This window comes from Chenopodium quinoa, unplaced genomic scaffold (genome assembly GCF_001683475.1).
Source record: "Chenopodium quinoa cultivar QQ74 unplaced genomic scaffold, ASM168347v1, whole genome shotgun sequence".
Classification (NCBI taxonomy): domain Eukaryota; kingdom Viridiplantae; phylum Streptophyta; class Magnoliopsida; order Caryophyllales; family Amaranthaceae; genus Chenopodium; species Chenopodium quinoa.
Window position 1 is genome coordinate 1,179,319 of NW_018745080.1, and position 58,440 is coordinate 1,237,758.

Genomic DNA, 58,440 nt, shown 5'->3' on the forward strand with positions numbered 1-58,440 from the left:
CTCAGCTTGATTGCCATTGAGAGAGTAAGTATTTTAGATATACATTTTCTCTGTGAGAACATCTTCTATTATTTACAAAGATTAGTCCTCAGTTGAAGGCTTGAAGCTGACATCCCCCCCTTCCTCTCTCTATATATATCTTCTTTTCATTCGTAAGGATGACTTAGGTTGGGTCGTCAGTGTAACCCGACCCAACTCATCCTTACATGTGAAAAAAGAAATATGAGTGCTCGTTACTAAAATCAAACAAATAGCTGAAATAAGGGGATAGGCAACAAGCCCCCCACCCCCTCTTTATTAAAGACTTGATTATGGACTTTGAATCATATTTATGTCATCATCCACGCCCCAAATATAACACTTGATAATATTGCTTTTACACCATATGAAAAAGCATAGCAAACTTAGACAAAGTTTTAAATTTCTCTGTAAACAGGGCATCAAGAAGTATTTGAATCATACATCAGTAAACACAAAAAATAAAAAATAAAAAAAATCAACGAGCACCATTCTTCCAAGTCTCATTTAAATAATCCACAGCCAAGAGAAAGTTTAATAATTCGAATTGCCGTCAGTTTTTAACAGCATTATATTACATCAATTAATTTAATTTAAATGTTAAAATGATCCAAGAACAAGATTTTGCCTCGTGTGGTGTAAGTACAGAATTAAGAGAAATTTTAAGAACGCTATATCTTATAGTAAAGAATTTCCACATAAATCCATCTGTTAGTTCTTTTTTTCATTTCAACATCCTCTTCTGTGGCTTCACTACCAAAAGTTTACAAAGATTGCATATTTTGGAAAAAGGATGGTGAAGTGAAAATGGTGCAACCGCACTAAACTAGGGGTTTTGTGTGGCAATAATATGTGTTGTCTAGCTAATTCCTAAGTATGATACTTGTTAAAAAATTGGCACATAAATCCAATAAGATTGCAAGCTGCAGTGCATCACCTGTCGCCCTGTCGAGCATATGATTATATATTAAGAACCTGCTTGGAAAGTGACAACGATCATCCACAGCATGAAAAAACATTCAGCAACCTCCATGGTATTGCAAACCCACTCAGGTACACCAAGAGCATAGAGATATCAATTTTTCCATATTCCAATGTCATTTGAATTTTACTCTAAACAAAAAGAAAGAAATATATTTCAGTTCACTTGCCATTTTCTATAAATAATTGCACACAAACCTGCAGAAAATCCTAATAAAGATGAGATATCTTAAAACAGCAGTATGATGCGTTCATCAAGAACAACTAAGTGACAAACTCGTTGGGGGAGTAAACAGGCTAGCAAAAAAAATAAATTGTGTTACATACTCTGGGATGCGCTGTTCAACCATAGATGTATGAACACCTATACTCAGCTGGAAAAATTCCACAACAAAAACTTTATGAGTAGAAATTGTACATTAATCTAGAAAAACTACCAAGACATGTTCCTTCATCATGTAAGTTGTGAGCCTACTGTGTCTTTTGTAACATGACAATGAATATAAGCTCTTGTGTATGTCTGGACGGCCTACAGTATAAGGACATCCCCCAGGTTTAGTAGCTACAAATATTTTTTTTTTTTTTTCTTTTAATAAAATTACTCTCTTGGTCATTTGATGAATTTAAACTTTCCCATGTTACTCTTGTACTCTTATTGATACCCTAGACAAAGAGCTAAACTGGTATGGTAAATATGTCAAATTTAAAAATGAAGGATTGTTAAGGTGCTTTAGCTCATCAAATATTCAAATCCCTAGCCCCTAGAAATGACGTCTGATCAAATGTGACCTATAATTCAAGGGCAGAGTAGCTAGGAAGTTGGTTATTTAGTGGCATTACCATGCAAGCACAGGAAGGATCAATAGGACGAGTATCATCAGCCTTGGCCTTAGTGATTTAGTTTTTGTATGCCCTGCAAGGGAATTTTCAGTTGGAAACAGTTGAGAGAAGAATAAGGCATATTCTTTAACGTATCAAGGAATAGAAATTTTGTGTCAGCACGCAGCCACAAGCACATACCTGCCCAATAGAATTTTACAAAATAAGTTTGCCGAGGCCGTACCAAAACGAGCAGTGCAGGTGGAGTAAACACAATCATACATATCAACACCCAAAGCACTACAAATAATGATGTCCAATGGATAACCACAACCCTGAAATGAGCAAAAAAAGACTCTGTGATAAAAACTACTTCGTATTAGGATGAGAGGCTTCTTAATACCATCACATATCGTGATTAATCTTCTGGCAATGCAGCAGTGCACCAAAATGAATCCTTGCTCAATATCACTCTGCTTATGATTAATTAGCTTCACTACATGCTAACAATGACTTTCAAGTGTCTTTTTGTTGCTTATACCCATCTCTCTCACCTGTACGTATGCTGCCAGAAGAGACACAAAAGCCCCTGCAACCTCTGCAGGGTGCCTCATAACACTTCCACGACTGCGTTTCTCCTGTTCCAATTTCCCTACGCCAAAACTGCAGCAGCATCCCTATCATCTTTATTTAGCTTAAATAGCCACCAATCAACCCAATCAATCAAGCTTATGACGTTCGGACAATCCCCCAAGCCCTGAGCAATCCAACATGCATTCTGCATAGCAGCACTTCCATATCAAATGAAGCTCCATCTCCTCATATCTATAGCAGTGTTGAGCTATTGACACAGTGGCGAGATGCTCTTAATATGTTTTTGCAGCCCCTTATTTGTAGGTAAGGCACCAGTACAGTATCTCCATATAAAAACACAAACCTTGGGAGGAACATCAAGCTTCCATATATTCTTTCAAATTCTCCGATCCAACAATGACCCAAGTCAGCCAACCATACCATCAACTGAATTCCTGTACAAAGATATAAGTGTTACCCTGACTTTACTGTAAAATTTCCAGATTTGTCGTATCGCCATACATTCATATCAACTAGTTATTGCGATGCTAACAGAATACCCAAATATTCATCAGACTCAAATGACTGAAAACTTCCTCGTACCTCCCTTTCATACCACCTTGGCTCCTTGAAATTAAACAGTTAAAATATGGAAAGACAGGAAAGTATAGCATACTATTCTTGCTTATTCTGAAAATAAATCATGTAGCATGAAGCGTGAAGCATCCTTTGGGACTTCAAAGGACTTCTTAAATGAAATGTATCGCCTAATGCATTTCACATTGCACATTACAAATTCCACGTCCTATCTAGCCATCATCGTCTTTTGGGCAAAACAAAAGTGAATGTGTTACATACTTACATATGTCGCCATCTTGAACATATATTATGGCTTGAAGATTCAAAATCTATATACAACATTGCCGCAAATCCATGCTACCAAGTGTGTTTTTTATGAGTTCGAAGATGTAGGTTTAAAAAGTGTTATTAAAATCCCGTCATTCGATCTAAAATATATAACAGAATCCCCCGAACAATAATAGTCAGAGTTAGAACATCTGAACATGTTTGGTAAGGGTATTTTTTTTTTGGTTGAAAACAAATTCAATCAAACCATATCGTTACCAAGTGTTTGGTTACAAAATCTGGGTAATGATTACCATTACATAGGGGTAATGGTTTCCACCTATTTGTTACCTCTATCCTATCAGATCATCACACCATCACTACATAAAACCCTTTACAATCACACCGTCACTATCTCCTCCTCCCCTATATTCACTTTCATTTTGATTTGTTTGACTTTTATTACCCTACTAATACATTACTCTCAATCAAAGCATGCCATAAAATTCTAAAACCTAAGGTAACAGTTCTTTTACCCTTCTAAAACAAAAGGAAAGGGAGCTAACTTTAAGTGATTTCTTTCTATGGTTAAACCAAACAAATGAAAATGTAAGAGTTTAATGATTTCTTTTCCCCCTTTTTATTTGCTTCCTTTCCATTCCGTTTCCAATGTTACCAATTGCCGCTTAATATATTCGATATCTATTTTGCTCTTTCATAGTTTCTTCCTGCAACCTACATCTTTATTGCGTCATTGAGTGATGATAATGATAATTCATTAACAGGTGACAATGCTTTATTAATAAAGGCAGAAACTTTTGTTATGCAATCTAATGGTGCTAATGATGTCATTAGTGCTTGTACTTATTTGACACTCTAAATATTGCTGCAAAATTAATTGAAATAAAATGAATACAAACATGTAAAACAAATAAACTCACCAATAACCCATATTTATCTGGGTAAATAACAATCTTTTCTCCTTTCCTTTGAAAATTGAATTTATCTATCTGGTTTCTCCATTTCCTTTCTTCAATTACTGCAAAATATGTATGAAAATAAGATAAAAACAAAATTTCCAGTAGAAGATTCAAGTTTATATAAAAAATGACAAAAATTGCGATAGATGAAATTCGAGTATTACTTACCTTATTAACAATGGACTCCTTTTCGGAGGATTAGCTTTGTACTCAATGAGTCAATGTTTAAGAGAAGAGAGGAGGATAATAAACGAATATTGTGGGAAATTTTTTATTTGAGAGTGACTCTGCAATTTAATTCTTGACGTTGAAATGCATATGGAGAAGAATAGAAGATGATTTTTTTAAAAAAAAAATTGGAGCATTGAAGAGTTTTTTCTTTTTTAAAAAAAAAAAATTAAATTTTTTTACGAATTAGATGGGAATTTATTTGCGATTGATAAAGGAAACATGTATTTGGCACTTCGTAAAACTAAATTAAATAATGAAATTGATTGACATTGATATAAAGGTTCCGTATGTATGGATGTCAACTAGCTTAATTGGTTAAAGTTTGTGAAGTCAAATGAAATTTTGATGATTGTCTCAGACTATAATTGCAATAGACAAGTAAGCGTGGGTAGTTAGATAAACTAGGCTGTTAGTAAGATCAAAATCGTAAATTGAACTATTTAGCTTGTTTTAGAAGATTTAGGATGAGGACGCACGTAATTGATGTTTGATTCCTTTTTCGAGCTCATTCTCAATTCACTTTGCATTCCTCTTCCGGATGGTGCTTAAGTTTTCCTCCATTTGCCAATTGCTTAGCTTACTTGAGACTTAATCGTTTCCTTCATCTCGCAACTAAGTCTAAAACGTTCTCGAAATTTCGTGTATGTTCACAATAACCAATATTTTTTTTTCTCTTTTTAGAATATATTATTTTTAGCTTATATATGTTGAACATAACCTTTTTCTTTTTTAATCTTTTTGAAATTTAATTGATTTTTGTTGGAAAAAAAACAAAAACTTATCTTAGATCTATTTGTCAAACTTTTCCTTAACTTATTTTTGCTAAATTTTACCGTATTTAATACATTGAGGAGAACATACCTTTAGTAATTAACAATTCACTATATGTTTTATGATATGAGTTCCAAGATGATCAATCAAGAACAAGAACCCCAATTCACCACAATTGATCAAGCAAATGATTCATCAAGCGAATCAACCTATATGGACAACAGGAACAAGCAACGATATGGAATAGAATATATGGACTTGTTCTCTTCACATGAAACAAGGAGATCTGATCTGATTTTATTAAGGTCTAATCTGAATTTTTATTATCTAGTCTGATCTAATTCAATAATTTGGTTAAACTTTGACCACATTTTATTACTAATCTATAAAGAAAAACATTATCAAAATGGATCTTGTTAGATTCATCCCATTATGAACTTTTCAAATATGTAATTTTCATAATTTTTTATAATATACAATTAACGATATCTAACAATAAGTAAATGATAATTAAAAGATTTGATCTTAACTGATCTGAATGTTTTTGATCTGGTCTGAATTTATTAAGAAATAAGTAATGAGTATGTGAAACAAGTTGAAGATAACAAATCCTATAAAATCACAAAGACATGATATATACATGGAAAACATTCGGTGTGTAAAGTAAAAGTAAATAGATCTATATAGAGTTCACCCTTCCTACTTCTCTTATTATGATAAAATAAGGTTTCCCAACTCACTAACAAGTGCATAAAAAATAGATTAATATTTAATAACTAGAAGAGCAAAGTGAAGAAAATCTGTTTAGGGTTTCGGTCCAAGAACAATTCCGGTCTTCCAAACAAACCAGTGCATCAAACGATGGTTCAATCATTCAAAAATAGGCCTTATGTATCCCTAATAAGCCAACTAAATTTCAGAACGATCTAGCGATGTAAATTCTAGCATCAGACTCATTATGACAATCGACTATTTTACAAATCCTTAAAAATAGACAAATCAACGAAATCAAAACCTTCTAAAACAATACTCCATCCAAAACATAACCATATCCTTTTTGATTTTCCATGATTATTACCATAACAAATTAACAATCACGATCTTCATAAAGGCAACACTGTCGGCTGTTGATTAATATCGCGGGACCTAAAAACACTTTCTGGCACGGACCATTTTCAAAACAACGTGGAACCTCATGGTCATACCAAGCTTCCTCTATTCAACGTCCCTGAAATCACCTTCTTCTTCTTCTTCTCCCTCTCTCCTCAATTCCTACTCCGCATCTCGCTGAATTCAAACCCTAGAACACCGATTTCGTCGCTTAGATCCATCAACTATTCGATCGTAACCGGTAATGTAAACTCATTTTCATTTTTATTTTTCATTATGATGTTTGATCTGAGTTTTTATGATTTCATTGATTGTAAATTTTGTTGAAGAATTGTGGGTTTTGATGGTTTTCAGGTGATTTGGCTGATTTTTTAGGTTGATTGTTTGGGAAATTGAGAGGAATTTGAAATGTTGCGCGCTCCGGCAACAGTTGAGGAGCAATTGATTTTGAAAGCTATTAGGGAGGAGTGTCCATGGGAGAATTTGCCTAAGAGGTTGCAATCTACTCTTTCTTCTAAAGAGGAATGGCATAGAAGGTTTGTTTCGTTTTTCATTTTCTTTTGATTTCATGATATTTAGTAGTTTTGTTTAGTGGAGTGTAATTTTCAGTGCAAGTTTTAAATTATGTTGTATAAGTTGTAATCTGTGCTGATGCTACATTTGAATGATATAATTGAAAAGTTCATTGTAAAAGTCGAAATTGTTCTGTAATCTGTGCAATGCTGAAGGTATAGCTGTTATTGAGTGGTTACATCTTCTGCATTTACTTGTTGAGATTATGTAATCTAGGTAATGTTACCGTGATTTATCATATACGTGGTACTAGTTCTTTCAGCCGTGGTGTGTACTGATAATGTTGGTTCATAATTTGTATAGCAAGGGTTTTTTGTTATTGGAAAAGGAAGGGGGTGGGTTGCTAAGTTGTGGCATCAGGAATATAACTTTGATTATCTAGGAACGGGAAGTTACATCGGTTTAAGAGTTTAGCTGCTATGTGGTTTCTACTATTTTCAATATTCATGAGTTAATTATTATTAATAGTGGAAAATTAATGGCGGAATTCTGTAAGCGATGCAAATGCAAGTAAGCGTTCGTACTCTTCTATTTGATCTTAATTCTTTCATAGGCTGGAGCACTCATTCATTTGAGTGATTTTAACCCTTACTGTTATATAAGATTATAAGCTGGAGCACTCATTCATCTGAGTGATTTTAACCCTTATCGTTTTACAAAAACTTAGATTTTATAACAAATAACTACAAAACAAAAGTGTAATTTGGTTATTCCTAGTAGGACTAAAACCTAGATATTAATATCCATAAATGCCTTCTCAGTATTTGCATAGCTTTATCAAAGCCTATTGTCTTCTTTTGGTCATCATCTGTGGTGCTACTTGCCGGGACCGCGCTTGGATCGCTTAAAATCAGATCATAACATTTTCATTCATACTCGTGTTGAATCCTGAACTTTTTCAAGCTTGTTTTTAAAGTTCAGCTTGCAATAATACAACTTGAGTTTCAGCCATTCACGATCTTTTGGATTTGGATTTTGTTGTGCTCAACTCATGCAAATTTCGAGTTGAGCTCAAACAGTTCATGAACTAGCTAGGCTCATTAGAAACCTTGGTCATCATGCTGTTTCACGTAACTACTTTTGGGTTATAACTTGTGATTTGAGAAATGCATTGTATCATGATCTTTGGAGTGGTGTAATGACAAGTTGATGGAGGTGTGAGTGTTTTTAGGTTCACGAGGAAGTTATATTTCATCCAAGAGAGTTTAAAGATTTAATTTATGAAGTCTAAAGGATAAAGAAAGGAGATATCCCATAGGGAATTGTGATGGTCATGTACAAAAACCAAATGGAATGTATACTTTTGGGTATGAGTTTGAGAATTTGATGTTCAAAGAGAGAAAAATATGCGTAAAATTTAGTGTAATATTTGCATGCTTTGGGTCCAAGATGAAGTTTTGAAAATCCACACCCATGTTGATGTTGTATTGGGTACTTAAGGTAAAATGACGAGTTTGAGATTTAAAGTTACACGGGATACTTCCTTTTCTCTAGCGCCAAGGTAGAAGAGATGATATCAATGGGACAGTTGCAACAAAATTAATGAAAAGCAGGTCTGTAACTCTGCATAGGTTATGTTTATGTAGCCAGGTGTATAAGAACAATTCTTTGATGGTAAAATGTTTGGCTAATCTCGCAAGATTTGTATTACGTTGGCACTCATTAAAAACTGGTATGCTCTTCGATGGATTCGTAAGTCATCTTTCTAATATTTTCTATTCAAGTTTATCAATAGCATAACTCGTGTTTTTTCCCCTTTAGTATAACATATGATTTGGGATTTGTTCCTTTTTGGGAATAATCTTTTGTTAGGTTGCATCTATATTGTTTAATATAGTTATGCCTATTTCCTCAACGGGTTCATAGAGTAAGAGGATGGTTGGTTGATTCATCATGATCTATTCTTCTTACAGCCATTCACCAACATACCTGATCCAGAACCTTTGTCTATTTCTGACTTTGTTTAAGAGACCAATGTTCCAAAGCGATTCATAGCTTTTTGTAAGGTCAGTTTTGTTGATGGAGGTAAAAACTGAAGAAAGTCTGGTTTCAGAGGTCCAATAAGGCACTATTCTGGATCATGTGTCTTCTAGTGAAGGGATGGATGGTCACTTGTAATTGCATTGTAAGTTGAAATATCTTTATGGTGAAAATGTATGGTTTTTTCTAGCCATGAATTTGGAGGTTTTACAGGGCTTTGGCCTGAGTTTTAGTAGGTGCTTGTCTTATAACGCTGTGGCAGTTTTCCTTTTGTTTTCTGTGGAATTGATTGCAAAGAAACAATGAGATCTTTTGAGATCAGATTTATAATTAGATTACTTTGTCTTAAAGTTTCTTGGCAGTTTCCTCACAATGTGATTGACATTCTTTTTTTTTTTTTTCCCTTAATTTTGTTAGTTCCATGCTTGTCTTTTTCTGTAAATTTATGAAATTTTTTATCTAAAAAAGATTGACAATATAATATATTGTTCATTGAGTTTTAGGGTGTGAAACTGATTCTAGTGCTGACTGAATTTATTCTCAATTCTGCGAGTAGGGTGATTGAACATTGCATAAAAAAGAGGCTGCAATGGAGTACTTGTTTTGCTCGCAAAGTAATCAAAGAAAGCGAATACTACGAGGAGATGATGCGGTATCTTCGGAGAAATCTTGCGGTCAGTTCTGTACCCATGTCTTTCTGTGGTTTTGTTCTGTCTTTTGAGGTGTAGGATTGTTCTTGTGCTTTGCCTTTTGGCAACAATATAATGAGTTATTGAGTTCTGGCTTCTGGAATTACTTTGAAGCTCCATGGTTTAACATCGACATTTGGCATCCCAATGAGTAACCAACTGATACTATACCATCAACCATAAATTTCTTTGCTGCTCCCATGTACAGATATATATGGGCAATGTTACTCCAGTAATTGTTGAGAGGTTGTATTGTTAAACATCCTTCATAAAAGTTTAGACAGCCTGTTATTTTCACCACAATAAAAGTAGATGTTACATTTATGAAGCACTTAAATTAGGCTGGTTTTGGTTTCCTTTTTTGAAGTGGACGAAAGTTGAAACATATGTGTGCTATGAATAAGTGTTTAAAGTAGTGTGTGTGTGTGTGTTTGTTTGTTTTTTTTAATTTTTTATTTATTTATGTGTCTTATATATACTGAATTTTATTCTTTTTTTCTATAAAGTTTGCCAGAAGCTAATTAACTCAAAACTGAGTGTTCTGGAAATACTGAAATTGTAGCCATATAAGTATTTCCCCCCCCCCCTCCCCAACCTTGTTAGGTCAATAGTTTTAGTGCTCCTTTTTTTCTTTAATTAACAGCCAATAGACCAGTGCTATTTAATCATGCAAAAAAGAAAAGATAAATATTTAATACCTAATATGCATTGTGCAAGGAAATTACATTAACTGCAAAACAGCCAAAATATAAGCTGACAGCTTTTTAAACAAGAGATGAAAAGTAAATTGGTAGTTATACCCAAAGCAAAAGAATTGCCTAATACTTATTTCACTCTCACTCTTTTTCATTCTTTTTTCTTAGTATAAGCAAAAAAAATCTGATTAAAGTAACAAAGGTCAGTATTGTAATAAAAAGGAACATGAACAATTTATCTAAACTGTAATATTTCCAAATCTCATGCCTATGTTATAAACGGCATACTGGCATAGTATGCTATACATTTGGGCACCTTAGAAATTTGACTTAAAACATTGAAGTTAAATAGTAAATGCTTCATTAGCTAATAGAGTGGGTGACTTCATATGGTGTAAAGTGTTTGGTGAGTCTATGGAGGAACTTCATGGAGTTCACATTTCCTGGTGAATAGCTTACCTATTTTTTAAAGTTGTGTTTCAAAATTGGGGCCTAACACCCCTCTCTCTCTCTCTCTCTCTCTCTCGCATGTTTGAGTTTGTGAGGAGAGGGAAAGGATCTCTCTCTCTTTGTTCTTTGGTATGGTTGAGTTTGTGAGGAGAGGGAAAGGATCTCTCTCGCATGTTTGAGTTTGTGAGGAGAGGGAAAGGATCTCTCTCTCTTTGTTCTTTGGTATGGTTGAGTTTGTGAGGAGAGGGAAAGGATGGGGTAATATTGTTGCTAGTATGCCCTTTGGAATATCCAGTTTTTACCTGAATCCTATAATAACCTAACTTTAATTATTTTCTCTGCAGCTTTTCCCTTATCACCTCTCAGAATATGTATGCCGAGTGATGAGGGTCTCACCTTTCCGATATTACTGTGACATAATATTTGAGGTTATGAAAAGTGGTAATTGATCTATCATTTTTCTACATAACTTGTGCTGGCTTCTATTATTGGATATCATTGTATGCTGCAGTTTTGTAAATACTTGAATGAGAAATATTTCCCAATGTGTCATTGGATGCTGTTCAGATTTAATGAACATACTCTAGCATGTGGCCATGTCGTATCATGCATTGGTTTTGTGTCAAAAAATATAATGCCCTCAAGATACTGTTTTATTTACATCCACAAAACCAAGAAAAGTCAAACACCACTCAGAAATCAACACTTGTTTCCTGCTATACAAATAAGCTTAATTTGGATAGTTAAACAGGGTCCTCCTCTTGCTTAACAATATTGTTGGCAAAGGCTTATAAGAGCAACTCCAATGGCAAGCTAATTGTCAAATTAGTTTGCCATGCCACATAAGCTTTTAAGCTAATTGTCATTTTAGCTATTTTGAGCTCCAATGGCTAGCTATTAGCTTACTATATAAATGAACCTCACTTCCTTAATTAACTTTTTTATATTTCATTTTATTTAATCTATTTTGGCAAGTTTTCCAAGCAAATTAGCTTTGACAAGCTAATTTGATTGGCCAAGCTAATTGCATTTCGAAGCTCCAATGGTCAAGCTAATAGCTTGGGAATATTTAAAATTGCAAGCAAGCCCCTAGCTACAACCATTGGAGTTGCTCTAAGTGAGATGTTATTGCCTCTCTTTATTCTAGGTGTGTAAAATGATGGGATTTGTGTTTTTTCCTTATTCCTTTTCCTTTTTCTCAAATTTATTTTATTACAACTTGGCTTTATCCCCAATCAATCGCATCATCCAACACTTAATTTCAATACCTTTTTGCAAAACTTACATTCTGAATAGTGTTTGATGTATCCATAGTCCCATAGCTTTTCTACAATTGACTTGATCACTGATAATATACTCTTGCAGAGCAACCTTATGATAGCATTCCGAATTTCAGCGCAGCGGATGCATTGCGGATCACAGGTATCGGGAGGAATGAGTTCATTGATATCATGAATAAATGCAGATCTAAGGTATTTCTTAAATGCTTTGTGTTACTTCTGAGAGTATCCATCATGATACAGATTGTATGCTGCAGATGAGATTTATGTACAGTTAGTGATGCCTTAACCCTGTTGTAAATATTTCTCTTTATGTCTGGCGCAAATCCACAATTACTTTAGTTTGGGGAGTATAAAAATTAATTTCTTGAGGGTCTAATATGGGAAGTGAATCCAGTTTTTTATGGAGAATTTCTCAATAGACTAATCCACTCATTTAAAATTTTGCTGGGGGATCAAACTTTCAAACTATTGCTGCTATGACTGAGAAAAAAGTAAAGTCAATGTCATTCTAGACTCTATTTGCTGCAATGACTTAATAATAAAAAAGATAATCCACAGAACAATAATCTTAAGGGCCGGTAGCAGGACGTTCTGAGCTCTTCAATCCTGTTAGAATGAGAATTAGTTGATATTTAAGTTTTAAACTCAAAATTTATCATCAAAAGGTGCATGTAAAATACTTAATAAAATTCAAACAATTAGTGACATCATGGTTCGTGAAAGTCACAAAGATTTGATTGACATCACTTATCTTAACTTTTTGATTCCTGATACCGTTTTCTGATTTCTTCCTTCATTGATGTGGAGCTATTCAGAAATTCATGTGGAAAATTAACAAATCAATTGCAAAAGAACTTCTACCAACACAACCGGCGGATTTTCCTATCGAACCTTGGTGGGGAGTTTGTCTTGTCAACTTTACACTTGAAGAATTTAAGGTAACTATCTAATTTGTTGTTTTCTTTCCCTCTTCCCTTGAGCAATCTGATGGTCCTTGCACATGAAAATTTTACTGTTTTCCTATATTTAGTGGGTAATGTCCTATTATCTTTTCTTTTTAATGAGAAATTGATGCCATGATTTTGAGTTGATGCTGTTGTTGTGGAGATATCTGTAAGTTTAATTTTATTTTTAATTTTTTCAGAAACTTTCAGATGAAGAGATGGCAATGATAGATAAAGTTTGCAAGGAGGAAGCCAATTCATATGTTCTTTTCAATCCTGACATAATAAAGGGCTTATACCGGCGGGGTTTAATATATTTTGATGTCCCTGTATATTCAGATGACCGTTTCAAAGGTAAATCTTCGTAAGGATAGCCTTTGATGTCAAATGTAGTTTCATATATTATTTATTAGCCAGGTAATGTAATTAGTAATTATTTGTATATATTCTGGTTATCATTTATTTACCTTTTGTACATTAAATGTTTGTGCACACCCTAAGTGTAGGGACTGCCAGTCCTAACCCCTGCTGTAATTCAGGAGAAAGGGTTGTACATGGAGGTGGCATGTGCGCCATGCCATCATATAAATACATGCTCGATCCATCTCCTGCTAGGAGGTTGTTCCCCACATTTATTGTCAATAATATCATTTTGTGGTCCACATCTAGTTAGAAGTCCCGTGTTTCTGAGGGTTGTCTTTTGTGTTTTTGGGGGTTGGGTGTTCCAGGTAGCACAACTATTATGCTGTCTATTCAATTCATATTTTTGTCCAACCTATCGGTGTATTTAAGCCTTTACTATTACTGTTGCTGTTAGGGATTAATTCTCACCCCCCTCCCCCCCCCCCCCCCTCCCCCCTCTTTTGCCCGCATATTTTGATCTGAGATTAGAAAGGTCTCAGTGCTTACCAATATGATACAGACTTTGTTGTTCATCAAACATTTGATATAGACTGTTTCAGTTTCTAGGCTGGAGGGCTTTGTTTCAAATAGGGAGCAGTCCTATGAAGATCCTATTGAGGAGTAAGCAAGTTAACTCTTTACATAGATACTTTGTTCTTGACTCTAGTATGAAAATTGGATTTATTGAGTTCCTTATTATCTATGTCCAACCTGCAGGTTACTTTATGCAGTTTTCGTTGTTTCTAGTGAGAATGCAACTGTTGCAGAACTTGCCTCCACATTACAGGCTGACCTCTTGCAGTTGCAATCTGCTGCATCCTTCGCATGTCGATTGGGATGGGCAGAGAAAATAATTGATCCAGCATCTATTCTACAGGATGCTAATGTCCAGGGATCTCTTATTCTAAGTGATGATGAAGATGGTTCTCGGGCTAGTGTAGGCTCCGCAAATTTGTCGGTGGATGGAGTCAGTGTTCAACAGGACTATTCAGGGTCAGAAAGCAGAGCAGCTTCAAATCAGGCTCGTGTTGCATTTATTGTTGATGCTAATATTACTTCATACCTCATGATGGGGTCTGTTTCACCAGGTTTTGCTTTTCCCCATACTTTGCCATTCTACATTGAGTCTAAATGTCTCTGTTCATTTTGTCATTCTGCCTCCCTTTCCAGTTTTCGAACAGTTTCAATTCTATCCTATAGAGCTCTGTATTTGGTACTTTAGAGCTGTTTGGTAGGACAGTCTTGAGTTTACACATTCTTTCCATTGGAATAGGACTTCTAGAAAACAATTTTTGTGATTTTAAACTGTAACATTTACTTATTTTTCTTTTCGTATGTCTATTTTTCTTTTGGCACAAAAACGCTTGGAAAATTACTGATAGGATAACTTATCACAGGGTATTTAGGCCAATAGGGGAAGGCAGAAAAGAAAATGAAGGGAGCACTGTGCACATTATTTCTGACTCATTCATGTTTTCCATTTGTGTATCTTGTTTCAGGTTTGAAGTCGCATGCTGTAACGCTCTATGAAGCAGGTAAGCTGGGTCACGCAAGTATTGCAGATCTTTGCAAGGATTTGAGCACATTAGAAGGAACCAAATTTGAAGGTGAATTGCAGGAATTTGCAAATCATGCATCTAGCCTCCGTTGTGTTCTAGAATGTCTTCTTTCTGGAGGAGTTTCTGATAGTGTTGGAGACACAGAAATTGGTCATAAGGTGGACACCGTATCCTCACAAAGCAGTGACACCTCTACTGCAGTTGAAACAAGCTTGACTCACAATGCCAGTGGTCTTAATGGTGATAAATTCATCAATATAGAATCTCAGGATAAGATTATAGATTCAGAATGTTTGGAAAGAGATTCCCCTTCATATTCAATATCTGGAGCCAGCTCTGCCGACACCAAGCTTGTCAGTGAAGACCATATAGATGATTCCTATGAGCAGCGTATGTTGGATCCTATCTCGGAGGATAATGAGATTTCAGCCTTGGAAAGTGATGCTCCTAGAAGAAAAAGGAGTTATCGTTTGGATCTTCTTCGTTGTGAAAGTTTGGCCACTCTTGCACCTGCAACTTTAGATAGATTGTTCCACCGAGACTATGATATTGTCTTATCCATGGTACCTCTGCCTCCAGCCTCTATTTTGCCTGGGCAAACAGGCCCTGTGCACTTTGGGCCTCCCTCACATTCATCCATGACACCTTGGATGAAATTAGTGCTATATTCAGCGGTAGGCAGTGGACCGCTGTCTGTTGTTCTAATGAAGGGCCAATATTTACGTTTACTTCCTGCACCCCTGGCGGGCTGTGAGAAAGCCCTTATATGGTCATGGGATGGATCTACAATTGGAGGGGTGGGGGGAAAATTTGAAGGGAGCTTAGTGAAAGGGACTGTTCTTCTGCATTGTCTTAATTCACTTCTTAGACATTCTGCTGTACTTGTGCAGCCTCTCAGCAAGTATGACCTTGATAAATCTGGGAAAATTGTTACAATAGATGTCCCACTGCCATTGAAAAATTCTGATGGTTCACTTGTGCATGTAGGGGAGGAGTTGGGTTTAGGCATTGATGAAAGCACAAGGTTGGAGTCACTAATAAGTGAGATAGTGGATAGAATTGATTTGTGGACCATTGGTTACATCCGCCTATTAAGACTTTTCATAGAGACAGATGCAGATCAGTTATCACCTGATGATGAGAGATATGAATGGGTCCCACTAAGTGTAGAGTTTGGTGTACCTCTATTTAGTCCAAAACTGTGCAAGAAAATGTGCAAAAGAGTAATCTCTTCACAGTTGCTTCAGACAGAGTCCTTTGATGAGCACCATGAAGCAATGCATGGGTTAAGAAGAAGGTTACGTGATGTATGTGCAGAGTACAGTCCCACAGGTCCCGCTGCAAAGCTTTTATATCAGAAAGAGAAACCCAAGGATAAGTCTCGTCAACTTATGACCTATGCGAGTGGAAGATGGAATCCTCTTGCGGAACCATCATCTCCCATTGCTGGAGCCACTGAATACCAGAGGAAAAAACTTTCGTCAAGGCAGCGTTCAAGAAGAGAAGTTCTTAGCTTTGATGGGAGCATTCTCAGGTAACCAATGTTCTGGTTTTATCTCTTCTGTTGGTTTGCAGGTTGTCCCTGGGTAGCATTGTAACTTTAACTAAGAGCTTTATGTTTTGCTTTGTGATTTTGGTTCATCATGTATGTGCTCATTGCAACATATGATCAGATTGGGCTCTCAAAGTTCCCTGATGTCCTGTTTGACTTTTATGTGTAGATCATATGCTTTGTCTCCCGTTTATGAGGCAGCCACTAGGCCAATTGAAGAATCAAATTCAACAAACGTCCCTAAAGTTGAATCTGATGATGCTGATAGCAAAGATGTGATCCTGCCTGGAGTAAGTCTCCTCTTTGATGGAGCAGAACTGGAACCTTTTGAGATAGGTGCTTGTCTCCAGGCTCGCCAACCAATTGCTCTAATTGCAGAGGCCTCATCTGCAACCTCTGCTCTAGCAGCTAAATAGGATTCATGGCTCTTGACTTCTGTCATTGTTTAGAAGATCATAGCTTCAGTAAACCACATTGCTGACTGGTGTTGCTTCCTCATCATAAATCAGCCTTGATTATTTCTTCTTCTTCTCCTGAAACCTGGAGGGCAATAGATTATTTGTCTGCGTGATCTTAAGGTATCTACTAGACGCTGAAGTTATTATTCCCTCCGTTTGGATTCAATAGCTGTTTTTGTCCCATAAATCTCTCATAATCACCATAAGTTCTTTTGAAATACCCTTTGTCATTGTTGTCTACAATTTATCCTATCTCCATCACTTCATTGAAATTGGGTTGAAGGGAAAATTTAAGCATAATTTATTTCTGCCATATGAAATGTCGTGAAATTTTCGTACATTAATATTATATGCTACTATTGTCACCAGATGGAGCAATTCTCACAACATCATATCCTACTTGCAAAACTCAGTTTTTAGTACTTAAATATTGTACTTGAATCTTGTACTTATAAGTTATAACCAGATGGATCTGCTATCAGATGACTCTCATTGCAAAACCTTTGATGTTGATTGGGTACAAAAAGTGGACTAAGTGTTATTTTAAATTTGTAGAGTGGTCCTTCAATAGTCACAGATTGTGGAAGAATTATTTGCATGTGTAATGATAAGAGTTTCTACATCTAAGCCAAGACTTTTTATGAGACTTTCTATATTGTTTTGCTTGCTCTTCCTCTTCCTCTTCACCTTCTCCCCTTTCTAGCTATTTGTCCTCTATGTTCTGTATATTATTTTCTCTAAAGTTATATGCTTAATCGTTGTGATGGTTTCATTTTGCAGGTGAAGCCTGGTGGCTTGTTCTCCCTGCATGTGGTTGATGTAAGCTGTAAAAGGTGCGATTGCATTACAAAACTGATTCTTTTTACCCAAAAAAAAAAAAAGACTGGGTTGCTAATGATGTTAGTATTCAGGATTAAAATAGAGATTTTTTAAATCATTATTTTTCCTAAATTAAAATTTGAGTTTCTTTTTTGCTGGTAGACTTGTAGTATAGGAAGGCAACAGGGCTTTGTTGTTGAAGCCTGCTGTGCTCTAGGTACATATCATGGTTGTAGGTAGCCAGGGATGTACTAGGTTTTATGTAAGTGCCGTCCCTGTCTTGGAGCAAGTTCCATAAGGTAAAAGAAAAGAAATCTCGAGGAGGATACTATGTAATAAGCATATAGAGTGATTCAATTGAAATTGAATTTTTGATTTGAGACTTTATCTTTTGAATCTAAAATTAAAGGTTGTAGAATTTATAGCTCAGAATCGCTCTAAAAGTCTAAAATTAGTAACCTAATCAGCTGCTTTGTTGCCTTTGTAATAGATGTGATTATGTGATCAATTCATGAATATTATACTTTGCAATTTGCCATTTGCCTTTGTCACCATTGCAATTTGCCATGGAATTGTTCTAGATTACTGATCCTGTTAGATTAGTGCATAGTTCAATTTCAAAATTAAGTACTCTATTGTTGTCATGTCAGTTTAGATTAAAGAAAACATGAACTGTGGACTAAGAATTCACAACCTTTTTTATTGTAATCTTTATTTCAATTTAGCCATCAATATTTTACTATTGACATGATGATTTATTTAGGCTGAAGCTGATAATCCCTAGTATACTTAAAAATGAGTACAGTCAATGGTTTCAGAGTTTGTTTAGATCACCTCTGTGAAGCTTGAATCTCTAACGCTTGATGCAGACCAACCTTTTTAATATGCACAACAAGCATAAAATACAAGGAAAGCAACACGCAATGACATTAATCTTTACTAATACATACGAAGTATAGCAATACATCATTATATATTTATATGCACGCATAAATAGCGACTGGTCTGTGCCATAACATATTAACATCAAAGAAACTATCAAAATATGAGCATGTACATGAGATTTGAACCCTACACCTCATTGAATGGAAACTATTGTATTACCATCTTGACTAGAATTAATTCATGCTCTATTAATCCAAATTTATATATAAATACATAAATGTATTAGAATGTAGAATAAATTATTGTTGTCATTGTATTCTAATTTACCCACGTAAAAAAAAAAAATTAATAAGTCTTTTTAAGTGTTTAATATAAAAATGAAATTATTCAAAGTATCACTCGAGGCAAAACTCGAGTTACACACTAATTTTCTATTATATGTAGTTTAGATATTTTACGCCCATCGACATATATAGTTTGCACACTCGGATATATCTTAAAAATTATTACTCCGCACATGCGTACATTGTAACAAATCTAACAATATTTCACCTTTTTGAATCTTCGATGATGACACACGAGAAAGAACAAAAAACAAAAAGGTGGGAGGTGTAAACCGTTCACGTGGCAAGCAGGGAAAGACGGGACATTTTGCCATATTCTATTTCAGTCTGGAAGTCCGTAAAACGTTAATTACCCGCCATGCAATTAATCAATCAAATAACAAAATAAAGTAATGAACCCCACATTCTCCTATAACAAAGAACTAAATATCTATCGTATTTTAGCAGTAATATCATAACTAGTTACTTTCTCCAAAATTCATGGATGCTTAGATGCTACCATTAATCTTCAATTTCATCATCTTCCCAGCTTCAATTACAAAATGTTGCACTCGATTCATCTTCCTCCATTCTCCTTTGTTTCACAATTTAATCGTAATTCTCTCTCATCCGCTTCATCGTTTCCTCCATCTGCTGCTTTTATCGGGTAAATTTTAGTTATTGTAATGTTTTATGTAATTTCATTTTATGATTTTTGTAATTTGATTTGATTTTATTTGTATTTTTTTGATGTTAGATTTATTTTGGGTTAATTTTATATTCAGTGGAATTTCTATGTCGCTTCATTTGCTTATTCGGGTGTTGATTATTTGCAATGTGATAGTCGGAAATATTGGAGGTGGATGAAGAGTGATGATTAGGGTTTATGATGATTTTGACATGGGGTGTATTTCATTTGGAAATTTAATTGCTTAAGTAGTATTCTTATGACCTGTTGTAGGTGGTAATAATGATGGTGATGAGGACTAATGACATTGAATTTTAAGTGTAATATTGTAAAAAATGTATGTTGGTAATGCGAAATTCTATCACATTAATGTCCATGGTAATGCAACTACGTCCTCAAATGGGTTTTTATTCCAAGATTTTCATTATTACTGAATACCACTCCTAAAGTGGTAATTGATGGTAATGGAAATGTAAGGAGGGGGGAGGGGGGTGAAAGCTTTGGGGTTAACTAATAAAAATTTATTGTCGTTATTATCGATTATTACCACCTATGGACGAATGGACCTACCAAACAAGCCTTTGAGGTGTTGATCATCTAGAATCTCTATGAATATTGTAGTCGCCTTAGTCATTCAAATGCTAACAATATTGGAGAAGTCAATAGCTTTGTGGTAAAAGCATAGAATTGGAGGTTAATGTTCTCTTCAAGGTGTGCTAGGAAGCAATAAAGGGTGGTGATGGCTGGGTTTTTAAAAAAGGAATTCATCTCCGATTTTTTTTTGTTGAAGTTAAAGTTCTTACGCATTTATACATCAATTAGGCTGTCAGTGAACAAATTTACAGTGATCTGAAGGTATACAAATTAGTTGTTAGACTTGTTACATTTCCAACCTTTCAAATTGTCAAGGATAATGATTGGATGAACATGATTAAACTAAAGTTTAATGGGGTTGGTATTTTGGAGAATTCAGGGATGCTTCTTTATGTGTACTACTATTCTTCTACATCTTCACCAGTGTTTGATTTTTACCTTTTTTCTTGTGAGTAAAGAGTTTGATTATACAAAAGCAAGGATGCTGGCTTTTGTCGGGTTAAAACTTGTATGATATGTCAATCTCATCTGCTGAATGTCACTTAATACTGGAGTATCTTTTGTTAAGTTTATGTATTTTACAATGATTTGAATAAAAGATGAACTATGTAAAAACTATTGTGTATTACGAACAGATCTCAATCGAGTTCAGGATCAGGTAACCTACAGCAGCAAATGACAAGGGTAGGTTTTTTTTTTGTCACATGTAAGGAACGTGCAAGTTCATATCCTTCTTCAGCATACCTTATAAGTCCGGTTTTACTTTTTTGGCATAGGTTAGACAAGGAGGTGCACAACTCAGGTTTCTATGAGCGCCACTAATCATGGTACCAAAGAGTGTGTGCTTGAGGTATATCTTATTTCATCAAACATATGCTTCATTTAAGGTTATAGATTTTTAAGGAAGGGGTACTCTCTTTTTTCCCTTCATGAAAGTTTTTTTTTTGGGTATCTCAACTCTGTCAATAAACTGAAGAGTGTTTTTGTCCCATTTACCAAGTTATAGTTTTAAATTTTAGCAGGCAACCATTTTCAGTAGTTTTACCTAAGTTAAAGAATTTGGCAACTTTTTTGGTTGTCTCCTTTGGTCCTTGCAATTGGTCTCCCTCACAATAGGTCTTTCTGTAAGTCATGCTAAGTTTCTAGTGCTGGATAACTTAGAGGAATCATCTTGCTTACTACCAAGAACTCTATATCTGTATAATTAGATTGGTTCATATCATAACAAATATATTTATTTAAGGAGTGTGCAAAAGGGTAGTCGTCTTTTATTGTGACTTTGTGAGTAAGGCTCATGTCATAGTAAACACGTCACACATATATTTATGGAGTGATAAGAATATCAGCAGTCTATATCATGGAATTCTCTGTCTTTCAATGAGTTCTCCGTTTTTTTCTATGTTGAAGAAATCTTTTTGTTGCTTTATTCATGAAATTCATCTAAAGTAGCTCATCTATACTGATGTCTTAATGTGTTGTCATGCCTATTATTTTTCTGTAAAAGGAAGAAGCTTTGACCATGATGGATACAAGCAAATCGTTCAAAATCCTGCCAGGCCAAGCATTTCCTTTGGGAGCTTCAGAAGTGGAGAATGGAATAAATTTTGCAATTTTCTCACAACATGCAAGCTCAGTAACTCTTTGCTTATTGCTTCCTCCCACCGGCTGGTGATTATGCATCTCTTTTATCGTTATTGTTATTTTGATTATGTGTGCCTTACATAACTTGTATAGCTTGGTTTTTGACTGTCCTCCTTGATTGTGTTAAAATCTGCAAACCAAAGGGTTGAGGTACTGTGATATACTGTAATTGGGAGCTTTTCTTTCCTTTTTTGTCCTTCTTATGAGGATGTGAAGGAAAAAGAACCTTTCTCAGCTTGCCACTTTTATATTCGTACTACATAGCATTGTGTTATTGTACATTTTTGGTTGTTTCTTTTTTTTTTTGGTAGGAAGACCCCTGTGTCAATTTGATCTCTCTTTAATTTATGTCTAGTGAATATGAGATGGTTACTGAACATGATAATCTTTTCTTAGGGAGGATTTTGATACAGGAAATGAAGAGATGGTGGAATTAAGGCTGAATCGGAGTTTGAACAAGACTGGAGATATATGGCATATTTTTATTGAGGTAATCTCTAATTGTCTCCAATTTTCTGTTGGGACTCTCTGTCTTTGCCTATGGTTGAAAACTCTTTTCCTACTTATGGATCTATTCCAACTGTATAGAGATGGGGAGAGGGTCTATGCTACATTTTGATATGGTTAACACATGGTGATGACAATAGGGTGGGAGGGGGGGGGGTGGAATTGATTTATCGTGTATTTTGTTATGTCTATTTATACTCGGGAAGACCCTCAGCATATTGCTTTACAAGCCATGTGACTAGGCTTTCATCCTTCTTTGACTACTGCATTTGCTACAGATGGAAATATTGTGATAGGGATGATCCTGAGTGGATAAGCGGATACAGTTTGACTTGTTGGGACCTCTGGACCTTTATAAAGAAAATTTACAGGGTTTGGTTAAGCTTTTTTTAGTCTAACAGGTGGTTTCATTTGCTGAGTTAGAAGGACTAAGATCCTCTTGTAACATGTTTAATCATGTAATATATAGGCTTTTTACTCTTTTTAACAAGGATTCACTTAGTTGATCTATTACTTATCAAGAAGCATATTTAGTTTGTCAGCATCTCAAGCTTCTCTCTATTATTGATACAGACGTAAAAGCTCGTCATGAAAATCTCAAAATTCTCAATCATGTAAGTTAATGAAAGAAATTGCAGATGAACGTCATTGGTTTTGACCTGTGGTTTAAGAGGGAAAAATTAGACTTGCGGTATGAGAAAGCAAACCTATGATGAGTGAAATTCCTTTTTCTCTAGTTTGAACTTCATCTTGCACTTGCATAATGATCATTGTGTCCACATCAGGATTTGACTTTTTATAACCTTAATTGAATTATAAATTTAATACTTGCATTTGTGTCTCTTTAATTTTTGTTTTGAATATAATTTTTAGTTCCTTCTGAATTCCTTTTATGTCATAGGATCTTCCGCGGAGTGGTGTTCTCTATGGTTACTGCATCGACGGTCCTCAAGATAGGCGACAAGGGCATCGTTTTGACAGTAGCATTGTTCTGATTGATCCCTATGCAAAATATGTCGAAGGTCGCCGGCTTTTTGGAGATCAAAACTATAAGCTTTCTAAATTCTTGGGGACATACGATTTTGAGGGGCCATCCTTTGACTGGGAAGATGATGTGCATCCAAACATACCAGAGGTATAGGCATAATTTTCATCTTTGTATTTATTTGTTTATTTATTTTATTTGGAGGGTTGAGGGTAGGAATGTAGGATCTTCCCTTTAGGAATTATGGTAAGAGTGATTTTCTTACTATGGTTGGTTCAAGGAAACTATTGAACGGAGACATGTTACAAGGCTTAGTTCCCTAATTTTTAGAACATGAGAAACTTAGGCTATGTATTTTATTCTCGATTTGGTTACATAACTAGTTTGTGGCTTGGGTGATGCATTGGGTTGCTACTTTGTATACGTGTTTAGTTAGATGAGCAATTTTGACTTTTTAGAATTGTTTTGATGATTATCTTCGAGATGTCCCTAAAAAAAAAGGCTGACTTATTTATTGGTGGATCTTTTTGAGTAATTATGTTCTATATTGTTTTTGGTTGTTTTTATTAAGAAAACCATGCCTGATGTTTTTTAAGTTACTCCATATGATCCAAAGATGTCAACCGCTGTTGACTATTTTGCACGGAAAAAAAAGTTATCATATCATTCATATGTCATCATATGGAAAAGGACATGATTTTTCAAATCCATAAAATTTAAGTATTTTCCAGGAAACTATTTTGCAGGAAAAAAAAAGTTATCTTCTTCTTCTCCTCTTCTTCTGCTTGAACGCCTTAATCCCATTAGTGGGGTCGGTTACATGAACCAACATGAGGACTACCCAGGAGGTCACCCATCCTAGTACTACTCTCAATCATTGTGGCTCATGTCAAGCGATGTGACAAAGTTTTACACTGGCTGTCACTGACCTACCGTAACCCTCCTCCTTCTTCTCCTTTTAGTGTTTAAGTTATTGTATTACAAAATTTACATTAGAAAGCATAATAAATGAATAGCGAAGATAGGAAGACTTATGAATTAATACTTGTTGGTCTTAAGTTCAAACCTTTGTATAAGCACTTTTTTTTGTTGTTGTCCTAGGTAATACATGTTACTTGCTAAATAGGTGATGTGGCATGTTTTTAGTGCTTAAATGGGCGGCATGTGACACAAATACAGTTTTAAGATTACTTTGTAGATTACTTTGTAATACTCTGTGCATTATTATAGATGATTGACATATCTCTTCAATGATCTAAACTTAGTTATACTAGCTCCGACATTTTTTGTTCATTTAAAAGCTATTTTTTTTTTTTTTTTTTTACAAAGACCTGAAATTTATTGATTGTTCTTACATGTATGATTTAATTTTTGCATTTTTGTTGCAGAATGATCTTGTCATATATGAAATGAATGTTCGTGCATATACTGCTGATGAGTCTAGTGGGGTTGATGCAGATATACGGGGAAGCTATCTTGGTGTTATTGAGAAGGTAATGATCTCAGATATCATAAAGAAATCTTGTATAACATACTTCATACTTGATTATCCTGTCATTCAGATTTTAGAAAAGCTTGATGTTACCTTTTTTTTTAAATGAAGATTCCTCATCTCTTGGAGCTTACCTTTTTTTTTTTTTAAATGAAGATTCCTCATCTCTTGGAGCTTGGAATCAATGCCGTGGAATTGCTTCCAGTCTTTGAGTTCGATGAGATGGAGTTCCAAAGGCGCTCCAACCCCAGAGATCACATGGTGTGTTGGCAACTCTCTTTTATGTAGGCCTTACAAAAGTTTTATGCATTCATTTTGATGTTATGTCCCTTCTTTAAAGAATACTGGATAAATTCACAATCATTTTTGGTGTTGACCTGATTGTAGAAGCATTCATTGCTGTTTTTTGTGTTTGTTGCAAAATCTTTTTCTTCTGATTTATATGTTCTTGCTTGCTTGGCAGCTGAGATTGTAGGAAAAACGCTTTTCATGTGTACTATCTGCATGTTTAATTTATTAGTTGTTGCTAATGATATTTTTAATGACACTAATGGTTGGAAATTTTTTGGTGCTGGAAAATGGAAGATTAATACCTGGGGCTATTCAACTATCAATTTTTTTGCCCCTATGAGTCGCTATGCAAGTTGTGGTGGAGGACCTATTAATGCTTCTCTGGAGTTCAAGGAAATGGTTAAAGCCTTGCATAATGCTGGAATAGAGGTCTGATGTCAATACTGATATACTTCATTTTAAATTGATAATGTTTACTTCTCTGATAGATTACATCAATGTGATAGGTTTGGATTTAATAATGCACTCCCTGTCTCCACCTTGCTTTGTTTGTGGCCTTTGACTATGTTTACTCATATGCTCAAATTAATACTACTTAATATCTCCTCATCTCTAATATATATTATAACATAAATATATTAGAAAAAGACACAATCTGGTGTAATTTGGAAGTAAAATAAAAACAAAGGGAAAAAAAAAAAGATTGTAGGCTTATTGGGAAATTTGAAGTAGTAGATCATTGACCTTTTCGGGTTTCGAAACAACAAACATTTTTGGAGCATTTCATGTAGATTGGATGCATTGAAGAAGTAAATGCACAATTTTTCTTTATTTTTGATAAAAAAATATGAAGTGGTGGGATGATGTTTTTTATAAGATGTTATTACTAGTTGTCTAAATTAACATGGATGATTTATATTTTTTTTCCCAGGTCATCTTGGATGTTGTGTATAATCATACAAATGAGGGTGATGATAAACTCCCTTACACTACTTCTTTTCGTGGCATAGATAATAAGGTGAGTGATATAGACTCCTATCATCCTATGCTTGTCTTTGGTGTTTTACCTAGGGCACAGAGATTTTTATTTGTTTATGTATGTATGTTAAGATTTTTTTTTTTAATTGACCTTTTGCTGTTCATTTTTAACTAAATAGTACAAATTTAAAACTTTTACCAAACTATCCTACATGACCTAACTTTAACTCTAAGATGTGCTGTGAGGAGGCGTATTTTAAAATGCATGCCCCAATTGCACATAAGTAAAAGCAATGAGGTATCATTCCAAGGTGCAGCCTTTTCTCCATCCTTCTCTCTCCTCCCTATGTCTCTTATTGCTACTCCTTGAAAGTTATATTTTTTTTTTTAAAAAAAAAAAAATTTTGCTAAGTTTGGGATGGAACTTCTTGTAACATTTATATAACTTTGCCTTGAGATAACATGAAAATCCAGATTTATAAAGGTGTAGAAGCTAAAATAGATAAATCAGGCATTCCTCTAATTATTATTTTTTTTTTTTCGTGTCATGCCAAAATAACATCACAGTTGGTAGGAGTTGAAATTTAGGTAATTAGTAGTAATGATAAGAGTCTTTGAAAATAAAAATAGAAATTTGTTTGATAAGAGAATTTTAGTGATCAAGGACATTGTGGTAGTCTTTTTAAACAAAATATTGAAGTTCATGTGAAAGACTATGCCGAATTAGTAAGTTGTGGGAGTATATGTAATACGTTGGATCAAAACCTTCTTTGTTATTTTTGGTTTAAACATACTTTTTCGAATCGTTTTTGGAACCTTTATATTTTCTTGTTGGTCTATTCTGGGTCTTCAGGTATATTACATGCTGGATGAGGATGGCAAATTTATGAATTATTCAGGATGTGGTAAGTATTTCAGCACTTTTTCTTTCAGTTTTTATGTAACATGCTTTTGAGAATAATGTGAAAATTCTCCGTTTACCATGACCAGATCATAAAGCTACACTATGAATGGTGTATTACAATATAACTTGTAAATTCACATTTCAAAAGCTAGATTAATGTTGTCTTATTGCTGTATTTGTTCTTCAGTAATTTGATCTCACGGCTGCTCTAAGGGCATTGCTTTGACATCATTACAGCAAACTAGAGTGTTTAGAGCTGTTTTAAATTAATCCTCACCTTGGTGGTTTTGTTTTCCAAATTTAGATTCAGGTTTCTCATTGTTCTGCTCTCTTAGTTTCATGTGTTACACATCCTTCTCTAAGCAATCTTTTGATTGAATTTAGTTGCTTTAAGAAAATACCCTCCCGCTGAAAAGGTTGATGGGAAAAATACTATGGGGTGAATGGTGCATGTTTAATATACTGACAATTATTAATATCTAATGAATGCAGTGTTGATGCTAATGTATAATTATGTGGGCCAGCTGCTATTTGTCTACTGCTGTCTTCATTGGGTTGAGAGTCATCTCTTTTTTTTAAAACTTAGTTTATTACTACTTGTGGTTTAAGATAGTGGCTACTTGGCATCTGACAATGCTTGTTATAAGAAAGGAGATGTGTCAGATTCATATTTTTAAACATGTCCAATGGATGTTTTTTGTCTAGTGCTCTTAAAGCAATGCTTTTGTTCTTTCTTGGCTGCAGGAAACACGATAAACTGTAATCATCCTGTGGTCATGGAACTCATTCTTGACAGCTTGAGGCACTGGTATGTCATACGTGTTTAGTCGATTCATTTTTATATATGTGACTTATGGGCTTCTAATCTTTTTATTTTTTTGTATGATACTTCATTCGCATGTAGTCAGCCATTCTCATGTATGGAAATACACCTGCCTGGATCTATGAGGTTTGAGATGTGGCCTATTTATGATACTGTGGGAGGAGTAGATGCCTTTAGTTTAAATTGGATTAATTAGACTATAAATAAACATGCGCATCTCTTGAGTGCAAAGGTGAATGATTCGAGCTAGCTTTTACTCCCTCTGCCCACAAATGGTAAAGAAACACCAAAATATATTTGGTTGGGTAGAATAAACACAAAGCTTGTTATGGGACTGGTAAAAGTTGAGAGAATTTGTCAGTGTAACAGGACTTTTATATATGGACAGATGGCTTAGTATTGATATGCTCCATTTCATAATACTGGTCCTCCTTTCCTCTTTGGGAAGTTTCAATTGACTGCTAATATAACAAATTGGCTTTTGAACTTTCTCTCTCTAGGAATGCTTTTGTAATATAACTCCACTAAAAACTTCTTTTGCTCCATATTAACGGAGCCTATGTGATGAAGAGACAAGGGGAGGGGGAGAGAGAGAGAGAGAGAGAGAAGGGGACCTATGGTACGAGGAGAGAAATGGAGGGACACATTAGCTTAATAAACTAATGTTTTAAACTTAAAATTGATGTGAAACTTCCTAAAGTAAGGAAGTTTTTTTCTTTCTTTTCTTTTTTTTTTTTTTTTTTTTTTTTTTTTGGCAATTGAAACTTCCTAAAGTTATAATTACTATGGAACAATTGTAGTATATCTTTGTTTGCCTTTATTCATTATTTCTAGTTTTTTAAATAAGCACCCAAGAATAACATCATGATTGGGAGGAAGTATTATCTATAAATCTTTTTTGTATTGTTTATTATTTTAAATGAGTGCCCATTCTAGAAAAAGCTCAATTGTTAAGATTCTAGCTATGTTTCTCAATCAATATTGAGACGAAACTTTTTTGGCATTTGTTGGTTAATACAGAGTTCTTGAATGCAATGTGGATTGATATTTTCTTGGAAGCAAGTTAGTTGGATATAGTTACAGTTTATATATAAAATTTCATCACATTTCAAATGGAGTGAAACTGTTAAAGACTCAAAGATTCACTAATGTCTAGCTGTTGGACTGTACTGGGCTTAATTAAATGGCTTGTTATTTGTCTTTGCTTTGTATTTTTCATAAATTAGCAATGAACATTGCGTTAATTAAGGGTCAATTGCAATGTTAAAAGTAATCTCTTTGTGTTACAGTGGTAAGGCAATGTACATCTATGGTCCACCCCTCCTACCTTCCCCTATATAGAACTTTAGAGGCATTGGAGTTATATTGATGTGTATCTACTATCTTCTCCATTGGTTGGTTTTTATTTTTATTTTTATTTATTTCCTCTCTTTTTCCTTAGATGAGATGATGATTTTTCTGGTGTCATATGTTTCCCTATGTTTATTATCTTAGATTTTTGTCTTAGATGAGTTCTGGCTAGTTTTAGATGATTACTGAACTCTTGCTTGTTTGTGAATATAGATCCCTTTAATTATACGTCTTTAATAACAACTCTTATGCCTTTTTCTCTAAACCAATTGAAGGGTCAAGGAATACCATGTGGATGGCTTCCGGTTTGACCTTGCTAGTGTGCTTTGTCGAGGAACTGATGGTTTGCCTCTTGGTGCACCTCCTCTTGTGAAGGTAAGTTGTTTGATGCTTAAATTATCACAAGTTTGAACTCTTTTGTATGCTTAGTTATGGTAGTAAATCTAAAAAGGTTTTGTTCTTAGAAGGTTATAGGCATCTAGTTGACCTTCCATGGGACATTCAATTCCTCTTGGTTTAAACTATTGCGTGGAATCTATGGAAACTATAACAATCTGATTTCTCTTGCTAACCAGATGTTGGTGTGGTGACAAAAGCACCTCCTATCTCTAAACCCCCCTCCCCCCTCTACCCGTCAACCCCCACCTTCCCACCCAACCATCACACTCACAATTCTTTATAGAATTAATCATTCCTATTCCAAAAATAGGTTTTTGTCAATTCCTTTAATCCAAAACAAGTTACGTAGTACGCCCTCCGTTTTTATCCGTTTTTTTTTTTTAAATTCTACATTTTTACTTTATTCCTTTTATGACAACCTTTTATTCATTTTTTTTATCGACTACAACCCCACTATGCGGGGCTCAATTATATTAAATAAATCTCTTACTTTGTGTCTCTCTCCCCTTAAAAGCAAAAGAAGTCATATGTGTGGTATTCTTTTAATCTTTTACTTGATATTTGTAGCTACAGTAATTGAGTAGAACTTAGAAAAACGGAGGTAGTATTTTACAATAACAATACAACTTCTATTATCAATATAATGATATAGGTTATATTGTAATATCAATACAAGTATTACTACCACATTTTTATGGCTAACGCAATAACCAAAATCTTGATGTGTGCAATGGCTAAGACTTTGTTCTCATCACCTTAATCGAATAATATTCAATGAAAATAATTAAAACTTCAGTAAATATAAGTTAATTTCAAAAAAAAAAAAAAAAAAGTTTAGTTCAATAAAAATTAGTTAAGTTCAACAAATCTAAATTCAAGCTAGTAAATAATAAGTTTTAATTAGTGAAAATCAATAACTAAAGAAATATTATTATAGCAAATCAGTATCAGTAAATAAAAAAGTTTTAATTAGTAATAATATTCTAAGTTAGCAATAATTTCATTTCATCAAAGATTATTTAATTTCAGTAAAATTAATTCAAGTTTAGCAAAAATTATTTCAGTTCCGCAAAAGTCAAATGAAGAGAACATATGACATATTTTGAATCTCAGGGAGTGAATTATGTATAAATCTTATGGCGAATTAGCTTTTATAGCACCTTGTTGCATACTAATATTTTGTCTATCTGATCCATTAATCTGATGTTTTGAAATTCCATGAGGGGCAAGATTAAAGAAAGATAATTTAATGCTGTCTCTCTGTTAAAACGTTTAAATGTCATAGGGAATGTTATAACTGATTTGCTGCTTTGCTGTTACATAACAGAGAGTTTTGTACTGTACTTCTGCCAATTTCCTTTTGTAATTGACACATGGTGCAGTCCTGAACTAATGGTATATCTTCAGTCTATGGCTAGTGTTAGACCAATACGCTTCGATTTGCCTGCCTAAAACTTGCAATAGCCAGTTTTTGTCACTGCTTATGGTTCATGCTGAATGGGGATACTGGGTAGTCGTTAAGAGCTTGCAGATATTTAAGGCGTCTTTAATTTATGCTTTATGTAATTTGGATTAAACTTGACTTGATTATTGTATTGGTGAAAATCTTATGCTTTTTTTAGCTCTTTTGGTTTTATATTTAAGGCATAGCCTATTAGATATGAGTTTGCTCATCTTATGTGCCTTTTTCAATTTATGATACTCCATTCTTTGTGTCAGGCCATTGCAAAAGACACTGTCCTTTCGAAGTGTAAGATAATTGCAGAGCCATGGGACTGTGGAGGTCTTTATCTAGTTGGACAGTTTCCTAATTGGGACAGGTAATCTTTTCCCTTTTCTTTTTTTTTTTTTTGGGGGGGTGAGGGGAAAGGTTTTTTTCAGCATGTCCTAACATATTATACTAGATCCATGTGACTGCAGGCATCAAATTTTATGTGAATGTTAGGTATAAAATTGTTTTATAAATTTAATGTTCACTGCTTGCTCCTAATTGATAATCTGGGAATTTCTCATATATAGGTGGGCAGAATGGAATGGCAAGTATCGTGATGATATGAGAAGATTTATGAAGGTAGAGCTTTCCTATAACAAGAGTGTCTTATAAAAGTTCATGTTCTTTCCAAGGGATGCTGCTAAAAACTACTCTTATATGTTTTTTTAATAGTATTGCATCTGTTCACTGTTTGAATGTATAATGCAGGGTGACTGTGGCATGAAAGGAAGTTTTGCAACTCGTGTATCAGGATCTGCAGACCTATACAGAGTAAGAGTTATTTAGCACATCCTGCTCATAACTAAAGTAGTGGTTTTTTAACTTTAAAGCATATAAATTTTCATCAATATGTGAAGCATTGAACAATCAATACATGAATCACTGTATCCATATCATTAAGTTTTGTCCTTAAATTCATTTTAAACCTGTATTGTGTATACCTTTGCAGCTAAGTTCATCCGATTTATATGTCTGAGAATAAATTTATAATTATATTACTCCCTACGTTTTTCTTTTATTGCACCATGAGGACTTTTACACTATTCACTTGATCTTCTTTGACCATCATTTGTGATTCATCCATTAGGAAAAACATAGTCATGTGGGATCTAGTTAGATTTGTCTCGAAACCTACTTTTCAAGTATCAATTTTTTATAATTTTTACAAAAGTATAATTGAAGATATTAATAGCTAAAGTAATGCATTGGCAAGCGTGAAATCCCTCATGGTGCAATAAAAAAATAACGGAGGAAGTATTAGAATGTGTTCCCAAGTCAGTCCTTACTGCCATATAGTGCCTTCCCTTATCTATGAGTATAATTTTATGTCATCCACATATATTTAAAGATTTACAAACATACGATCACTTCAAGGCTCAAACATGTGATCTCTTTTTTGAATATTAGGACTTAACTAATGCGCTATGTAGTCTTACATATTCTCCTATAAAAAATAAAATATAATAAGGGCAATATATGAAAGAAAACTACTAAAAATATCATTCATCATTTTCACACATAAGGTCACAACTGTTGTTTATGTACCTACCTGGAGCATTGTCCAGAGCCAAAAACTAGTTGTCAACCATTTGGTATGAAATATCTTATGATGTTAATTGCTGCCTTCTTATTTAGGTTAACAAGCGGAAGCCATACCACAGCATCAACTTTATTATTGCTCATGATGGATTTACTTTGTATGATCTCGTCTCATACAATTTTAAGGTAATTTCTGATTACTTATCACGAACATTTGTTGGGTAATGGTTTCACACGCTTTGACATATGATTAAATTGTATTGTAGCACAATGAGTCTAATGGAGAAGAAGGCAATGATGGATGCAACGATAACTATAGTTGGAACTGTGGTTTTGAAGGTGGGATTTCATTTTGTCTATGTTCAGTTATTTTCATATCTCTATGGTTCCATCTGTCTTGCAACAAGGTCTTTCTTTTTCTGTTGTAAGAGCCAACTACCCAGTATAAGAAGTGATTTGTAGCCTGAATAATTTAGTCCTTTCTAACAAGGTCATATGTGTAGATTTGGTCTCTCACGCTGCTGGCTGTTACGTATGGAAATGGATTAATTCAATATTTATGCTGTATTTTGTTATGTTTGCGCTATTTAAAAAAAACAACAAATTTTTTTTACGCTAAGTTGTCCTGCTCTTTGAGTTTATGTACTAACAGAACTTGAGCTGGTTTTGGTGTGGCAGAAGTTCACCTCGCCCAAAAACTAAAATGCTAGCCATGTGTGTGATCTGGGTTAATGCCATAGAAAGGTTAACTTTCAAGAGGCAGGACTTGACTCCCACTGTTTCTAATGGTACCAGTGAGAAATAAAGGCAAAAATTTAGGAATGTAACTCCAGCTGTTTGGACCCAAAACAAAATCTTAACAATCCAATGTCAGGGCATCATGGGGCTTGGATGGTCAGAATTGGGTTGAATAATTGCAACAAGTTTAGAATGAATGTGGCGGATTTATTTAAACCCCAAAAATCTCCTACCATATGGATACTAGTGAAAAATCTCATAATTACTTTTTAAGGATAAGGAGTGGACCACACTGTACCAGCATAAGCTTGAGGAATTTTCTTGGTTGTTTTAAACATTTGATCTAATTCCAACTTTTGGGTGCTGGTTATTTTCCTGGTGCACCATCTAATGCTCTAAAACACGGTTGGTTACACATCCTTATTCAGGAAGCTGGCCTAGATATGAAAGTTGAAGGCTATATCTCTTAGTTGTGATATGTCAACTAAGTGGCTCCATGGCATAGATAAGGGGCTTTCAAACTCATTATCACTGATCTGGACCTAACACTGTTTCATGGTCTGGACTCTGGAAAGCAACTCGTTCACTGTTGTGAAGTGCTCCATTGCTAAGGTCTATAAATCTCGGCAAGGGTGCATGACAGTATACTTAGTATTAAGGTCTTCAGGATCCACCATTGTTATGTATAGTGGGATTTAGAAAGCCTAAACTTAAGGGTGATATACCCATTAGACCACAATATTTGTTATCGGAAAGGATTTCCCTTGTTTGATTGACATTTCATACCCAAGAGAGGTATTTTTATGCTAGAGAAAGTGTCAGTTATATGAGGTTGTGAAGCATCCCAGTCCAAAATTGATCCTTCGTGCCCTAGAATTGAGGATAGATGCTGTCAGAAAAGTTTTGAGCTGGATCTCAGATGTAACATGAATGTTATTTAACTTTTGTAAATATCTATTTCATTGTTAAATACTAACTTTACATCATAGTAGAGGCCCACAATTGACTTTGCATGATCATGGAAATATTCTTCCTAGAAAATGAGCGAGGATTAAAACTCTGGTCTTGTCTTAGTGGGTTTAAATATTTATGACAAGTTTAGGTCAAGATCTCTTATCTTTAGTTTCAATCCTTAAGGGGGTGGAATGTGGAAGTCTTGTGTTCTCTAGCTTTTAGCCCTTCCGATTCCTTTTTGATCCTGCGTAAAGGGAAGTCAAGGATGTTATAAATGATTCTCGTGAATGTTTGCATGGACAAGCATGAGCGTAAAGTATGACATTGATAGCCAATGATTTTATTCCTCTTACATTTTCTCCTCCTTGAAAAACAAGAATATGAAGAAGGAATTGGTTGTACTAATCATATGAAACAATAGATGTAGAAAATTCATCTTTGAAGGATATTAGTTGACAGCGATTCTAGGAAATCAGCTATATTATCTGAAAGCATTAATGAAGAAGAATGCTCTAAGATTGTCTTAGTAGGATGAAAATGGTGGAAAAAGGCTATAATTTGCTTTATTTTTCTGGCGTAGGAGAAACAACGGATGCTGATATAATTGCTCTACGTTCACGGCAGATGAAAAACTTTCATTTGGCCTTGATGATATCTCAGGTATATTGGTCTTTGTTTCAGCTTGATTGAGTTTACCGTCTCTGCATTAGTACTTTTTTTTTTTTTTTTTTTTTTTGCTTTTGTTGTTGCTACGCCATATTTCTTTCTGAAATTGCTCAACTGCAAGAATGACAGCAGTGTCTGTTATTGGGTTCCTGACTGTCAACTCCTCTTTGTTCGGAGTAATTTCTTGGTTTTTCTGGAATCACTTGCAAGCCATTTTTCGTTCAATGTTTTTTAAGTATGTCTTGGAAAGAATATGTATGGTTCAAATTTGGTTTGTGCTAAAATGCTCGTCTTCTGTAAACATTTTTATTGTAATAAAATGGTGGTTCAATACACCAGTTTTACTTCAGTCATTTAGTTGGGGAAAAAAACTGGAAAAGGTTTAATCAAATTATTAGCTTTTCTAATTTTTAACATAAATCTCATCTTGTGGCTGTTGAGATGCATACTTGCTGGATGACTAGTTAATGACTGATTCTGTTTTTTTTCCAAGTTGAATTGTATCTGGTAGTTGAAGTCCAATTGCCTGATTAAAATGGGTGTAACTTGATTACTGATAATACTAAATAATTTAGAGTTTGGGTAAAGCTCTTCATGGGATAACATTGGTCAGTGCACTTGCATATTTAGAACATGTTTGTGATGAAAAGTTGCTATAAGGAATTTGGTTCTTATGGAATAACATATCAAGATTAGAAGTATGGAAGTGAAACTAAGTTTATGGTATTCTTTGATATTTACTGTGTACTAAAAAAGTAAAGTTATGAGTTAATTAGCAGTTATTTGTCTTGCCGGTCATTATATGAAATTTATGCTTTCCATTTATGATGGTAACTGGTAAGTATCTCTCAATTCCCTTGATTGTTTTTGTCCCCCTCCCCCCTTCTGCCCGCCAGGGCTGCTACTCCTCTTAAAGCTCCAAATTGATATGAAGAATCCAACTGCTCCCTCTCCCCTTCCTTTTTTTTTTCCTTCCTATCTTCTTTTTCATATCTTCCTTCAGGAGACATGGGAAACATGGCTCTACACCTAAAAAGGTGCAATTTATTTTGCCCCTGTGTCTATTTGTTATCCCACTTCTTTTAATTTCAGGCTTTTTTGATAGTTTCACCCAAAATTATGCAAGAAGCCATGTAATCATCTATTTTCTGACGTATGTGTGTCCTGATTCTCTTTATTTGCATACATCCAGGGTACTCCCATGATGCTAATGGGTGATGAATATGGGCATACTCGTTTTGGAAATAACAACAGTTATGGCCATGATAATGCGCTTAACAACTTCCAGTGGACAAAGGTGTGAAGCCATCACTTATTCTAGTTAATTTGTATTTACTGTGTTTACTGACATGATACCCTTGTCTACAATAAAAAGTTGGATGCAAAGAAAGAAGACTACTTCAGGTTTTTCTCTGAAGCTGTGAAGTTTCGTAAAACACATGACATATTCAGACGTGAGAATTTTCTTGAGAAGGTAAACAACTTCAGCCTTTTCAATATAGTATCTACTGTACAATTTTTTGCAACTAGGCATGATTTCTTGCACCAAAATAGCCTTTGTTGTCCGCAATTATAATGTAATTGATGTTTTCTCTGTTCTTGCTCATGGAAATGCTTGTACATATGGCTTCCAGGTTTCCCCCTCTTCTCTTTGAGTGCAGTTTTGCAAGAAGAGCTTGGTTAGATTGGTAGATTTATAAGACCTTAAATCGTCATTATGTTGTCCTCTTGTCCATAACCCATAAGTTCATCTAAACCAAACCTGTCTTTCTCCAAGGGAATGTATGGGATCTTAAGAACTAAACGAAAGATCTTGTAAGAAAAGTCTTGCAGGAATTCTTTACCCGAGTTTCTTGTCATTTTAATCATGGAAACTATAGCTGCCATTTCTTCACCTGACAAGAACTTATTTTACTAAGTTTAATTTCCCATAAAAGCTACTCAAGCTTAGATGCTTTTAGATAATTCGAGGACACCCTAGGTCTTCTTTAGCTGCATTATTATTTTTATAAATAACTCTAATTTTGGTGGATATCAGTCATTTTTCCTGACTTACAAGTTCTTTATTAATAATTTACAGAAGGATGTGACATGGCATGAGGACAATTGGAGCAATAGCGAGAGTAAATTCCTGGCTTTCACGTAAGAAATTATGCCAACCTTTTTTTGAAGTCGAACCATATTAATAACTCAGCAGCATGCTGCCTCTTTCCTGCATATTGTTTTCTGGACGTCTAACGACCAGATGCTGCCACATATTACATGATGTTCATCTATTTGGCTCATGTACTTTAATATACATTTTTTATTATTAATAGACTTATGTTGCCCGGAAGGCTTAGGGAACATGTAAAGTTTGTATGCATATCCTGTCTACCATTGATGTTTAATCTGGGAATGACATATCTGAATATCTAATTTCCAAGTTATACAGTAATTACATAGTGTTTTGGATGATTCTGCAGTAGGTAGTTTTTAAGACAATGTGATTGAACTCATCTATCTTTTTTGAATCGAATGCTTTAAAGAAGCTAGAAAGCTAGGCCAAGCCATATGTGAATGTTCATTTTTTGTTCATCTGTATGAGAAGGGCATGCATTTTAGGTATAATGATGTGCACATGTCGCTCTGTGCATCACCACGATGTCTTTCAAAATCTGAATTTGAACTGTGATCTTGGATTTGCAAATATGAATATCTGTTCTTGCTGTTATGTTAAAATTCATAATTTTTAACTATTTTTGTATCTTGATACTGTAATTCACCCAGTCTTGCACTACATAATCTTCATCTTGTCCTGCTGTGATCCCTGGCCTTTTCCTGCCTTTCTGTACATGCATTTCACACTTGTATGTATTCGAAGTTTATAGTGAATGCAAATGAAGTATTCATAATTTTAAGGTATACTTTAGATTTTATTTTTTTTATTTTATTTTATTTTATTTTATTTTATTTTATGTTGCTGGCTGTCCCTAAATCTGTGTAATTTCTGCAGATTACATAGTGAAAAGCGAGAAGACGTTTACTTGGCATTCAATGCTCATGACTTCTTTGTTCAAGTTCCAATACCTTCACCGCCACAAAATAAACGTTGGTTCAGAGTGGTGAGGAATCTCTTTGATTTTCTTTCCTTGTTGGGGATTGTTGCAACACTAAATTTAATGATAGGTTCTAATCATGCTGATCTGGAATTTTTTTTATTGTACTGATACACATAACATTTCCAGTTTTGTCTGCTAACTCGTTCAATCTAAAAGTTCACTTCACTGCTCAAGTTTCAGCATGATTTTTTCTTTACTTTTTTTTATTTTTTATTTTTTATTTTTATTTTTTATTATTATTTTTTATTTTTATTTTTTTGTGGCATTTTTTGGACTTCAACTGTCTTTTTGGTGGGAAATAATAAGTGGTGGCAAAAGCAGTCAACTGTATGAGTTTTGGCAAGGAAAGTCCTATACCAATGTCCATGACTCCATGGTAATACAATTATGCTCCCCAAGGACCCAAATAAGTGTTTCTCGTTGTAAAACTCCACTACTCGTTACAAGAGGTTATATGAAGTATAAATCTATGAAGTATATCACATACTCAGGGCCTAAAGGTGGAGAAGCATAGCATTATCATGGGCATGATGCCAATTTCTGTATAAACTTACTCGTATATCTGTTTCTGTTGCTGCCTATATTGATGAATACCAAAAGGGCCACAAATTTCTGTAATCAAGGCCGGGATTGATGTACTCATATATGATTTGTTTCAGGTGGATACAAATCTCAAATCTCCAGACGATTTTGTAGCTGAGGGTGTCCCAGGCATTCAAAGCACATACAATGTAGCTCCCTATTCATCAATTTTACTTGAAGCAAAGTAATGGAAGCCCTTAAGATCTGCAAACCTACAACTTGCATAATTCTCATCAATAATGGAGAAAATCTGGTCTTATTTGACTGGAATTTATATTCTCTATCTTCACTCCAAGCTTGTCAGCTGCACGCAAAACAGACAACAGTCTGGTTGCTTGAGATCAGATGAGCCAGTCAGCTGTAGCAAGCCAGTGGACAAGCCAAGCTTAAATAAATTAGAACCTACGTAATCTCTTACACTTGTCGTGTCACTCCGTTATCTAAAATTTTGTATAATCATGTAGTGTTAACTTCTTTTACGCTACTGACTATAATAAGAAAACCCGAAAAACTATCTACCTGCTGTAAACATATGGTTACGGTCTTACGGTGTACTTAAATTGGGAAATAAAATGAGACATTGTTGTTTTGTATCTCTGGGTTTGCATGACTAAGTCTGGAAGGTTCTTTTGTGGGAAAGACAGGGAATGTCACAATCGTGGTCCAAATGAATATGTGAACATAAGGCATCTTTTGGGTCGGTGACAGGTAACCTGTTATTACACCAAGATTTTGAGATCCCTTCTAAGATGGAGAATATAAGTTTATAACCATATAAGTGAGGTCAACAGCAATTTTCAACTTCTTTTTTTTAATTCTAAAATTATATTTCTGTTATACTATATGGTTTGGAATAAGCTATTTCTTGTATAGAATAATATAATTGCGGGGTAAAAAAGAAAGGAAATGTTGTTGGTGACTGATGAGAGGTTGAGACTGGATAACTTTGGCTTTTGAGGAGAACCACAATTTTATTTTCTTTTCATGGGAAAAAGTTCAATTGTGAATCAAATTACTACTGATTTAGTAACTTGCATATTTACCTTTAAATTTAATGGTGTATTGAAGTTTTTAGACATGTTTTGTTTGGCTATTAGTTGTTGATTGTTGGTTGGTTCATTAACTTGTTTGTAGTTGTCATTTGAGTTGGATGTTTGTAATGATTAATTGTTTGTATTGATTTTTGGTGTAAAGAGAGATGCAAGAGCGAGATTTATTTTGATCCCATTTTTTAGGTAACACACCTTAAAACTCTAACTAACTAATCTATAGCATTCTAATTATTGTTTATTTATAGTTGTGTGCTTATTAACAATAAACCAAATTGTTTGTTAACATAATAAACCAAAAGCCAATTAAAAAGTAACACTTTTCAATTATGATACACCAGTAATATGTATACATGTAGAATTTATGATTATTCAAACAATTTAGAGCTATATACAGTACTAGTTATTCATTAAAATAAAAAAATTTGACCATAAAATTATGAACATTAATGCATTGATACTTGGTAAATTTATATCATAAAAAAAATTAAAAATAAATTAAAAAAATAAATGGGAGGTAGTTGATATGGACCAATCAGAAATTCTCCATAGGTACATGAACTCTGTGCCAAACTCTGATGTTGACCAAAGTTGTCTGATGATTAAAAATCCTGGATCTCAGTAACCTAAATAAATGGGTCTTATTGTGTTGTACTATAAAGATATGAGGATGTCCGTATATTATGTAACTGCTTCATTCGATCTGTAATACAGTTGCTTCTACTGTAATCATTTGTGAAAATTCACTTGTAATTACTCGTAGTAATTACTCACATGTAATTGAGTTATCCACGTAAATAACAAAGCCTTTTAGTATTATGAAAAGTGGGACTTAACAAGTCACATGTTTTTGTTTCCTTAACATTCTCCTAACTCTTCTTTGCCTTCGACAGCTGGTCGTTGTCCCACTTCCATCACTATCTTGCTGCCTAGTGCTCCACAAATTTTATGGATTTCTTTTATTTTCTTATTATTCGATTCATCCAAATTAGATCCCCCCCTAAAGATTTACGCATCTTAACATTTTTTTTTTTTTTTGACAAGCTTAAAATCACATCTTTGATTTAAGTGATATTATAAAAGTATGCGTTGGGACAAATCTAATAAGACTCATCATGTCTATATTTTTCTTATTTATATATCATAACATATAATTGAAAAGGAGTGTATAATTAGTGTTAAAAATCCACTATAAATGAGCAAAAGATAGAATCCGCAATGGGTCTTAATAAGTAAAATTGATAAAACACTCAATTGTCTCGTGTTATATAGTTCTATATTTTTCTTATTTATATATCATAACATATAATTGAAAAGGAGTGTATAATTAGTGTTAAAAATTCACTATAAATGAGCAAAAGATAGAATCCGCAATGGGTCTTAATAAGTGAAATTGATAAAAACACTCAATTGTCTCGTGTTACATAGTAATGAGTACTATTGTTTGATTTATTTTAGTTCTAATTATTTAGTCTACGATATTACAATGAGGTTAAACCATAATCACCGTATGACATGGAGAGTTTTGTCTAGGTCTTGCATAAACTTAAGAATTAGAGAAAAATAGAAACAAAGTTGATTGAGAAAGCAAACATAATAAATAAAAAAGGATAAAAGAAAAAGAAAGAAGCAAGTCTTGTTGAAGGACTAAAAAGGGGAAGTAAAAACTTTGACAGCCTATGATTGCGAAGTGAGAAATGACTAAGTTTTAACATAAATCAAATTATATTACGCGTAAAACTTGATTATCGAACAGTCAATAATAGGATTAAATTCAAACTTAATAATTGCATTATATTTTATCTCGTTCACCTAACTGTTTAATTAGTTCTATGTTGCCATATACGACCAAACATTTATACGCGTTACAAGTTAATCTAGATCTTCTAACTTATAAGTGTGTACTTTTACACAGTAATCTTGTTAGCTAGAACACCAAATAGGAAATGTGATACTCTGACCGACTCACTTCAAGGTCTTCAACTAGCCGTATTTGTTTTGAGTTCCTTAACGTCACGTTTGATAAGCGCGGTCATAAATTATGAGAACGATAATATTTGTATGTAATTTTGCAATGAAATCTAATACTACCTCCGTTAATGATTATGTGCAACTTTGGCACAAGTTGCGGTTTACGAAGTAAAAGTTAAGGGGCAAATATTAGAGAAAGTAAATGAAGTTAATTAAAGGGATATGAGAGAGAAAGTAGGGCCACCCACTTGTAATTTTGGTGGGGAAATTCTGGCAGTATTTTGAGGGAGGAGATTTCCCCCCAAAATTTCACCAAAAATTCAATTTTGTTGAACTTTTGGTGAAAATTTTGGTTCCCTCCATGTTTAAAAAAAAAAAAAAACAGTACATATCCACATTTTTGTAAGGCATTTAAAGCCTTCATTCATTAAGAGGCATATAAATACCAGCCTCCCTCATTCAAACACATTAAATGTTTACAAACATAAAGTTTCCTCAAAATATGAATTCGTTAATCCCAAAAATTAGCACTAAATACACATAGTTAGCCCATTAAAACCCAACAAAAAAATCCCCTAAGCTGAAATTAGTGTTGCACATCCTAAGCTGCATCTTCAGAAGCTGCATCTCCTAGCATCCTTCATCTCCTCCAAAAAAAAAATCAGCAGCCCCCCTACGTCAAGCTGTGCTGCAGAAGAACAATTCAGACAACACATGGCAGAATTTGTTGATGCTATGTTTTTCGATGTTCATCAAATAGTGACAGAAGAAGAGCTGGCAGAATTGTACTATGAACATGAAGAAAATATGCAAGATCTAGGCATGGAGGACTGTGTATCTGAAGATGAGAACATGCAAGACAACCAAGAAGAAGAACATGGCCAGCAAAACACACGAGCTGAGGTTGATTCCCCAGAATTGCAACAACCAATCAACAAGGGACTCAACTTCCACAAAGAAAGCAACTCACCATGCAAAAGAAAAGAGAAATTGTTGATGCAATGTTGGTCAAAATGCATGAGGGGAACTTACCAAGGGGTCACAGGATACATTTATCAACTCAGTACAATGTTCACAAATCCACCATCACAAGAATATTCACAGACATAAAAAACAGACGGCACAAGGGAATTTGATTGATGTCAGGACTAAGAAGTATGGCAGAATAGGTCCAAAGCCAATGCAATTTTCTGATGAATTTCTACAGTCAGTCCCTTTGCATTTAAGGCAGACACAAAGGAGTTATGCAGCAGCATTGAAGATCTCTCATGTTACTCTTCACAATTTGAAGAAAAAGGGAAGGCTAAGAACACACACAAGCAGCAACAAGCCAGCACTGTCATCAGACCACAAGGTGGCCAGACTCAAATGGGTTTTATCACATATTAATCCAATGACAGCCTTGACAAGTAATGAGGACCCCACATTTGTTGACATACACATAGATGAGAAATGGTTCTATCTGAACCCTGATAAGAGGAGGTTTTATCTCCTAACAAGTGAGGAAGATCCATACAGGGCAATATAGTCCAGAAGATTCAAGCTCAAGGCAATGTTTATGGCCTTAATTGGGAAGCCATTGTATGACACAAATGGGGAACTACTCCATGATGGGAAGTATGGCATATTCCCATTCACTGTCCAACAACTAGCAAAGAAATCCAGCAAAAACAGAGCAGCAGGAACTTTGGAAACAAAGGCACTCCAAAATGTAAACAGAGAAGTGATTAGAAATACGTTGTTGACAAAGGTCATACCATCAATTATCTCAAAGTGGCCTAACAGTCTAGATAAAAATGTTGTCATCCAATGGGACAATACTAGGCCTCACCAAGTTCCTAAGGATGCAGAGTTCATGGCAGCAACAACAACAAATGGGTTCAACATTCAATTTGTCTTTCAGCAAGCACAGTCACCTGATTTGAATGTGCTTGATTTAGGGTTATTTAGGTTTATTCAATCTTTGCAATATCAGTCTTTTCCTAGCAATCTAGATGAGCTAGTTGAAAAAGTGATAGACTCTTATGACACATTCAATCCTCGAGTAAACAAGTACATTTGGTGACTTTGCAAAAATGCATGATAAAGATCCTCAAGGCAGAAGGTAGGAACAAGTACAAAATACCCCACATGAAAAAAAAACTTGAAAATCTTGGCATTCTACCAAATCAAGTAGAAGTGCAGAAGGAAGTAGTGATGGAGGTTGTGGAGTACCTCGACACTATGTTTAGGCCAGCAAATCAAGGCACTGAACAAGCAACAGAAGATTTGGAGGTAGATGCAGACTAGGGGACTCATCACACCAATGAAGAAACACATGGACTGCCACACATAACCACTTAGCTCTGTTAATCCTCTTTTTTTTCATTCAGTTAGTAGGTGGTTAGGTGTATTTTGTTGATTACAATGATGCAAACATGTAAGGTAGTCTTATGTAAAGTCTTTTGATGAAGGTATAGTCCTTTTGTACCCACATTTTGAATGGAATAGAAATGACAAAGAATCAGTAGTTATGTGGGAACTCAATCCATCAGAAGGTTTGTATGTCATTGTTGAATATAACACTAAGTCACAAGGTTACCTCAACAACAACAACATTAAACAAATTGCTAGAGCAAAACACTTGTGTTTATTGAAATTCAATGGAGTCCCTTCATCATTTGGATTTGGATAAGGTAAAAAACACAGTAAAATAGGGAACTCAATACAAATCAAGATACAAAAGACAATCAAAGGGGACTCCTTTAAGAAATGTGTCAAAACAGTAAGGGACTGACTAGCCAATAATCAACAACAACAACAAAGTAGCCTCATCATTCATCAATCAAATCCCCATAGCCAACATAGTCCATCAAATCAAACCGATAATAATCCATCCAGCAAACATAATCCGTCAGAATAAGGCTACACGAATTCTAACTAGCCAATAATCAACAACAATTACTAGGATAGGATGTCAAGTCCAACAAGCCAGCATATTCCAACAAACCAACAGACCAGTCAAAAACACCAACACATACATGAAGCCAACTTAATAAAAAACAACAAACATAGCCAACAGGTACAACAACCCAACACAACCAAACAGCCAACAATCCAAAGGATCAGACAAATGAACTCAACACAACCAAACAGCCAACAATCCAAAGGATCAGACAAATGAACTCGACACAACCAAACACCCAACAGGTACAACAACCTAACACAATAAAAAAATAAGCAACATATCCAACAAGCCACCAGATCAAATCAACATACTATCAAAATAATCAATGGAAAGGGACTCAAATCCTAAGTTAAATAATTTAGGGTTAGGAATCGTTACGCAAGCAGTCACTTGGAGGGTTGAACCTTTGGGTTCATCCGCCTCGCACAGTGCTTCAAAGGAGTGCTCTGCATTTCACCATCTTCCAGTACAGAGGCAGCCTTCTTTAAAGGAGGTGATGAACCCTCCTCCTTTTCAACACTACTAGAAATAGGTCTATTTCCGACGGACATGAATTCCGTAGGAAATTTCCGACGGAATTATTTTCCGTAGGAAAATAAATTATTTCCGACAGATTATTTTGTCGGAACGTTAAATTTTCTACGGAAAAAATTCGTCAGAAGATTCCGACGGATTTTTCCATCGGAATATCAAACTTCCTACGGAAATAAAATCCGTCGGAATTCAGGTTTAAAAAAAAAAACCCTAAATTTAAAACCGGATCTCATTTTCTCACTCCTCCATTCCGCCACTTTTCTCCTTCTCCCTCCTCTCCTCTTTCCCTTCTCCCTCCTCTCATCTCCTCGCCCTTCTCCCTCCTCTCATCTCCTCGCCCTTCTCCCTCCTCTCATCTCCTCGCCCTTCTCCCTCCTCTCCTCGCCCTCATCTCTCATTCTATCTCCTCTCCTCGTCACCTTCATCTCCTCGTCACCTTCATCTCCTCGCCCTTCTCCCTCCCCTCCTCGCCCTCCTCTCTCATTCTATCTCCTCTCCTCGTCACCTTCATCTCCTCGCCCTTCTCCCTCCTCTCCTCGCCCTCCTCTCTCATTCTATCTCCTCTCCTCGTCACCTCCACCAGCACGTTGCTCACCGCACACCACCACCGTATCACTCTCATTCAAAGTTTATGGTTTTTTTGTTCAAACTCGACCTTGAAAATTCCAGATCTGGAATTTTCATGGTCAAGTTTGACCATTTAAACCCAACAAAGATGAAATTTCAAAAGGTATGTTTATTTTTATTTAGTATGTGAGTTAATTTTGAATTCGTGGGTTTATTTGTGATTTGGTTTTTTTTTGGCTTTTATTTTGAATTTCTGAGTTTGGTTTTGCTAAATTTGATTTTTGTATATTCAATTTTGTATTATTTAATTTGCTGATTTTGTTTTTGTATATTCAATTTTGTTTTTTTTTTATTTTGTTTTGCTTATTAGATCTGTTTCGGTTTTTTTTTTTTTTTTTTCTGGGTGGCGTGGTCTGGGTTGTGGTGGGCTGGTGTGGTGGGGTGTCTGGGTGGGGTGTGGTGTCTGGGTAAGTTAGGGGGGTAGGGGGCAGGGGTGGGGTGGGCTGGTGGTGGTGTGGGTGGGTAAGGGGGTAAGTCAGGGGGAGTAGGGGGCAGGGTTGGGGTGGGGTGGGCTGGTGGTGGTGGGGGGGTAGGGGGTGGGCTAGTTGGGTGGGGATCTGGGTTGTGGGGGCAGGGGGTGGGCTGGTGGTGGGGGTGTGGGTGGGGCTTTTTTTTTTATTATTTTTTCCTGTTAAATTTTCCGACGGAATTTCCGTCGGAATTTTCCGGCGGATTTAAATTCCGTCGGAAATTTCCGACGGACTTTCCGGTACCGGAAAAACCTCTTCCGACGAAAAAATTCCGTCGGAATAGTGTTTTTCGACGGAATTTCCGACGAAAATGGCCGTTTTTCCGACAAAGTGAGTTCCGACAACGTTTTCCGATGGATTGATACGGTGTACCGACGGAATTTTTCCATCGTAAATAAGGTGTTTTCTAGTAGTGCAAGCTCATCATCAGAGGACAGAACGATCAACGGTTGATCTGGCAACCCACGCATCTGCCTTAGAGCCACTAACGCCGCCTTCCTTCTAGCCCGGATCTTCGTGGGTGGCTTAGCCCTCTTACATCTGGGCTTTTTGGTGGGCACAGAACTCCCCTCACCACTGTCACAAACTGGATCTACAGATACAGCACTGAAATCTAGCGATTTCTTGCCACGAGACTTCCCCTCACCCTCAGCCCTCTTCAAACGATCCTCCTCCTCAACGCTTTCAAGCACCTTACCCAAAGCCTTGTAGGTGGTCGACGTACAGTAAGGACCAGCCTCACCAGACTCGTAGAATTGGCGAGGAAAAGGAGCTCCGGTCTCAAAAGATTGAATCAAGGAAACAATCAAATTACCCTCACGTACGCGCCCACGTCGTCGGTGGCCATGAAAGCCTCGTGAAGTGGATCAAGGTTAATCATGTTCTTAGGGGGACTCCTTTTTTTCAAAGATCTGATGTCTCAAGGTAAGATCTAGAGAGTAAGAATGGAGAAAACTAGGGACGGGCATGAGAGAGAAACACGAAGAAGATGAACTAGGGTTCATCTGAGGAACTCTCCATAAAGTTAAAGGAAGCCCAGCCATCAGAAATTAATTTTTGGTGGTTGGGAATGTGAGTAATGAGAGTAGTTGGGGGAAATGGGGTAATAAATGGAGGGAGTGATTAAATTAGGTTAATCTGATTAATTTTAGATTAATTTGATTAAAATAAGATAAGGGAAAAATTAAGAAAATCTGAATTTTTAAGTAAGGGTAAATATGTAATTTTCAGGGTTTTTGTTTACTAAAAATAGAAAGAAAATAGAAAGTTGCACATAATGTTTAACGGACTAAAATGGCAAAAGTTGCACATAACATTTAACGGAGGTAGTTGTTATTACCATGTCAATGAAACTCTACGTCTCTACCTACATGTATTTTTGTTCACTGAATTTCATTACCACTTATTACGACATCTAATATGGTATTGAAATACTCGTATAATAGATTCTCCCTTTTTATGCTATTATTGTTTTGAAGAATAAATTTTAATGTATGTAATAAGAAAAGCTAGGAGCTAATATTTTGAAACTACACACTAAGACAAATCAAACGATATTTCATTATAATTAATATGGTGTTTCTTACTGTTTATAAATGGTAATTAAAACAGAATAAGTTAAGATTAAAGTATTCCGTATTAGATTAGACTTCATTTACATTAAAATTTGTAAAGATTCCAAACACAACATGATAAAGAAAACGGGAGGGATATTAACAAAAATTATATGGAGCAACCGAGCAACAGTAAACATGTATATTTTGTATATATGACTAATTAAATAACTCAATTTTGGATCATCTAGCATCTCCTCAACTTTTTCACAACTTCAAATGACTGTACCAATTGGAATCATCATCAATTGGATTATTTAAACATGGAACACGAAAGATTACAACTGCTTTCAAAAGCAATGTTTTGGCTTTTATTTTATTTTATTTTACTTTTGCCATGACCCAAAGCTTAAAGACATTATTTGAAAGACGGTGTCAACTTTTAATTTGGCTGATAAAGTAGGGCTTAAAGATGAGCTCTTCCCAGAAATCTTTATTGAACATTAAATTAATTAAACTGGACTATAATAAGATGATTAATACACTGATTTTTTTTGAGTTTATTTATTTTAATAATAAATTAAAACAAGGGAATAGGAGGTTACTTTAGAAAAATAACCAATCTAAGTAATTTTAATTTTGCTTGGCACCAAAAATCCAAAATGAAACTTTTATTCTATTTTTTTATTTTTTGAGCTTCTAATGCAAGTGCTCATGGATACACAATAACAAAACTCGTATAATGCATTAATATATATATTATAGAAGTCGTAAGAAAATGTTTTAATACAACGAATGAATTTCTAGCTACATATTTGAAAAGAAATATAAGTCTCTCTCTAAGGATTCACTCTTCGTTCTCAGTTCTCATTCTTCTCACTCTTTCTCAATGGTTATTATATGCCACTATTAAGATTTTAATTAACCAGTTAATCTAAGTAGCATCCACACTCAAATTAGATACATGATTCATAAATAAAATTGCAATTGATGTTAATAATAAGAGTATTAATATTTGCATAATTAATTTTCTTTACAAAAAAAGTCATCAAAAAACATAATACTTTGTACAATATATGAAATTAATTACACGCTAGTTTATTATACGGAGTATAAAGTATAGTGGTTCCACCAAAATTTATTTGGTTTGATATAGAACTTACCTAAATCAAAATTTCAGCCAACTATAAAGAGGGGGCTATGCCCGTTAAAATATCTTAATGTGTAATACGAAGTACAGTAGTAAATTATATAAAATGTTGGTATATTTTAAAGGAAAAATACACTTAATAATCCTAACTAACGTTTATTATCTAATAACCCAATTATGCTATCAGTTTGCCTTCAATGGTCCCAATGACCAATAACCCGTTGAAAAAGTTTTTTTTTTAATAGCCACGTGTCAACACGTGATTGATCCAAAAATTAAAATAAAAAATAAAAACATTAGAGAAAACAAAAAAAAATCCCAAAAATTCCCGGCTACCCTTGGCCACCGTCAAACCCTAACCTTGCCGGAATTAGGCTGGCCACCTCTCCTTAACCACCTAAACCGGCCGGCCGACCTCCTTTGACCCACCCCCGAAACCACCTCCCAGCCAACCCCCAACCCCCGAAACCACCTCCCAGCCAACCCTGACCCCAAAAACTCGAAATTTCGGCGACAATAAGTCACCGAATCTGCCTGGGACTTCGCCGCTACTCCGAAGCCATTGCCGAAGAACACGCTCGTTGTCACACCACCTCCATCGACCAAAAAATCCACAAGCTTTGTCAGCAGCGCGTTGTCTCTCTACTGTGAAGGTGTGACAGGTGGTAGCGGTGACTGCAGCCTACAGGTGGTTTACGGGGATCAGGGTTGGCTAGGTGAGTGGTTTTTGGGGTCGGGGGTAGGTCAAAGGTGGTGTACATGGCAAGTCGGTCGGTGTCGGTGGTTAAGAGAGGGTGACCGGCCGGTTCCGGCGAGGTTAGAGGTGGGGTTAGGGTTTGACGGTGGGGAAAGGGTGGCTAGGATTTTTTTTTTTTTCTTTTTATGTTTTAATTTTTTTTTTTTTTAAATTTTAGACCAATCACGTATTGGCACGTGTCATGGTTACCTGTTATAATATGTCATTGACTTGGTGTTGACCGGTTGGGTCATTGGAGGCAAACTAACCCTATAGTTGGGATTATTAGATAATAATCTTAGTTGGGATTATTAAAAGTAAATCGCCCATAATTAAGATTATTAAAGTGTATTTTTCCTATTTTAAAAGTAAGATATTATGAATTAGCTTACCCTAATGTGTATCTTGAACAAGTATATATCTTGCAATATCCCCTATTAGAAACATAAATAACTAATATCATTACGGAGTACATATATAATGCTAAATCACAAATAATTTGTCACACTTTAATTAATAAAAACATGCATTCCTTCTATGTAACTATCTCACACATGGTAAGGATTTGAAATTAAAATAAACTTCAATTGCACATATGGTAAAAATTCGAACTTAAATTATGTATATCAAATTCGTCATAAAATGAATGGAACTTATGTACATTATATACCTACTAGCTTAGTTTACAACCATGTAGCACTATAAATGATACAGGTATAGCATCCTCAGGTGAAAGTATGTTGATGCCCTTTTAAAATGTACCAGTCCTTTTCCCAATGAAGTCTACTGCAAATCCCAACACCTGCTCCTCTCAGACTTTGATGATATTTGCCTCCTCCCGCTGTTCCAGAGCTAGAAGAAAAAATGATTTTCTGATAAGCAAAACTCCCTCTGCTATTACTAACTCCTTGTTTTGAAGGATGAGTGGCTCTAAAAGAAGAGCATCATGCTTCTCCGAAAACATCTGGTTTCCAATAGAAAGAAGTTGTATGGTCCTAGCTAGCCCTAATATTCTAGTATGTAATCTGCTTTATGATTAATGTAATGTTTTATCCGATGTAAGAAAAATGATACAACTTATTCAAATATATTATCAATGTGGCAAAAGTTTCGAACACTAACATACAATAACTTAGCAATTTTATACAAGTACTATAGAAGAAACATAATGTGGGCAAAGCAAGTTTGTTGGCATTTAGTTGGGAAAAGTCCTAGTACATACGCGGTCGATCCAAGTTTCTTGAACTTGGCTTATAATACAACAAATCGCAACTTAAGAGGTGGAGGATTACCAAGGAAGTCGAGCACAAAAACACAACACAAATTCACATGCATTCCTTCTATATTTGTCACACTTTAATAACTAAGTACTACAGTACTTTACAATGTTTACATTAATTTTCATTTTAATTTTTACTATGGAAGCGCGTTATATTGCTTAACAATCGGCCTACATTGGCTTATGTGTCACCCTTTGTTTAAACTTAGCAGTAAATCACGTACTAATTTAATTTATCTGTGGTATAAGTCCAAACTCCAAAGTGGTCCATACTTTATAAACAAGTAATAATCCTCTTTTAATCTGATGGTTTATGATTAATTAAAGTTATATGTCGTTTTAATTAATATTGTTTCATAAGATTCAACTTTGGCATTTGGATTCTTTTTTTTTTCTTTTTTTTTTTTGACAAAGAGTTCTATAAATCAAAAGCATGATTACAACCTAAACTAAGTAAAGAAAGCAGGATTACACGATAGAACATTGGGGGTTGGACCATACAACTTACGATTAGGAACCAAGTATACCCGGTGGGACATGATGCTATTCTTTTAGAGCCGCTTAACCTGCAAAACAAAGAGTTAGTAAAACATGAGGGAGACCTACTTTGTAGAGTGACATATTTTCTTCTAAACCTGAGACGGGGAGATGAGACAAAACCCAACGATATTTCAAAGGAGGAAGTTATTTGGTGAACGGAAGTCTGCATAGGGGAAGAAACAGGCGTAATTGGTAGGAGTGTCGACGTAGCTTCACATGATGACGTGTGACTTGCCATACCTATGGCTAGATCTTCTTGCATCAAATCTGGAGTTGTTTCACACCTATCGTGCCCTTCCACAGGCGGGTGACTAAGCTCCATTGGTGTAGAAACTTCTTGAGTTTCACGACTGTCGATCTTCTTTTAAGGATTGGCTACTCGGATGGTGATGAAATTCTTTCGGAGAGAACAATAGTATTGTACTGTTCGCCCTTTGGAAATCGCTCCATACATTGTTGGAGTAAGATGCAAATAGGAATCAATTCGCTTCTGGCTTGAGAACCGAAAACTTGACCCTGTCATATTTGGGTTTTTTGTTTTCGAAGTTCCCTTCAGAACACAATTGTTATCAATCACGTTGGGCCTAAGATCTTGGTCGGTAGGGTTGAGTTTACCCTCCAAATCCAAAGAATTGCCATCAACATTCTTTCCATTTTGGTGTCGTCTTTCACACCTATACACCTACGAACATGACCATCACCACGACCATCTCCTTCCTTTCTTTTCCCTTTTTATCCTAACTTCCTACCATTATCATCCTTCCCACAATGAACATAATCTCTAAACTTCTCATCCTCCCTTGTTAGTGCTAGTGCCTCATCAACGAAACTCGGAGACCAACCCAATAAGGATATCACCTCCTTTAGTTTTTGTTGGGACTCACTGTTATTGGGATCTATTTTAAAGGCTTATGTAAGGTCCATGAAAGCTAAGGTAGGTTTATTGAGTTCTAACGCCATAATCGCCCTTCTGAAGTAAGCTTTCATATTAGTAGTATCAAAACACAAAATCGCTGAACATAATTGACCCACTCTATCATAGTCCTTCACCTTGATGAAGCAAGCACCCAAGTTCAGATTACTGAAAACATCAATTTATCCTCATCACTACAAACCGAAACAAAGGACAACATCTTAAGAGCAAGAGAGTATTTTGCAATAGCAAACCTCATTTGATTATGCTTAGCTTGTAGAACATGTTTCCCTCATCTTTTAAACTCTTAACAAAATTGAGAATACCAAAAGGATTCTCCAACTGCCCAACTATAAACTCCAACCCATGAGAAAAGACACCATTCTCTTCAACGTGTGAAAAACACAACATCCCTGTTAGTTCCTCAAAGCTAGCCATAAAGACTTAAAATAAAGCAGAGTAAAACACCAAAGAAAAAGCTAAAACTAAACCACTAAGCTTTCCCTTAATTACAAAAAATTAAATACCATACCAGGAAGAAGAGAAAACCAGCGATGAAGGAAACCCCACTCTATCGCCACCGATTGAAGAGCTCTAGAGAGCGGTTACAGGAGAGCCGCGAGATGACGAAGCCAAATTCTTCAAAGCCTCGGTTCTTGAAACTTGACCTCACTTTACCAAAACAGAAACCCTAATCCTCAACTTCACCTTTACCGATGAGGTTAACTTATACACGATAACCAGTATCGGTGGCGTTTGGAGTAGCCCGTTGGAAGTAGATCGTCAAAGGTTGCTTCACTAATTTGACCTGAAGCAAATATCCTCCGTTTAAAACACGGTGCAGCCGACAAACTTAATTAAACTACCTAGAAGATAGACTAAACTACCTAGTAGCTGCTCGCCGGTGACCTAAGACAAATGAAGTTGTTCAGGCCACCGGCGGCATAGAAGTAATAATTTTGGGGGGTTTGGTTTTTAGAGAGAAGGGGGAGAGCTTTAGAGAGGGAGGTGTTCGTTTAAATTAAATTTAATCGGAATTTGGTTAGGAGTGGCATTTGGATTCTTGAATAAGTTAATTGATATACTCTACTATTTGGGTGTTTAAGTATCTCTAGTATTGCAAATTTGAAATACTCCGTATTTTTATAATAATATTTCATGTATATAAATTTTTTTTTTTATTTTTATAAATTACAATGATTCATTTCATTTTTAAAAGAAATTAATTATTTAAATATTATGTAAGAGTGTAAAATAATATGAGTCATTAATTGAGGCAATAAAAATATTTTAAATTCGGTCATCTTTATTTAAATGGTTGGACCAACTTGTTGGAAAATTGAGGACACTTAAGAGCCCAACAAGTTGGCCCCAAAGGAAGAAGTTAAGGGAAAGTAGGATTTAGTATTGGCAGTCTTGTAATTATGAGTTTTTGTTTCAGAAGAGGAGTATAAATACTTTAAAACTTCAAGGTTTTTCACTCAAAAATCATAATTGTTAGATACCAAAAAACCCCAAAACTTTTCCTCCTATTTTCTCTCTTCTTTTTCCTCTCTTTTCCCCCGCCTCTCTCTCCCTCTTCTCCTCCCCTCATGGCCGACAGCCACCGGTGCCACCACCAACCACCGGCAGCCAGCAACAACAACCGGCGACCACCAGCCGGCCACCCTCCTTCCCTCTCTTTTATTTTTGTTTCGGTATTGTTATATAAAATAAAAAAAAAATTAAAAAAATTAAAAAAAAAAAAACTCTTTCTCTTCCTAATTTAATTCTAGTGTTTGTTATTTTTAAAGCATGATTTTGATTATGTTTTGATATTGATTTTGGGTATTTAATGTTGTTAAATTATTCATATAAATTTCAGATTTTTATTTAAACAAAAACCCTAACTTATAAACCCTAGAATTTGGGAATTTATTGTTTATGGTTAGAGTTTGATCCTAGGTTGTTGTTGTTGTTGTTGTTGTTGTTGTTGTTGTTGTTTGATTAATGATTTAAACATGTTTTTAATGAGTTTAAATCCCTCAAATTAATGCTGGAATTTAATTATACACACTACTTTTTAATTATTGTGTTAGGGTTTGATTACCCATAAAAAGGAAAAGATTTTAATTAATGATTTAAATATGATTTTCTAGTCTATTAGTGATGTTTTATATTAAATAAGTGTGTTGGAATTTTACTTAAGTCATAAAAACTAAGTCTTTTTAAAAGGATTTAGAGTACCCACTTTAAGAAAAGGTTTTATGGCTTTTATGTCATTAAATTGGGCCAATTAGTAAGGTTTAAAGTGTATTATAGCTGCTAGAAACTTGTGAGAATAGTGGATTAATTAATTATAGTTATGTATTTTTATTTGTAGGAAGCTTTGAGCTAGGAGAATTCTAGCGAGTGTGGCCAGTTTAGGCACTATTCATGGTACATATGTGCACAAGAATATTTGTGTATGCGTAGTATCATGCTAGGATTGTAAAGTATGATTTAAGTGTTGAATTAGTAGCATGTTTGGTTGATTATATGCTTGGAATTGATGTTGGTTGAGCATGAATTATTATGCAAGCATGTGAATGTGTTATTTGAGGCATGATACAAGTTGAATACGTATGAATCATAGAAGTATGTTTTATTTTCAAGTATCAAGAAAGCATGAATTTAATAAGCAAGGCTTACGTATGTTTAAAAGAGCTAAAATTAGAATTATTGAGCATGATTCGTGAATTTATTTCTCACCCATTTAATATTGGTGTTGAGTCAAGAAGTTAGTTTATTTATTTACTCGCTCATGTAAGTTGAGTTCGAGTCAAGGAAGTTTAGTAGTGCAGTTTATGCACCAAAGTAGTAATCGTGCAATTTTGTGCACAAATCTAGGCATTGAACCTTAATTAAAATAAATAGTATGTGCTCACTAATAAATTCAAGAATGAATTGAAAGTATGTGTGGAATGTTGTCATGTTTATTTTTTATTGATTGGTTAGAGTCATCACAAGTTAAATTGGTAAATCACGTAAAGTGTAAGAGGATACGCACCAAAACTCTTGGAATGTATATACCTTGAGTATGAACATAACGTTGTGCTTTCTTTTATTAATATTATGCGCTGGAATTCCGTCACAAGGTGACACTAATTAATACTCGCTTGGTTAGCTCCCAAATGAGGGGTCCCTTATTCTTGAGGGATAGTTAAGGAAGGAAACCCGTTCGATGCGTAATCCAAAGCTAATATTTAATAATTAATATTGTTACTTATGAGTCAAAAGTAAGTTGATTTGTGATTGTATGGTTAGCATGTTTTATTTATCTATTGCTAGAATATTCATGTTAGTGTGGTGCATATGTACTCAACTTTTGCTGATTCGTACTTTCGTGTTTGTGTTTGGCTTTCCTTTGGGTTGACCCTACTATGACCTATTTATATGGTGAATAGAGGGGTTGAAATAAAGAGAAATTAATAGATACTTGAAGAATGAAGAGCATGAAGGGAATGCGTGCCGAGAGTTACTTGTTTTTCTTAGTTTGTATATTTTTGAATTATTGATTATTGTTTGTGGACTAACATTATTGTGATTGTTTTTAATTGGTTTTTAAGAAGGGACATGTTTGAATTGGTTCTAACTTGTGAACGATTTAATTCTACTTTTGTTTTGAGGTTGTGAACTCAAGTTTTATTTTAAAAGTTAATTTATGTTTTAAACTTCCGCTGTGTGACTTTGAAAATTAGCCTTAACCGTTATCACGGTAGCGGTAATAATTTGGTTATTTCCTAAAAAGGGTTTTATTTAAAGTAAAATGAGTGTTTTAAAAGAAGGAAATTTTCAGGGTATTACAAAATTACATAGGTTTTCAATTGACATCTTTAATTAGATAGTTTGATCATTAATATTTTCAATTTCACATTTAAGTTAAATAAAAAAAATAGAGTTTATGGATTATTTGCATTTAAATGAATACAACAAGATTATATGCGATAGTTTTTATCCTTTAAACATTATCATGTTTATCCTTGTTAATTGTGACTTGAAATCTAGTGCAATGACATAGGACCGACTTCAAATGCACATATCTCTCAATTCAGAAGTGATTCCTCTTCTATTTCCTAACAATCCTAATATCTAAACTTCAATTACGTAATGTTAAATTTTAAAATCCACCCAAAAATATTTTTGAATCAAAAGACATATTTTAGCTATATTGTCAAATACTCAAATTCCATCCACATACTTAATTCATTCCTAAACCTTAGTTGCTTTAACTAATCTCTTTTTCAATTCTATACTACGACTCTATGAGCTGTGGCGGAACCAGAAAATTATATTAGGGAGACCAAGTTTGATATTAATTTTTTTCACAAGGCCAAATTATTTTTGATATAGAGGTCCAAGTTTGTAATTTTATTTATTATTTTTTTTTTAATCTTTTTCTTATTACAATGCACAAAGAAGTTTCAAAGCTTAAATTTTTTTTTTAAAAGAAAAAGGTTGCTTAATACTAAGAAAAATGAAAATACATGTATAAATCCTAAAGCCCAATAACTGAATTCTTATGGTGATTAATACTTGTGGAATGATTTGAGTAGTTAAATTAGCAATACAAAAAAAAAAAAAAAAAAAAAAAAAAAAAAAAAAAAAAAAAAAAAAAAAACACTATAGCAAAGATTAGAAGCAGGATTCGAACTCCAATCTATAGTAATTGCAAGATTCTCTTTGCAAACATCAAAAACCAACTAGGCTAAAAAAACAATTAATAACAATGTGCAAATTTTTTTTAAAAAAATTAAGCCAATGGAGAGGCCATGGCCTACCCCAGCCCCCCTTAGCTCCGCCCATGTCTATGAGTGCATATATGATAACAATTGGGGTGAACTAACGATCATTAAAATAAGCTCATATATCAATATCAAGTGAAATGGATATTGAATTTCTAGCACACCTATATATAAGTATATATAAGCAATTTTTTATGTCGCTTCACAACTGAAAATTTTACAATAACATTCTTAACTCGACCATATTTAGTAAGAACTTTATACCTAAAGTTCGTTTAAGGTATACTATTGTAATCATATAAAGTATGAAATTGTAGCTCTTTTATCAGGGTATATATATAGATCCTAATCATGTAATTAACTACGGGGTGCATGATATGAAGATATATAGCTAATTTTTAATGGTCTAAGCCTCTAAGGGAAGCCACAAAAAGCAACTTAATGAAAATCTTTGCCCAGTTATGTATAGTAGTTGGCATGCAAAAATATATTAGTTGCCTAAAAAGAGCAAAACACTTCAATTCTATGAGTAATTTTAAAGTTGATAAACTATCTTTAAAATTCTTTTTTGTTTTCACACTTTAACTTAACTATTAAGTAAACTAGCTAACAACGCAAATTTACTATCTACATCCATGGTATTTTCACACCTATATTCCTAATTTATTAACTTACAAATTAAGCTAAACAAAAATAACAACAACAACAATAATAATTTAAAATTTGAAAAATAATTGATCAAATAGCCGGCCACCTATTTCCAACAGAGTCACAAACATTCAAATAAACAGAAAAACTTTCTTAGAAGACAACCCACATAACCATAAAACGACAACCTTACCACTCATTATTAGTCACTACAATTAACACTTCATAATCATTATTAAATATTTATAATAGAAAGTTTTATTTTCAGTGTAATATAATACTTGTATAATGTAAGGTCATACTATTATATGATCTGTATAATATTAACAACTTTTATGTCCCGTTATTAGTCTAATTAAGTAAAATAAAATTAGTAGTCCCCTTATAATCAAACAACACCAAACCACCGTCTATTAATCTATTTCTCCAACAACGTGCTAATCATAACGGTCCACTTACTTTTTATATTTTTTTTAATACTATAGTATTACCAATATAGTACAAACGTTGAAATATTATTTTTTAAATTTCCAACCGTTGGAAAACTAATTTTTTCCTCCTGAAATTAACGTCCACAATAGTTACCCTACACCCT

General features: G+C 34.6%; 2 protein-coding genes and 1 long non-coding RNA gene across 6 annotated transcripts; 2 read left to right on the forward strand and 1 right to left on the reverse strand.

Moving 5' to 3' along the window:
• Nucleotides 1-524: 524 nt before the first annotated feature.
• Nucleotides 525-4,711, reverse strand: LOC110709680. 2 transcript variants are annotated; one of them, XR_002509005.1, is made up of 5 exons: nt 4,386-4,711; nt 4,179-4,276; nt 2,020-2,846; nt 1,840-1,912; nt 525-1,131 (listed from the first exon to the last, which is right to left on the reverse strand). It is a non-coding gene; the product is annotated as an uncharacterized LOC110709680 (long non-coding RNA). The 2 variants fall into 2 exon arrangements; XR_002509004.1 differs by having other exon boundaries at nt 525-1,912; nt 4,386-4,710.
• A 1,575-nt stretch (nt 4,712-6,286) lies between these two features.
• On the forward strand, nt 6,287-18,120 carry LOC110709681 (protein FAM91A1-like). Of its 3 annotated transcripts, none has more exons than XM_021887901.1 (12): nt 6,287-6,570; nt 6,705-6,865; nt 9,439-9,556; nt 11,061-11,157; nt 12,082-12,188; nt 12,815-12,937; nt 13,144-13,297; nt 13,906-13,966; nt 14,063-14,433; nt 14,845-16,438; nt 16,626-17,034; nt 17,695-18,120. In XM_021887901.1, exons 2-11 carry the CDS (start codon nt 6,738-6,740, stop codon nt 16,870-16,872), a joined length of 3,000 nt encoding a protein of 999 aa, XP_021743593.1. In that variant the 5' UTR covers nt 6,287-6,570; nt 6,705-6,737; the 3' UTR covers nt 16,873-17,034; nt 17,695-18,120. The 3 variants fall into 3 exon arrangements, with proteins under 3 accessions (XP_021743593.1, XP_021743592.1, XP_021743594.1); XM_021887900.1 differs by having other exon boundaries at nt 6,288-6,570; nt 6,684-6,865; XM_021887902.1 differs by lacking the exons at nt 6,287-6,570; nt 6,705-6,865; nt 9,439-9,556; nt 11,061-11,157 and having other exon boundaries at nt 12,108-12,188; nt 12,807-12,937.
• Nucleotides 18,121-19,315: 1,195 nt separating this feature from the next.
• LOC110709682 (isoamylase 3, chloroplastic-like) lies at nt 19,316-39,260 on the forward strand. Its single transcript, XM_021887903.1, has 24 exons — nt 19,316-19,608; nt 20,859-20,907; nt 21,005-21,073; nt 21,728-21,891; nt 22,261-22,354; nt 23,273-23,506; nt 24,745-24,849; nt 25,005-25,109; nt 25,434-25,568; nt 26,071-26,157; nt 26,971-27,022; nt 27,766-27,829; nt 29,470-29,569; nt 31,313-31,413; nt 31,613-31,664; nt 31,794-31,856; nt 32,721-32,810; nt 32,891-32,963; nt 34,897-34,976; nt 36,175-36,279; nt 36,358-36,456; nt 37,063-37,124; nt 37,978-38,086; nt 38,743-39,260. Exons 1-24 carry the CDS (start codon nt 19,505-19,507, stop codon nt 38,851-38,853), a joined length of 2,307 nt encoding a protein of 768 aa, XP_021743595.1. The 5' UTR covers nt 19,316-19,504; the 3' UTR covers nt 38,854-39,260.
• Nucleotides 39,261-58,440: the final 19,180 nt, after the last annotated feature.

What these genes read in the sequence shown, in the direction of transcription:
- LOC110709681 (XM_021887901.1), top strand. Translation starts at nt 6,738, where the DNA reads ATGTTGCGCGCTCCGGCAACAGTTGAGGAGCAATTGATTTTGAAAGCT. An exon ending in TTACACTTGAAGAATTTAAG is followed by an intron (nt 12,938 to 13,143) that starts GTAACTATCTAA and finishes TAATTTTTTCAG; the next exon opens with AAACTTTCAGATGAAGAGAT. An exon ending in TTTGATGGGAGCATTCTCAG is followed by an intron (nt 16,439 to 16,625) that starts GTAACCAATGTT and finishes TTTTATGTGTAG; the next exon opens with ATCATATGCTTTGTCTCCCG.
- LOC110709682 (XM_021887903.1), top strand. Translation starts at nt 19,505, where the DNA reads ATGTTGCACTCGATTCATCTTCCTCCATTCTCCTTTGTTTCACAATTT. An exon ending in CCAACCCCAGAGATCACATG is followed by an intron (nt 25,110 to 25,433) that starts GTGTGTTGGCAA and finishes GGAAAATGGAAG; the next exon opens with ATTAATACCTGGGGCTATTC. An exon ending in TGCATAATGCTGGAATAGAG is followed by an intron (nt 25,569 to 26,070) that starts GTCTGATGTCAA and finishes TTTTTTTCCCAG; the next exon opens with GTCATCTTGGATGTTGTGTA.